Source organism: Vipera ursinii (assembly GCF_947247035.1).
Source record: "Vipera ursinii genome assembly, chromosome: 2".
In the NCBI taxonomy this organism is placed as follows: Eukaryota; Metazoa; Chordata; class Lepidosauria; order Squamata; family Viperidae; genus Vipera; species Vipera ursinii.
In genome coordinates this window covers 143,553,458-143,614,405 of record NC_139513.1, presented here as the reverse complement: position 1 = coordinate 143,614,405, position 60,948 = coordinate 143,553,458, and the positions used below count along the sequence as shown (strand labels likewise).

The 60,948-nt window shown below is 42.0% G+C and overlaps 1 protein-coding gene across 1 annotated transcript; it reads right to left on the bottom strand.

Annotated features, from left to right (window-relative positions):
• Nucleotides 1–11,289: 11,289 nt before the first annotated feature.
• On the bottom strand, nucleotides 11,290–40,466 carry DGKE (diacylglycerol kinase epsilon). Its single transcript, XM_083353649.1, has 12 exons — nucleotides 40,146–40,466; nucleotides 38,800–39,279; nucleotides 29,918–30,077; nucleotides 27,079–27,198; nucleotides 25,536–25,679; nucleotides 22,159–22,316; nucleotides 20,849–20,900; nucleotides 19,454–19,567; nucleotides 18,231–18,302; nucleotides 17,350–17,477; nucleotides 13,576–13,687; nucleotides 11,290–12,231 (listed from the first exon to the last, which is right to left on the bottom strand). The coding sequence occupies exons 2-12, from the start codon at nucleotides 39,255–39,257 to the stop codon at nucleotides 12,040–12,042; spliced, it is 1,710 nt and encodes a 569-aa protein (XP_083209775.1). The 5' UTR covers nucleotides 39,258–39,279; nucleotides 40,146–40,466; the 3' UTR covers nucleotides 11,290–12,039.
• Nucleotides 40,467–60,948: the final 20,482 nt, after the last annotated feature.

Genomic DNA, 60,948 nt, shown 5'->3' with positions numbered 1-60,948 from the left:
CAACTCTAGGGGCCGGTACTCATCTCCGTTTCAAAGCCGAAGAGCCAGCACTTGTCCGAGGACGTCTCCGTGGTCATGTGGCCGGCATGACTAGATGCCAAAGGCGCACGGAACGCTGTTACCTTCCCACTGTAGTGGTCCCTATTTTTCTACTTGCATTTTTACGTGCTTTCGAACTGCTAGGTTGGCAGAAGCTGGGATGAGTAACAGGCGCTCACTCTGTTGCACGGCACTCGGGATTCGACCCGCCAAACTGCCGATCTTCTGATTGACAAGCTCAGCGTCCTAACCCACTGAGCCACCGCGTCCCTTAAAGTATTCCTTATAATAGCTTATTTGTAATTTTTTTTAAAAAAAAATATTGTTAGAAGTGGCTGTTCTTAATACTGAAAAACAATATAAAATTATTTGGGGGAAAAAAAAGTTTTCCTGACGAGACAACACGAGAGTCAAGGGTTTGTGCAAGTACTCTCAGATGTTTTGAAGGGTTTTGTTAAAAGCAGATCTTGTGACAGTAGTTAAACCTATGAAGTCAGAGCAAATGTAAACTGAGATGCAGACCAGAACCATTTTCTCAATATCAAAGAAGAAAAATCTACTTGAACAAGTAAATCAATTGGGAAAATCAAACATTCAGCTAACTTCACCTACAAAATAAATGTTATATAATATCATCGAATAGCAGCTGCGTGTGTGCGTGTGTGTGAAAGCTCAGGATCCCAGTTTGCTTGTGTACTGAATGATCAAACGTATTTTTTCTTGCACATGCTGAATCCCCAAATGGAGATACGGAAAGGAAAAGATGTACAAGAATATTTTCAAATGGCTTAACAGGATTCTGACATGGCTTTCGGTTTCTTTCATTTTAAATAGAAATACAAAATTAATAAAGCAGATGACTGCACTCAGAAGACATTAACCCTGATAGAAAAAAATGATAGATTTCCACTCAAGGAAAGCTATGTAAACGAGAAACAAAAAGATCCACAGGCTACACCAGAGTGAGGTATTTGGGATACTTATAAGTGGTAGAGTTATGTAGTTCAGATGGTCCCTTCATTAGAGACCTTCCCCTAATTTCCACGATGACGGCAGCTCAAAAAAAAAAAAAAGATCACCAGTGTGAGAATCAGGTATCTGACCACAAAGGTGGTTATCTACATGAAAGCTGACATCAAAAATATTTCCATACCAACTTAACGTTGTCATAATTAATCAACCAGTCCTGCTTCTACAGCAGCAATTGTTAAGAGATCTCTAATAATGTCTCATGGAGAATCAGGGTAATAAGCAACTTATTGTCAAAATATTAGAAATTCCGTCGTAATGGACAGACTTATAGGAGGAAATGAAACTGGAACAAGCGACTGGGAGTATATGATTTTATGTTCTCTCTACACATTTCATTTGCTTGTTTTTATTTCTTCATTTGATTTATATTCCACTTTTCCACTGGAGAATACCCAAGGGAAGATACTCTTGTAAACCAGCAAAATATAGTTAATCACAGATTAGGAAGAGAAACCTGGATGGCTTTTTAGCTAATGTTCACTACCAGTTGCCACTGAGCTTTGCTGGTTGGGCTGCAAAGCACTGTACTTCAGCCTCTTCTGGTGGACCAATAGCTTCCCCACACTTGCCATACAGTTTCTGATAACAGTTCAGTAAGGTAGTCACCCACAGCAAAGTATTCCCTTACTGCATATGCAAGATGGCTATCCTTCCTTTTGCTTCAGCACAATGACTGAGCACGCAAGAACATGCGATGCCTCCTTAGAAAGTGCCAGGTAATTCCAACATCCTAGCTTAGATAGCCCCCAGCAAAGCAACACAATTCTAATAGGACCACAACTGCCTCTTCAACCTAAAGACGGGTAGTGAGAATGGCAGAGACTGCAGATACAGTGCTAAGTGTATCTTATTTCCCAATTAATCCACCTACAAAACAGGAGCTTTCAAGCACTCCAGACATTCCTTCCTTATAGGCTACAGTCACTTCCACCTATTCTTTTTGAGGTTGATTGTCCATATTCTCTTTAAGCTAACTATTAACAGTATTTTGTTTTACAATGCAAACTAAACATGCAGACCAGTCACACACATTAGATTCTATATAGATTTGTATTCAACAAGAAAAAAACCTCCGTATTAGGCAAGATTTCCAAAACCCAAAATGAAATCTGAAATAGATGCAATAATTGCAGAAAAGAAACACACCCTGATAGAGCTTCCTTTAAAAAAACAAACCCAATATGGTGATTTTTTTTTAAAATGAACAGACACATATGTTGCCAACCCTCACCTGGGAATTTGTGCTTCACATAGAACTTCAGCCATTAAGCCACCAGACGTAAGTCAAGGACTTACGTATATTAATGATAAAGTCCAGCCCCTAAGTTAAAATATGTTGCCTGGCCCTGCGTTGTACTTGCCAAGACGACAAATCGGGAGCCAACAGAGTTCCTGTAGAAACACAGAAGACCCAAGCCCAGATGCTACCTGAATGGGAAGGGCAAACTGCGATGTGAAAAGCATCCAGGAGCAAAAGCAGGGCCTGACACTGGGGCAAAAGATGGAGAGAAGCCAGCCAACTCCACAGACAACAGAGCACCTTAAATCCGAATTTCAAATCAGGAACTTTTGTGCAGACAGTTAAGTTACATATCACCCCTAGTTCGTTTAATTAATGGACTTCTTCCACTTGCTCAAGGAAAAGCAAACTGCCTTAGGAAAGTGGTAAAAATGTGTATGAAGTTCTGTACTACAAAGGAGCAAGAGGGAGGAAACCAATTTAAGTGAAAGCTGGAACTGTGTAGTTGGACACACATGGCTGGGTCAACTGGTCAACTACAATGGTTGGGCTGTAGTTCATTGACCGGTGCTCGAACTACTTCCTCCAGAAACAAGTCACTTAGACTCTCCAATAGTTAAGTTTTCAGCTCAGAATTTGTTCTGTTAACAATTTGGCTGACCTAAATTGTAAGAGAACAAACTGTTGTATGCCACCCAGAGTTACTTTCCGTGAGATGGGCAGCCATGTAACACATTTGATTAATAAGTAACCATTAAGAAGAGAAAGGAGGGAGGAATGCATACAATGCCATACAAGAACATCAAGGCTGGCTTAACCTCCTCTTTGTGTTCAGATGTGCAACGACACTCTCCACTTAACAGTGTGGGCAGAGAAGGATGCTACCTAGTGACTGCTTTATTAATGAGCAACCTTTATACCCTGCCCCAATCAACTGACTACAAGACCAAGGATCACTGACACAGATGAAAGTGTATTATGAAACCAAGGATCATGGGTGGGAGTAACTATGACTCTCTTAAATGTTTAATTGCGTGGCCTGGGCACCTCCTCGTGATGATCACTGGGGAAGGCACGGGTGTGATCTTGTCTCCCCTGTGCTCAAACTAAGACCCAGGCCACTCCCCTGCTGGGTTAATCACCTTGCAGGAGTTAGATGCTGGTTATGACAAGATCGAAGAAGCGCTTGGCCTCTCTGGACCCCAAAACTTCAGCAGTAAAGATAGGACAGCAGGAGCCACAGAAGCTCCTTTGGACAGTTCTAGTTCCAGTCATTTCATGTGCTCCTGGAGGCTCCAACTTCCATCACAGGGGAGCCTCAGTATGCACAAATACCACAGACACACAACCAATGTTCAGCGCTGAGCGGGTTGCTGCACTGACCTTGAAGTGTTTGAACTGGTCCCTGGAAGACGATGAGACTGACGCCACACCGATCTTTATTGGGATGGCTGGGGTGTTAAAGAAGGAACTTTATGCCCTTCTGGTTCCACATTTCCTGGGAGATTCCTATGAAGCTATCAAGAAGCATCTTCAAATTATTAAGTGCCTCAGGTTCCACCACACTGCCTGAGATTGTGCAGCAGCAAGAGGCATTTTGCTCCCTTGCAAGCAGAATTAATAAGCCATGCATGCTAAATTCCATCGTTGTTACTACTAAAGCGGAGGTTTGAACTGAGTGGAGGAATGCTCTCACTCATTCCATCGATGGAAAAGAGTTGAGTGTTGCTGATGTGGACCGAGCCAGTCACGACTGGCTGTTGCACTCTAGGTGTTCCTTTGCCCATTTCTATGGGGCATCCAGTTGAGGGGCAGTCTACTTGCCACCAAATCCAGGAGTACGCACGGCATCTGTCATCAGGTGCTTGACAGGTGTTGCAGAGGTGCCTGCCAAACCCCTGAAACTCTTAACCACATTCTGCAAGTTTGTGAGATAATTCACAATGTGAGATGTGCTGGGTCATAATTGTATCCTTCGTCAGCTAGAACAATTTTTGCAACCAGATGGGAGTCCACTTGTAGGTTGAGACCATCATACCATCTGGGCCTTCCTTTATTAAACTTGACTTAGTTGTGAAGGGACCCCAACAACTGTGAATCCTGGACATTTCAATAGTCTCCGGCTACTGACTAAGGAGTCCTGGGATTTGAAAATTGCTAAATACAGCTATGCAGATTGTGTCAAAGATCTCCTAAATTGGGCAGACTCTTCTCCTCAGGTGTACCAAGTACTGGTCATTATTTCTAATCGGGGACTGTTATATACAATCTGTCTGTGGCGGTCTAATAATAAAAACTAAACTGGGCCTGAGCCGCAAAGACATTATGGTCCTCTGTTCATTAACTAGTAGCGGCTTGCTCCAGTGCTATGATTGTTACACCTGTGGTACTGGCTGATTTGCACTACTATGGACAACCTTGAACTGTTAGGAGTATTCATGGATTATGAATTGCTGTGTGGCGATTGCTCCTGCTAGACTGAGGTACAGTGATTAATTGCTTTAGAGGGTTGGCCTGCAGGGGACGGGATGGATTGTTATTGAACACTCATGATTTCTCACCTGTATCACCAGCCTGACTAAAAACAAAGGTTACCTACTTTATTTATGAACAAGCTTTATATGCTGCCCTAATCAACTGACTACAAGACCAAGGATCATTGCCGTAGGTGAAAGCTGGACTGAGCTCAGTGAACCTTTAAGGATCCAGCCAGTATCATAAGCACTCAGTATCAGTTAACTATGATTCCCTTAAAGGACAAGTTACATGGCCTGAGGCCCCTCTTTATGGCAACTGCCAGAGAAGACACAAGATGGATCTCTGCATCTCTTGTGCCTGAGCCAGGTTTAGGTCACCACAGCCCCCCCAATGCGAGGCCAATCACTTTGCAGGGGATATATTCTGGTCACGTCTAAACAGAAGAAAAAGCTTGGTCCCTCTGGACCAGACATGTCAAACACAAGGCCCGGGGGCCAGATCTGGCCCGCGAAGTGGTTTCATGCGGCCCGCGAAGCCATCCTGGAAACAGTGAGGGAACGGCCCCCATTGCCTTGGCCCTGGCCCAGAGACCCTCCTTCTGCCAGAGACCCTCAGATCTGTCCCACTCCTGCCCAGGCCCCCATAGGCACCCTTGATGCGAACGACGTAGAGCTGGCCATGCGCACCCGGTAGGCCATACGCACTCTAGCCACGCCCACCCAGGCCATACCCACCCAGCCCCCTGAGGGCAACTGCAATGCTGATGCGGCCCTCAATGAAATTGAGTTTGACACCCCTGCTCTGGACCTCAGCAGTAAAGATGATAATGCACAGATGTTCCCTTAGGCCAGGGGTCGGCAACCTCGGCTCTTTTATGACTCGTGGACTTCAACTCCCAGAATTCCTGAGCCAGCTATGCTGGCTCAGGAATTCTGGGAGTTGAAGTCCACAAGTCATAAAAGAGCCGAGGTTGCCGACCCCTGCCTTAGGCCATTCCAATTCCGCCACTTCCAGCTCCAGTCCCTGTGAGGCGATAGTTTCCATTGCAGCGGAGCCTCAGTACACACAAGTTCCACTGACACCCTGTAGAACAGGTAGCTGCCCTGCCATCTAAGTGTCTGCTTTGGTCCCGAAAATGACGAGCCCCTAGGATGCCATGCTGACCATCTTTGGAAAAATGGGATGCTCAAGAAGCTTTTTCCTCTACTGGCTCCCTACTTTTCAGGTCACTTGTCAGAAGCCTGAAGAAGCATTTCCAATTCATCAAATGGGCTCCTCCGTCATTGGCCCCTGCATTCTCAGGTCCTCCTCCTCCTCCTCCTCCACCACCTTCCAACCATCCACTATCTCTAGCAGGCTCAATTCTTAATCCTGTCTCTGAACCTAGTTTCACAGAAATCCACCTTATTAGACTTTGCTGCGCAACATCTTTAAGAATTGAAAATGGGAACTGACACCTTGAAGCTGGATTGCCCATGACCTTCAGTCCGGTAAGCTTAGCCTGCATTGATGTAAGACCTTCTGCAAGAATATGCCCAGTGATGCTTTGCCCATAAATGGAAACCAACCAGTCCAAGAGCACCACCCAACAGTGGAGCCACAAATCCATCCATAGAATGAATTGTGCCATCATCCAACACCTTACATGCTCGAGAAAAAATGTTGCTTCTACCATGCTATCCAGATATTTGAAGAATGTGCCTTGTAGCCCCTTTCCTATTCCACCAGAGATGATGCTTGTGGTCAATCTTTCAGACTCCCAGCACAATCAACAGTGCACAACCCACACACCCATCCGTAATGCTGCGGTCCCTTCTGGATGTCATCACCCCATCAGAAGTCACTGAGGGACATAAGTTCTAGTGCGCATTTAAGGATCCAGCAAATATCTTAAGTACTCAGTGTCTGTTATGTTTTTTTAAAAAAAAACCCTCATTGTTTATGTATTCAAGAGAACATCAGTAAACTCAAATCAATTTATAGATTTTTAAAAGCCTAGTTCATACTACAGAGTCTAAATTTATTTATTATTTATTTATTATTTAAACTTATATACCGCCCTTCTCCCGTAGGACCCAGGGCGGTTCACAAGGCGATTAAAACAATATAACAATACAAAAGTTAATAACAAATTAAAATAAATTAAATTATCCTTAATTAAAATCTAAAACCCTTAACTCTAATTAAAAAAACCCAATTACAATAGGTTAAAAATTAAAAGTTCTCAGTCCTGGCCGGAAAGCTCAAAGAGCCAGGTCAGCTTTTCTCTCTTCTTCATTGAAAAACGTGAGCCAGAATTGTACAATATGCTTACATAGAATTGATTTCTATTTGGTTTGGTCTCTTGATAACTACATGGAATTGATTATGTCTGCTATGGACACAAGATGCTTCTTACAGTTCTAGAAGAATTAAATACTCTAGGTAACAGAAACGAAACAACAAGTTCATTCAACAAATGTACTGTCAAATTACTGTCAACTTATTTTCAAATCCAGACAAACAACAGGATACCCAAGGTCAACATATAGAGGTTAATAAATATGTTTACAAAACAATATAACAATTCAGATAAAGAAAAATGTAACTAATGGTTAGATCTGTATGATTGGCATCATATCCAAGAGCTAGCTAGATGCTCAGAGTTTGTTTCTTGATCTACTGCTGGTAAAAGTGCATAAGCGCATATTTTTTCATATACAGTAGTCCTTGATTTACAACTTCTATTGGGCCTGAAATTCCAGTCGCGAGTCATTGCAGTCATTAAGTGAGATGGCCAGGTATTCTGTACCAGCCTGCTACCGGCCCTGCAGATAAGGCAGGGACAACCCCTTTTACAAGAAGGCAAGAGGCTGGAACTAAGCCTGCCAAATTTATTAACATAAAAACATAAACAGAGCAAAGAGAGCAAACACGAACCATGAAACAGGAACTATTCAAACGGTTGCCTTCAGCAAACCAGCCCTCCCACGCATTCCCCTTTTATACAGTTCAGGGCGTGGCTTCTCTCTGCCTCCTTCCGAGGTGCCCCATTGCCTTCCTCTGTTTACTCCTGATTGACTGCCTCCTGTGTCGGGCGTCCTTGAACAGGGCCAGCTGTGGGTCACCTTCATCCACACTGTCAGGCTCACACAGCTGGGTCTGCGTCGTGACCAGGTGGGAGGGGCCTGGCTGAGGGCTCTCATCAGCAAGCTCTCCAACCCCCTCAGCAACCTCTCCAACACCCCCCTCCTCCTCCTCTGAATCATCCAACCCAAATGCCGAACCCACAGGCTGACCCTGAATCACAACACCAGGTGACCCGCCTTGCTCAATGACCACAATCTCAGTCCTCCCAGTGTGGCGGCAAAGCGACTGCATGGGTCATTAGGTGGATGGATTGAAACATTTGCCTGTCGTGTGCAGAGATCCCAAACATGCGAGCTTCATTTCTTCGGCCCACTTCAGACTTCCTCCCCCCTCTGTGTGCGGAAGGAAACCCCCATGGTAGGCCAGAGAAAGGAAGCCTGGGTCCCCCAAAACCTGAACGTTTTGCCTCTCCCCTGGCATGGCTGCTCTCCTCCCGTGTGCTAGCCTCTCCACCTTTCAGAAACATTGCCTTTGCTAGCTTTCCGGTTAGAAAGGTAGCGAACGTTGATTGGATCGCAGGTCCCGTTATCCCACACCAGAGATGCACCAGCCGGGAACGATGAAGCCTCTACTCCAATGCATCTGGGGAGAGGGCTGTTCAACTGCGTCCTGCCACAATATCGCCGAGACAAATATATAATCAAGAAACCCCACCCAGGTGACCGAAAGAGGTCCTTTCACGGAGCCCCCTGCAGTTCATCTACAAGGGAAAGAGGTCCCTGAGGGAAAAATGGAGCCGGACGCCTCAGAAGCCTCCCAAAACAGCGCCTCATCGTGATGATGCTAAATGAAGTCACATTGCACACTGATTTTTATATTTTTTCTTTACACCATTTCATAATAAAAAGGAACTGCCTTTTTTTTTTAAAAAAAAGAAAGGTAACGAATGTGATTTTTCTGAATAACAGAAAGGCTGGGGGGGAAAAATTAGAAAAATAGAAAGCTAATAACATGATGTATCCGAATGGTAAAAAGAGGCTCTGCTAGCCTTTAAAACAACTGTGAGAAAAACAACAGCTCTTGTGATATTTCTGAGGGTAAAAAAGGCTGGAAAGAGGTTTTTTTTTTTTTAAACTATTCGGAAACACGGTGCTTGCTGTTTTTTCTGGCTGGAAAGCTACGAACCTGATGTTTCTGAATGTCAGAAATGTTAGAAAGAAAGTTAGACATTCAGAATGCAAACTTCTTTTCTGTGGCCCAGTGCTGGAGTTCCCTTCTGCGTGCATGCGGGGTGGGGTGGGGAGGACTCTGGTGCTAGGCTGGAGAAAATCTCGAAGGCCTTTGTTTCTCCGACCCCATGCAGGATTTCCCTTCCACTTCTACCAGAGGAGGGGGAAACCCTTCTGCAGGCGACAGTAGCTTGCAACTGGGTGGCTTCTGCGCTGACTTTCTGAGGAAACCAGAAGGGAAGACATTAAATGATAAATCACATAATCGCAACCTGTCGTTTAGTGCAAACCGATCGCCAACTGCCCGGAATGCTTTCACCTGACTGCAGGGATTGTGCGGCAGCCGTTACGTCAAGGAATGGGTTGTAAGCAATTCTATTTAATAACTCTGAACGGTCATCAAGTGAAGACCTGTAACTCGAGGACTCCCTCTATGCCTTTTTTTTTCAATTATTCCGATTAATGGCAAGAATTTCATAACGGCTTCTGATAAAGCGTAAGAGTGAACAAGGGCATTTTTTATTTTCCTCCAGCAAGGCTGTCACAGAGAACCAATGCAAGAAAAATGCAGACTGGCTGATTTGGCCAGCAATGCTCTGATGTACTGGAGGGCATTTCATCTAGTGCAGGGGTAGTCAACCTTTGGCTCTTTTATGACTCATGGACTTCAACTCCCAGAATTCCTGAGCCAGCCATGCTGAGGGAAAAGGGAGAGGTTTCCATGCTGAGCCATGCTGGCTCAGGAATTCTGGGAGTTGAAGTCCACGAGTCATAAAAGAGCCAAGGTTGCCTACCCCTCTCCTAGTGGCACTGCTTACACCAATTGTTTGTATTTTACTATTATCTTGTGTGGGAGATAGGTTTTCAATATGGATTTTTATATTTTATATCGGTTGCTGTGCTTTTGGTGAGATGGGGGGGGTATATAAAATTAATAAATAAACCATGTATAAACGGAACATAATCAGGGACACAAAAATCCTTTGAATAATATACTTATCCATGTAAACTATTAAAGTAACCATAGTACTATTATAAACACTATGATAATCATCAAGTAGCAAAAGTGGGGAAAAATTGCAATAGTTAACAAAATGGTTCAACACATATACTCTTGCTACCTCTAACAGATGCTGTTGCCCTTGCGTTCACTCAGCTACAGTAATCAAGATTCTCATACTCAACATACCAGTTCATGCATTGGTATAAGTCCCACAAAAATATTTAAACATGCCTGATTTATCAAAACATTGAAATACTTCCCTACCATCAAATAAGTGTATCAAGCTATATAATAGTTTTGAAACATGGTTTTATACTACTCAAATGGCTAGCAAACTTTAAAAGAATTGTTTCACGGGAGAAACCCAAGATTTCCTAAAAGGACAAGAAAAGCAACATTTTCATCAAGGCACAATTTACTAGGACTGTGTTATTTTAGTAGGATCTAGGCATAGAGAATTCCTGATAGACTGTGCCTACAGTAAAGCAATAGCAGCTGCGTACATTAATTTAAGCATGCTCACCTCATTTCTATTTAGATCCAGTGTTCCTTTGAATAAGTACATTCCACTAACAGATTCTTCTAACTTCCCAGCTCATGTAGCCCTTGACCAGCACTTCCAGAGTGTTAGGAGTCCCCCTGGAATAACAGTTACTATACTGGAGGATTAAGGGGGAAATTAGTAAAAATGGTCTTCCTATTCTATTCAAATATCCTGACTGTCCAAAAGCTAGAAATGTTTTGGTTATCAGAAGCCGGCAAGTTTTTTTCCCCCAGTGGCAGGTGCCAGAATATTAAAAACACAGTAATACAAATAGCTGGAATACCACAAAAATCACCTATTCTCGTACATCTCAAAGTTCTAAAATAAGAATGCTGAAATCTCAGTGCATCTGTGTTCTTATCTAAATTCCTGCAAGATCCTGCAAGGTATTTGCTAACTTCCTTACATTTTGCATTCTGGCAGCAGCCTACAATGTCCTATGAGTCTAAAAGTAATCTCCAAAGTTGTATGTTAATTAATGAGTCCTAATTAGAATTGCCGTTTTTATAAATAAATCAGTGTAACAGACATTAGAAACAAAGCACATCGTTAAAAAAAATTCTAAACAGCTAGTACGGAAGCAAGATTAATACTCCAAACGACAAACATTTTCCTATGAGAAAACATTTTATCAGTACTGACTGGATAGGCCACATATAAATCTAGCCCTCACTCTATTAAGGATCACAAAAAAGGTAAGGATATCAGTCAGCGGGGTCTGCGCCTTGTACGTCACCAATAATAATACTTATTCAACAAAGCTGAACTTGAAGTGGACTGTGAACCTAGTGCAGACACAGTTTTTGCCCACAGGGGAGCTCTGTAGTCCTATGAAAAATTTTCTCATACAAATTTCCCCATTTTCACCCTTAAGAGAGCAAAAACCATGGTCCTGGCACTGTGCCATGTTAGGTTCTGAAAGAAAAAGGAATGTATTACCAACAGAGGCGAGGGAGAGAAAAGGAGCAGCTGACTCCGTGTATTATTCCTGATCAGACGGTGCTATGTCTGCACAAGGATAGTCAACCCCCAAGTGGCTTTGTGCAATTAATGGAAGAACTGCCTTCAAGCCTCAAATTACAAACCTGGTAACAATTACTATTACACAGGACAATAACATACTTTTTCAGGGACTGCTAAAGAGTAATCGGTAAACGGTTACCATGAAAGGTTCCTCCACTCTGCTATTTTTTCTATATATATATATATGAAAGCAGGAATGACTGCTGAACTTGGCTCAGATTTTGGGATACACCTCCAAAGTCTAGCTTTTATTATTCCTGTGCCGTTCATAAAAGCAGAGATGGTACAGCCTCTGTGAGAGCCAGGATCATAGTGCAAGGATTTTCAGCAAAAGCCATGCTGAACTACTGTTACTAGTTAACAGGCCAAACTGGATCAAGACCTATGTGTCTTCATCAGTTTGATCTTTAGTCAGTTCCTGTTCAGACACACTGGACACGTCATCGTCTGTCTGTTCACCTGAGTGATAGAGCACCAGTGCGTAGGTCTTGTGAGTAATAGTGATAGTGCAAGGGCCTTGTGCCCAAGGCTCCCCATCCACTTGCATTGGCATCTTTGAATTCTTCAAAATCAACTGAAATCAAAAAACAAAATAGCAGTTTAGTAAGGGTAGAGACTGTGGCATCTGCCAACTGAGTTTTCACACAGAACGCCAATGCCTAAATATATTTAGGTAAAGGTAAAGGTTCCCCCGTTTCAGACTCTAGGGGCTGGTGCTCATCTCTGTTTCAAAGCCGAAGAGCCGCTTGTCCAAGGACGTCTCCATGGTCATGTGGCACACACTAAACAATGTAATTAATTTTCCCCTATTCAGGGGGATAGCCAAACTTGTAGGAGCCTGAACAAATCGCTTTCCCATGGTCTCTTTAGGCTTGCAATCTCTTTTATAATTTATTATTAGAATTTTATCCCGCCTTTATGACTTTGTAGGTAACTTAACGCAATGAACAGACCTAATACTCCTTCTTCCCTCCTCCTATATTTCCCACAACAGCCCTGTGAGGTGGGTTGGGCTGAGAGAGAGAGTGACTGGCCCAAGGTCACTTTTCCTTTGTAACCAATGTAGGAGGAAGGCAGCAACGTGGCAAAAGAGGCTTTCCCAAAGCAAAAACCCAGTCTGCGGCTTGCTTTTCCCTGTGGCGTGAAAATGAAGACTTTTGAGAGCATATTAAAAAAAAAAATCTGGAACAATTTCTAAACTTCTCTGGAGAGAGAAATAAATAGAAGATTTTGGAAAGGGTAGAGTTGAATGAGGCAAGGCTGTGCCCTGAACAACAAACAAGGGAAATGGCAGACAATCATTCATTTTAGAAAATGCTTTGGAAAGTATAAGCATTCAGATGACGTTTTTGTCTTGAGTAAATGACTATGCCTCGGTGTGAAGTAAATATTGTTTGGACTCCTGGAGAAAGTGGACTTCCTTGTGTACCAGCAGAAGAATGTACATTGTTAAGAGAAGACAGTAGGCATGTCCCTTCTTTTTTTTCTTTCTGTACTAGCTTGGCAAGATTTGAGAGTGACAGTCCAAACGAGTTGGCCTAAATTCCTCTGTTGGATATAAGCAGATCATCTACACCAGAAAGTCAATCATGGCACCAAAGGGCATTGTCCGCATTTGCCTCCATATCCACCAAAAATTAATATAAAAAAAAAGTAAGCCCCAATTCCAAAGTGTTTTGTCAAGCACCTGCCCCACAGCTACAATGTCTTCATGCAATACAGTTTCCTGGCTTGGACTATTCCAAAGAGCAAGTAAACTAACGGGCAGTGACGTCATTGTTTAGTGCATCCTATACATATTTAGCATTGGCGTTCTATGACCTGCCTTTTCCCAACACGCTTTCTGTTTCATTATTGGCCTCCGAATAAAAGGTTCAATCCAGAGTATGGAAAACAGCCACAGAGATGTGCAACGTACCCTTACTGTATGGGCCTGTCCCAGCCGGACAGGATTTGCAAGCTTCATTTGAATTTGTGCACAGTGAAATGAGCCATTGACTCCAACAACTTCCAGTAGTCCATCATCATGCCTGAAATAGGACAAGGAAAGTTTATGATCAATAAAGACAACCTGGACCCAAGTGTCAAAAAGGTTATTTGAGTTATCACAGCCCTGCCGTAGTAAGCCCCACCCCTCCCCAGACAGAAAAGATATGCTGAGAAACCCAAGTAGGAAGGTATGGCCGAATTTTCGCATCCCAATCCAACTCCTCAAGCCTCCTCAGGAAAGGAAAGGAGGTAGACAATTGAGATGATGATCTAGAAGATGCTGTCACCTGGCAAGAAAGAGGAAGTGCGAACACTTGGCCAAGAGTTGGGGATGGAACAAATTATTCTGTAGGATCCTTGGGGCCCTCTGAGCTTGTTTTTTTTTTTTGCAGATTTTTCATTATCAAACTAGGTAACATCATCAGTGCTATTCTCTTCTATTGGAACAAATTATTTCTTTTTAATTTGGACTTCCGGTGAAGATGGCCAACTAAGCCTTGAAGGGTTTTTTCCCTAGCTGGCCCTTTTTCAACTTACCAACAGAAGGAACCTGTATTCATTTAGTTTATATTACTCTCTTGGGTTACAGGAAGACCTAGAATCATCCCACAAGATCCGTTGTATTGGGTCTGCAAGTAGCTTCAGGAGCTGTGCTTCAAAGCAGCCTGCATGCTGACAGATGGGGGGCGAGGCAGGGCGGCTTCAATCAGTTCGTTGTTGAAGAAGCAACCCTTTTGGACTTTATTTTTCAAATGGATAGTAACTTGTGCCTTTCATTTCTTAATCATTTTAAAGGAGCATTAATCTTTATTAAACTAAGAGAGCCACAGCCTTTTTGTTATTCCTTTTTGAAGATCTGTGCCATTAAACAACAAGGAAGAAGGCTGCTAGGGCAAGCTAAAATAAAGAAGTGTGGAGTATCTTTTTTAAAAACAAACATGGAGAAATATAAAGATAGAAAGTCGTGGTACTAGTTTATTATTTTGAGTTATTTGTAGCTTGGACTGCTTTGCTGTGGGTAGCTAAAGCATTCTGATTTATGAGTCCTGATTGGCCAGCAATTCTTCAGTAACTTACAAAAAAGCTACTCTTTGACTAAAGAGGGAGTTAAGAAGATGGAGCAAACTATTAGAGATGTCTTTGAAAAATCTTTTTTAAAAAATCCAACAATCCACAGACCAGGTATGTTCCAAGGATGTTTAAAAAACTACTCAAGTTACTTCAGAGATGCAAATATATGTAGAAAGTTACCAAACCACTGAGGCAATTTCAACAGTAGCTGACAATGTAAAAGAATCAATTGCATTTCTGGAATATAAACCTGACACCAATCTTTATTATGATGGTTTAAATATACACCTCCCAATTGAAAGTAGAGTTTCAAGAAAATCTGCAACTTTCAAAATGGCAAATATGAGACTTTTTCTTCATGGACACTAACAAGGTTGATAAATCCGTAAGAAAAAGAGAAGTTTACAACTACTTGATAAACATTCCAGAGAAGAAAAAAAAATGTTATTTCATGAAGATAAGCTGGAAGGAGTGACCTAAATTTAATGAGTCAATTGGATTAGGATGGATTTTTATCGGTCTGATATTTGTAACTGAAAAGAAGTTTTAATATAAAGTGGGTCTGAAAATGCATTTTTCTTTTATATATATATAATGCTTAAGTAATTATTAAAGCTTGTAAAATAGTACTGAAGGTGTATCAGCTTCTGCCAACCTAGCAGTTTGAAAGCACGTAAAAATGCAAGTAGAAAAACAGGGACCACTCTGGTGGGAAGGTAACAGCGTTCCGTGCGCCTTTGGCATCTAGTCATGCCGGCCACATGACCACGGAGACGTCCTCGGACAAGCGTTGGCTCTTCGGCTTTGAAACCGAGATGAGCACCGGCCCCTAGAGTTGGAAACGACTAGCACGCATGTGCGGGGGAACCTTTACCTTTACCAATATATATGTATGTATATATATGTGTGTGTGTGTGTAGTGTGTGTGTGTGTGTATGTATATGTATGTATGTATATGTATGTATGTATATGTATGTATGTATGTATATGTATGTATATGTATGTGTATGTATATGTATGTATGTATGTATGTATATGTATATGTATATGTATATGTATGTATATATATATTGGGGGGGTCGGCTCTGTTTTGACTTTTATTGTTTCTTCCAAGTATAAAATATAAAGGAAAATAGAAATAGGAAGTTAGGGGAAGGAGAAAGAAAAGGGCGAAAGAAAATGTGGGGTACAAGGAGAAAAAGAAAAAAGCATTGACTTCCTACTCTTTTTAGCACAGGAGAAGATAACAACATTAAAGCCTCCACTTTTTACTTTTACACATTAGTATATACTAGCCATTTCTATAACAACAAATCTAATCGGCAAAACCAAAGTCAAAGTTTCATTTTTTTTCATCACCACAAAATCCAATAGCGATTTCCAAATAGAAAACATAATTAAATATATTCTCCTCTTTGAATAGTTTAACCAATTTTGCTTTTTCTTCCTTGCTGTGGAAATAATATATATTTCTATTTTCACTTAAAAATCTTTATAAACTATCACCATTTTTATTAACAAAATTCACTGTGTTCTTTCAGATTCTTTAACCTTAAAGGGGAAAAATACTTTTTTTTAATCTATTTTAAAACAAACTTTTCTTTAAAAACATTTTTAAGATCAAAAAGTTCTAATCTTTTTTAACCTCCCTTTTTAAAGTTCACTTTCAATTAGACTAATAAAGTTCCAACTAGCTTCAATTAACTCACTAAATTTAAATCACTCCCTCCAAGTTACCCTTATAAAAATTTTCTTCTTGTATATATCCTTTTTAAAACTTAAAATTTTCTATAAGCTAATACATCTTTTTTAAAAAATTCCTCTTAACATAAAAAAGGTAAAGGTTCCCCCGCACATGCGTGCTAGTCGTTTCCGACTCTAGGGGCCGGTGCTCATCTCCATTTCAAAGCTGAAGAGCCAGCGCTTGTCCGAGGACGTCTCCGTGGTCATGTGGCCGGCATGACTAGATGCCAAAGGCGCACGGAACGCTGTTACCTTCCCACCGTACTGGTCCCTATTTTTCTACTTGCATTTTTACGTGCTTTTGAACTGCTAGGTTGGCAGGAAAAAGGTAAAGGTTCCCCCGCACATGCGTGCTAGTTGTTTCCAACTCTAGGGGCTGGTGCTCATCTCGTTTCAAAGCTGAAAAGACAGCGCTTGTCCGAGGACGTCTCCGTGGTCATGTGGCCGGCATGACTAGACGATATATGAATGTATATATATTCATTTTTAATTTAAAAAGAAAAAAAGCAAGAGACAAACCTAAAGTTTTGGTTGGGCCATGCGCTGCCCTCTAAATTGAAAGGAAGTTTTTTCCCCAAACATTACTATTATAGAGCCCTCATTTATTAGGATGAAAGAAAGAATAGGAAGAAAAAATTCAAGGCCTGGGGGAAAATCCCGATGCCCCAAAGAATCAGGAGACCGAATGTAGGGCAAAGTAATCCAGAAAGTGAGTAGTGGAACTGTGCCCAGGGCTTCTCAACCCTGGCAAAGCAGGCCACATGGGAACGCCACAACTGAGCTATCCCAATTATCAGATGGTCCTGCTTTCATGAATCACCCCTGGATGCAAGACTCTCCGAACCTTCCCAACAGTACATAATTAATATGCAACCTATTACTAACCTACCTTGCCAGAGGATAAAGTTCGTCCCCCATTCCTTCCCACAGTCGACAGCCACCTCCCCAGTAGGCAATATTTAGCACTATGATCCCCTCCAAACTGGGCAAGTCGATCTTCTCTCCATCCAACTCTAGCTTTAAAAATATACAACCGGGTGTTAGTAAGTTACACCTGCAGGAATTAATTCAAAATGTTTAGCCATCCGGGGCAAGTCAGAAGAGAACATAAAGGAAGGTGAGCAATCAGTTTGTATGGCCTCTGGGCTCACCCGTTATGCTAAGCCAGAGATAATTGAGGTTTATTTATTTATTTTATTTATTTTAATTCCATTTATATCATGTTGCAATCAAACCATTACTAATTCTGCAAACGAGCAAAACAATCCTAGCTTATTTGGCTAATTGTTATTTTGCTTTCCCTTGTTTTTTAAATACTGCTTTTGCATTGTAGGTCTATGGATTGGTCAGGGGCTTGACTGGAGCACGAAACAAAGTAGGAAACTCCATGTGGCCTGGTCTGTTGCGGAAGAGCAATTTATTTATTGGCCCCATTCATACCTCATGCTAAGCCAGAAACAAACCAAAGGGTGAATCTCCCATGTGATTTACAACGAATTGATCTGAGGAGTTTCACGTATGGTTACAAAAGCAAAAATAAGCACCAATGAGCATCCAATGATTGCTATCTAGGACAAAAAGAATCCCTATTTAAAAAGCTACTAAACATACTATTGATGCCCATCTGCTCAGGAAGCCACTAAAGTTTTTCCATGTACCGTACATCCTTGATTTAATGTATACGATTTCTGATTCCACCTCCTTATAAATGGCAAGATATTTCTCATATAAATTAAATCCCCAGGGGGAGAGGAAATATGATCACCTTACCTCAATCTTTTTATTTAGATCCTTACATTCCTGAACTAAGCAATCTTTGGTTCCATAAAAAAAATACACAGCCTACAAAACAAACAGACAGAGGCGGGATTTCAATGGAGAAGACTGGACAGAGTGGCATTTTTTTTCCCTGTTACAGAACACAGTTAAGTTTCCAAATTCTTTTGAAGCACATAGAATTATTGCATAGAAATATTTTGAAAGAGATGAACAAATGTTTAAAATTCTAATGCAAAGGGACAGAAGGATCTGGGTTTTTTTCCTACAAGCTACTCAGTTACACTTTCCACTCCACTAGTGATTTTGCAAAAAAATCCCCACCAAAAACAATTTTCTGCAATTTCCTAATTTGGGACCATCCACATTCCAGTTATATAAGCTTTATATTACACCTAGAACATTTTTCTTTGTGGTGGAACTTGTCAACATTTATGAGTCAAATTACACTGATAACAACATGCAGGAAATCCTCACGTAACGACCATCACCATTTTGCATCCCTAATGGTCAGGCTCCATTACAGTCGTAAGTCGAGGAATACCTGTGTTGTGCTCCTCTCAGACTGAGACTAAGAATGTCCTGATTTAGAGATAGTCATAAAACCAGGGAATCCCATCAGAGAAAATAAAGTATGTTTATGTGTATCTACAAGAAGATTGGATAACACAAATTCTCCAGAATGTACAGTATTTTAGTGTAACAATCAAGAATACTAAACTAGGACTAGACTACTAGTAACTTTCATCTAGTTACTTCCTCTAAATATTGTTGGGAGAAAATGGGTACAGTTTTACTATATGCATTTAGCTGACTTATTTGGATGAAGGACGGTTAAATAATGCTTGAGTTACAATGATTCATTTAGTGACCATTTAACATTCCAACGGCACTGAAAAAGGTGATTTATGACTGTTTTTCATAAATCTGGACACTTGGCTCATACTTATGATGGTTGCAATGTCCCGGGGTTATGTGATTGCCTTTTTGCCACTTTCTGACAAATCAAGTTATTGAAGAAGCCAAGTTCACTTAACAACCGTGTTACTAACTTAACAACCGCAGTGATTCATGTAACAGCTGTGGCAAGAAAGGGCATACAATGGGGCAAAGCCCATGTTACCACTGTCTCGTTTAGCAACAGAAATTTTGGGCTCAATTGCGGTTGTAAAAATTGAGGGCTACCGGTGCCAGAATTTTCAGCTCATTCAACCTACCTTGTTAATAATCCTGCTAGTAAAAAGAGACGGAGTCTTCTCACGGTGCACATGAAAGTTTAAAGCCATGAGGGCATCCGGCCCTACCGAAAAATAGTTATTCATTGTGAACACCTGCAAAGAGAGAGAACACCAATCATCAATAATCAGTACAAAACTGGGGAAGAATAAATTCACAAAAAAACCCTGGAAGAGTCAGTTTTGCAAAACATACATGTGCACACACATGTCAAGGAACAGTATTGTTAGGCAAATGTTGATAGCCTACAATGTTGGGTTGAAAATATATTAACCATGATGTTGTGACTTTAAGATGTTAATTGGCCAATGGGTGTGTAAGTGTTCTCATGGCCACAAGAGGGAGCTAGGAACGTAGCTTCTCTCTCTCTCTGAATTCACTGCTCTCTACTATTACTGTTTTTGCTCTGTTTTGCTGTTCTGTTGGTTTACTACTGTGATAAACCTGTACAACTGTGTATTGACCTCTGGACCGGTAAGAAGACTTTGTATTTTGGATTACTCCTTGGACTGTTGCTATTGTGTATGACCTGGACTGTTTATTTTTGACCGTGCATTTTTGTTCTTACACCACCTCAAAAGTAAAATACTTTTTCTGCTTTCACAACTCAGTGTACTCTTGTGGTTACTGTGTGACTCTTACTGCTCTCAGTACCCTTCCTTGTCTGTGCAACTCTTTGGTAGCACAAGGAGACCTCTGCACAACAATCCTTAACAAGTATTATTATTATTTTTTTAAAAAAAGACCTGGGGCTTAAGTAACGCCATAAGGCTGTGCAGTGGGGTCATGCAATGTTCTTTTTGAAGAAAGTGTGTAGAGTTGAACATTCCTGTTCCGCTTCCTGCTCAGCACTTACCAATGTTAAAGGGGAAAAAATTCTTATATCCCTTTGCAGATAAGGCATAGCAGGAAGACTAGACCAAATTTTAGAACTATTCTCTGGCAGGAAGTAGGATGGTTGAGAATTACAACCCCTCTGATAAACGGGGGGGGGGGGGGAAAGGGGGGACGCATCTCTGAACCAGCAACATTCTTCTTTTCTCCTAAAATGTCAGACTAACATGGATATTTCCCAATCCCAAACTGTCAATAATAAGCTTTCAAACATAAAAAAGGTTAATATATGAGCTGGCAGAATTTTAGAAATAGCAGATAACCCACCTCTTTCGTACCTCACACTAGGATTGCTCTAAATTTTATCCAGTTCTCCTGAATAGGCATGTTTGCTTAAGAATCTTGCTGGATCCCAGAATTCCAGAAACTAGCAGCTCCAAGCGGATCACTAGAAATTACCCACCTACCCATAGAGGATCAGGTTCTTATATATTACAACCTTTTAATCACTATGCAAAACTTCAAACATTTCCAAGCCTTACCTTCAATTTTCTTAAGTTGTAGTATCCTTTGTTTATTACCTGAACTTTCCATCTAGGAGAGAATGCAGAGATTGGCATCTTACACGGCAAAACACACAGGAAAAAAGAGAGAGCTAACAATGGCATCCTGAATCAGTAACAATGACGATTTTGGGGACAATGACAATTGCTGAACAAATTTTTCAATAAATTTTTAGGATCATTTTGTCGGTACGTGGGAGTGGCAGGCCCTCATGGTTGCCCCTTTGAGCGGGCTGGTCTATTTACAAAATGGGCGTATCTTGCCATACAATCCCTTTTATCAGAAGGCAAAACTGCAAAGATTGCTCCTTGCTACTCTTCTAGCTTCTCAAGATATTTGCTTCAATTCTAGAATGGCACTGTCTTTTTGTGGGCATGTGGGTACTTTTCCTGTATTTTTATTTTTTAATATTTACCTGAAGCGCAGAATTCTTGTAAGCGAAGATGGTGCTGAGGATTGTCATGTGGTTTTACACCATCTTGGCTTCCAACGTATTTAAGTGTAGAATCTAAAATATTAATTAAAGGCAGGTGGGGGCAGGAAGACCAGCAGGTGTGAACGGAGATGACCATGGTCAGGGGTAGGCAACCTCGGTTCTTTTATGACTCATGGACTTCAACTCCCAGAATTCCTGAGTCAGCTGACTCAGGAATTCTGGGAGTTGAAGTCCATGAGTCATACAAGAGCCGAGGTTGCCTACCCCTGACCACGGGCATCTTAGTAATCTAGGGGCCACACACCGCCTACCTATACTATTTCTTAATTTTTGTTCATTAAGAATGGTTGCTTTTTGTCTCAGAAATCACTGACAATAATTCCATCTCGACTGTCAGGGGTGATAAACACAACAGGTTTGGAGGAAACATTATTAAGCAGGAAATGGAAATCTTTGATAGATCCCAGGCCAAGCTGCCCTACCCTCCAACTGGCCGAATCCCAAATGCCCTGCGTGATAAAAACCCTGCAAGGGGGATTTTTTTAAAATTTGGTTTATGCTTATATGTAACATGGTATAGATGGCTTAAACCAACATTAGAAATAAAACAGACTAATCAATACAAGAAAGGTTCTAATGCCAGGGCAATCATAATGTAATCCTGCATTTAATGAGACAGAAAGTTCCTCCAACTTCATCAAGATTCTGTGAAAAGAACCACAATGAAAGCCTGTTCCAAACTTTAAGAGATTGGATTCCAGATCCAATTCAAGGGTGGTCTTGGGTGGGTTTTTTTTTCCCCTGGAAGGCAGAAGCTGCAATTTGAGAGAGGTTTTGCTTGCAAGCGCTCACCTATCCAACCGGATTTCATCTGCATCCATGATGTTGTGTAGAATCTGCTCCACCGGAACATCCCCGGCATAGCCAGCACCCCAGCCAAGGCTATTGGATAGGTCATTACCTGTGCCCAGGGGTAAAATGGCAACCCGAGGGACAGACCTTTCTTGTCCCTGCGATATAGAAGCATTAACTCGGGGTTAAGAGTTGAGATTTTATAGGCCTGGCTGCCTAACATCTTTGATCCTTGAAATTTCAGACACAGCTTAAATGCCACTAATTGCAATTCTGCTTCAAGGACTCTTCCTTAACTGAACAGCTGGGCTTCTGAGGAAAAACAACCGGAAAACTATATAATAATATTTGCAAAGCCTGGTGAGGCTTCAGTCTAAGGAGGAACTGGGAAAAAAATTCATATCAATGTATGATTTATTTATTTATTTGACTTTTATCCCACCTTTATACTTTGTAAGTAACTCAAGGTGGCAAACATACCTAATACTCCTTTCCCCTCCTATTTTTCGCACAACAGCTTCAGGTTGGACTGAAAAAGAGTGACAGGCTCAAAGTCACTTAAGCTTTTTGTGCCAACAGCTTCAGGTTGGACTGAAAAAGAGTGACAGGCTCAAAGTCACTTAAGCTTTTTGTGCCTAAGGCAGGGCTAGAATTCACCGTTTTCTGATTTTTAGGCCAGCATCTTAACCGTTAGACCAAACTGGCTCTTAGAAGTAGCCCTTTTGCATTCATATTTGCGTTAGGGCAGGGGTGTCAAACTCAATTTCCTTGAGGGCCGCATCAGTATTGCGGTTGCCCTGGTGTGTGTGTGTGTGGCCAGAGTGGTTGCAGTCTACTGGGTGGGTGTGGCTGGAGTGCATGTGGTCTACTGAGTGGGCATGGCCAGCTCTACATCGTTCGTGTCAAGGATGCCTATGGGGGCCTGGGCAGGAGTGGGACAGAACTGAGGGTCTCTGGCAGAAGGAGATGGGACCGGGGCAAGTGCCAAGGCATGGTCCATTGGAGGAGCCTCACTGTTCCTCTCAGGTCATGTGGGGGGGGGGCTTAACGGTGACGCGGAGGTCAAATGCCCAGCCCAGCCATCAAGCACCCATGGCACTAAGCCCAGCCCCACTTCCCCAAGGGGGTGCCCAGCTGCTGTGCTTGCTCTCCTTAGCCAGGTTGCTGTTGATGGGTACGAGGGCAAAGTCAAGAGGGTGGCCCACTCCCTCTCCATGTGAGGAGACCTGGCTTTGTATCCAAAGCTTCCTTAGCAATAGGATGAGAGACCCCCCCAGGATAGGCCAGGAGGAGGGGCTAAGGGGATGGTGAAAAGGCAGCAGGGCAGGACTAAGGCAGGACTTCCCTCAGACCCTCCCTCTCCTTCCTTCCTTCCTTCCTTCCTTCCTTCCTTCCTTCCTTCCTTCCTTAGAACAGAGTGGTGGGAAAATATTTGAGATGAGGGAGGAAGAAAAACAGGCAAGAAGCGCAGGTGGGGAAGTGTCATCCTTTGCGAGGAATGGCACCATTGCCTGGAAGTGGCCAGCACATGGCCCTCGCCTACTTCACATATCCGGCTTGGTGGGCTCTGGGAGAGAGGATGCCATGAGCAGTGTGAGAGTCGATGTTACTTGCGCAGTGCTGCCCAGCCCCCAGCCTGTCCGGTTTTGTCAGACAGCAGGGCGCTCCCCTCACAGTGCCGAAAGGCTGAACCGGGTGGCATGAATCTGAAGAGAAGCGCAACACTGCCCGGCCCCTAGCCTGCCCGAAGTAGGCAGGGCCATGTGCTGGCCACTTCCAGGCGATGGTGCATTTCTTCATTCCTCACAAAGGGTGATACCTCCCCAGCGTGTGCCCAGGGGGTGGGGCCGACGCAGCACGGGCCAGTCGCTCGCTGTTTCCAGACGGCATTGTGGAGCTAAGACTGAAAGTATTTCAGCATAGATGACCACCACAAAATTGTACATTGGCTCCCGGCCAGCCTGGGCCAGGGCCAAGCCAGCGGGGGCCGTTCCCTCACTGTTTGCAGGATGGCTTCGTGGGCCACATGAAACCACTTTGCGGGCTGGATCCAGCCCCCGGGCCTTGTGTTTGACATGTCTGCACTAGGGACAAAGGATTTTCATGGCTGAACATATCACTTGGGGGGGGACGCCCCCCCATACTGTAGTCTTCATTCTGGGGGAGTGATGGATCAGCAGTTAAAGACACTAAGCTTTTTGCCTGAAAAGCTAATAGCCCGGGTTCAAGACCTGACAGCCACACAATAGGGTGAGCTCCCAGCTCCTGCCCACCTAGCAGTTCAAAAGCATGCAAATGCGAGTAGATTAATAGGTACCACTTCAGTGGGAAGATAGCTACATTCTGTCTGCCATTGGTGTATACTCATTCTGGATTTATGACCACGGAAAATGTCTTCAGACAACGCTGGCTCCCTCAGTCAAGAAACGGAGATGAGCACTGCACTCTAGAGTCGGAGATGACTGGACAGGGAAACCTTTACCTTTATACTCCATTTTAATTTTAAGGAAATTAGCAAACTTTTCTAAGCCAACATTTTAAAAAAATTGTCTGACAGAGAAAAGAGGACAGAACGTCTTATAGAAAAAGTATGCTTCAAAACACATATTTCAGTCATAGAAATGACTGAAAAATGATCCGGGGGAGGGGTGGGGGAATGGATTTTTATGCTAAAGCTATTACATTGCTGCATTATCCTGACAATATAGTACTGGAAGAGATGCAATGAGTTGGCAAATAAGCAAATCTGTGGGTAACAAAGAAAAGGGGTTGCTGTTCTGTTCCAGCCTACGACCAGCCCTGTTTGTGTATCAGGGACAACCCCTTTTTCCTTTTTACAGTCAATAGGCTGGAAAAACCCAACCCAAATTTATTTACAGTTCAAACAAAAAAGCAATAGAATAAATGAATCAAAATATCAAACAAGAGTTAAACAGAAGTAACAAGAACAGACCAGGACTCTCTCATAATGTCTTCAAACGGTTGCCTTCAGCAACCAGCCCCACCCACATCTTCCCCTTTTATTATCAGTCCCAAGGCGTGGCTTCTCACTGCCTTCTCCTCCTCTCACTGAGTTGCCTCATTGATTTTCTCTGCTCTGCTGTGCTGGATTGCCTTCTGCTTCTAGCATCTCTGAAAAGATTCAGCTGTGACTCATCTAAGTCCGACACCTCGTGATCACACAGCTGGGCCTCATGAGGAACATGACTGGAGGGGCCAGGCTGAGAGTCCTGCAGTGCATCAGAACCTCCCTCTGACACTGAAGGCTCTCCAAACCCCTCCTCCTTCTCCTCCTCAGATTCATCGGACTCATCTACTGGGAGCACAAGGCTGACACTGAATCACAACAGTTGCTAAGATATTCTGAAACACCATACCTTTATTTTCATGCCATCAATTGCATCCAGGACCCAACCCACAGTGCCATCTCCACCGCAAACTAGGACTCTGGCAGAATTGCTAGGTAGCCAGGTGCAAAGCTGGAGTGCTTTTGCTGGAGTTGTTTTGGTTATGTCAAATACCTAAAAATACATTTATTCATGTGACATTGGAGAAAGCATTTTTTTCACAGATTAAATAATGTTTCTACAAATACAGGTTCTGATCCATATAATCTAGTTTAGTCTCTAGTCTAACTAACCTTTTCAATTTAAACAGTGCCCATCTCACTACCCAAGTGACTCTGGACAGAAGCCATAAATAAAAACAGACAGAATTAGAGACAGAATTAAAAAGAAGGAAGAATAAAATAAGAACAGGGTTAAAAGAGACCTTAAAAAGTGGAGGGTGGGTTTTCAAGCCACCAACCACCTCCAGGGTTGTGTGCCACTCTTTGATCCCCACAACACTTGGCAGAAAGCAAGAGTGGGGACAAGATATTCCATTAAGTTAAATGAGGTCTCTTCATCTAAGCCATGGCCTATGACCTTAAAAATGACAGAGGAAAATTATTATTTTTGTTCTATGGATTATTGGAAGGCATTCACTGCAGAGGTAACTCTGAGAATCTGAAATCATTTAAGCCTGTTTTCAGGTTCTATGGAAAAAGAAACTGAAGGAACAGCAAATTTCTATCACAGCACTGCATGACAGCACCCAGTTGAATTCAGATAATTAACAGGAGAAGAAACTTTGAAATGTTTCCAATGGTAAGTTGAAGATCTTAGCAAAGGCTTAAAATATATAGCAAAGCATGGAAGGGACAAGGAAAGCACCCTTGTTTCTTTTCTTTTTAAAACAATCAAGAAAGTATTCAAGGAAAAAATGACACAATGGCGAAAGTTGTAACTGAAAAATAAAAATTTAAGGAGTAAGTGTCCTTCTACATTACTACAGAATGTATTGCAAGCGCACTGTAATTATTCTGCAGCGTTCATTAAAGTTTCACCATCAATGGCACCTTATCCAAGGGGTGAATATTGAAAGAAAGTGCTATAGCAGGGGTAGGCAACCTTGGCTCTTTTATGACTTTGCTGGCTGAGGAATTCTGGGAGTTGAAGTCCACAAGTCATGAAAGAGCCAAGGTTGCCTACCCCTGTGCTATGCAATCCTTTTGTAAGGGAGAGATTTGCCGTCTTGTGCCATTTCTAAATCTTGGGAGCAACAGGGCTGGTCACAATGTAGTCTCCAAAACAATTGGGAAAACATTTTTCAAACGATATGGCATATTTGCAGGGTGTCATTGTACAGTATATATAAAATGATAGCTAATGGTCACTATATTTATTTAGAACATTTCTATATCTGCGGAACTCATCCTCGGTGACTCCAGGCAGCTTACAGAAATAAAACTCCAAACACAAAACCCAACATCACCCTAGCTCCTTGCAACAACAATTAAACAAACAAAGTTATGTTTGATTTCCTACGTAAAGCAACAAATCTAGCTCATCTTCAGTTGCATTGTATCAATACCATTACCTGAACTGGATTTAATAAGATCTTGAATTGCCCTATCAGAGTTTCCCCCATATTGTTTCCACTCCGAGTATTAACCAGAATTATTACTGGGGTCCAATTTTTCCCATAAGACTCAGATAGCTGCAAAAAAACGAAAAGAAAAAAAAGGCAGAAGCAAGATATTTAGATGCATATGTGTATTGTCACAAAACAAAACAGCAGCACTCTCTTATTTTTCTTTTATGTTGAGAAATTAGCTCTTAAATTGTAAAAGAGAACGTGTACCCTTGCAAATTACTTAAAAATAAATTGCTTTACAATTTGTAGGAAATACCAACTTTCCTGTTCAATGTAAGACTAAAGCATGATTCACATATATGATTTATTCTGAAATATTTGCCATTTGCACAGAGATTGAAATATAAGCCAGAACCTGTTCAAGCAGCCAAGTGGGTACCTTAAAAGCTGACCTTTCATTGATGGAGCCTTAGTAAAATCAACTTCTACCATTTTTTTCCAATTAACAAGAGGTAACGTTTATTTTGTTCCTTGATCTTACTATAGGATGAATGTATACTTCCCAGTCATTTCAGGAGCAGCTGAGCAAAGCCATAACCTGCATTTTACTGTCTTTTATTGGGGCACTACAGTAGCTGCCACATGCCTGTATCAAGAGGGATGTCTTAGTACACTAATTAACCAACTATTAATCACACTATTAACAAGTGTCCCCAAATTTCACAATGCCACGACTCTCTGCAGTGACCGATAAGTCTCATAAATAAGACTCATGACTTCCTGGATGTTATGATTGGGCAAGAAATTAATATACCGCTTTATAAAAGATGTATAATTTCCACAGTGCTTTCTTAACCTATTAGAGTTATGAACAGAAGCACTGAACTTCATTATTATGTACACTCCTATAGCACGACTGAGACTTAAGAATGTACTTTTGATGTTCTGTGCCCAAGGTTACGAGTTTGTAGGAAACCATCCACCAATCACTGGTTCCCTTGACAGAGGACTTAGCTCTCTCTCAAAAATTGCTTTGGGAAGGAACTTATTTAAGTTATACCAGAGAGAGAAACTCGCTCCTTCCCAAATAAGGAATTCAACACTTAAATTAAGTGTTGAAGGCTGTAATTCCATCCCCACTCATTTGGGAATAGACCTCACTGAACTCAGTGGTTTCCAACTATATGTGCATCTGAATGTGCTAGAAGTCGTGATGATTGGGTGGTGGAATTGCCAATCATATTGTATTTTTTATTGTATTTTATGCTGCCCTGTAAACTGCCCTGAGTCCTTCGGGAATAGGGCGGTATAAAAATTTAAATAAATAAATAAATAAATAAATAAATAAATAAAGAAAGAAAGAAAGAAAGAAAGAAAGAAAGCGTGACAATGCAGAGGAGCTCTCTTCCCTGTGTATATTCCAAAGAAAGGAGGGGCCTGTGAAAAGTGAGACTGAAGAATATAGAGATGGAAGGAGAGGTTTGAGGGAGCCTCAGGATTCTAGCCTAGGAGAGCCTCCACCTGTCAGAGGCAGAGTAAAGAAAAATACAGGTAGTCCTCGACTTACAATGGTTCACTTAGTGACTGTTCAAAGTTACAACAGCACTGAGAAAAATGACTTATGACCATTTTTCACACTTGTGATCATTGCAGCATCCCCATGGCCATGTGATTTACATTCCAATGTTTGACAACTGGTTCATATTTATGATGGTTGCAGTGTCCTGGGATCACGTGATCACCTTTGGTGACCTTCTGACAAGCAACGTCAATGGGAAAGCAGATTCACTTAACAACAGTATTTACTCATTTAACAACTGCAGTGATTCACTTAACAACTGTGGCAAGAAAGGCTGTAAAGTGGGGCAAAACCCACTTAGCAAATTTCTCACTTGGCAACATAAATTTTGGGCTCAATTGTGGTTGCAAGTTGAGGACTACCTGTACAGTATTTCGTTCTAGGGAAGCTAAGCACTGATACACTATGGATCCACTATGTTATTAAGAAAAGCAGTTTAGAACTCATTTAACTAAAGTTATTTAATAAAAGTTAATTTGTTTCTTCCTTTCAATGATAATAAAGTGACTGTGCTGACCTATATCTTCCTCACATTTTTCTTAGTCACATTACCTCAGCAGAATAAAAAGTAGAAAGGAAAGAATTATAAATCAGAAAAGAACCTGGAGGTAATATCAAGATAAATTAATTATTTTTGAGACCTCTAAAACTTAATGGGATTTTGTTTTGGGCTGGAGAAACAAATAGGTGGGAAGAAAAGGATACCGTATTTTTCCGTGTATAAGACGCTATTTTCCCCTGCAATCGCCCTGTTCAAAAATCAGGCGAGTCTTATACAAGTGCAGCATCTTATACACGGAAAAATAATCATAACCTCTGCAGCCCAGGCATCCCTGTGTGGGTTCTTTACATGCCGCTGCCATGCTGTCTGGTGCAGGTGTCAAGCCCCTGTGGGCTTGCCACTAACGGGAGGGGGGAGGGGGCAAGATTGTCAGATGGTGGCGTCCGGAGGCAGCGGATGGGACCAGGAGCATGGATGGCAGCAACAGCCCTTTCCCTCCCCCAGGTACCTGTATGCTGGCCGGGGACCCTGTGGAACCAGGGTCCGTTGCTTCTTGTCCTGCCTTCAGGCGCTTTGGAGAATAGCTTGACTCCCTCTTCTTTGTGGCAGCCCCTGAGATATTGGAACACTGCTATCATGTCCCCCCTCGCCGTTCTCTGCATACAAGACCAAACCCGCCCAGCCCACTCAGCCAATGGTTCTGATCTCCTGGAAACAGGCATCCCCAGCTGGGTCTTGAGAACAAACACAGTAACACTTACCTTGTAGTCATTCATGTGTTTACTTTTACGCATCTGACAGATTTTGAGCAAGTAAGTTGGGGGGATAATGAGGTTATGAAACTCTCCCAATTCACACTTCCCATTCTTCAAAGAATTCTGCATACAATCATCATGTACTGTTTGCTGGCACCAAATACACCTGAAAGAAGAACAGTCACAACAACAATCACAACAAAGAAAGATTGGTTCCGTTCCCACATATTATTACCGGACAATTACGGAAAGAATATCGTTTTTGAGGGATTTTAACAAAAAATGGTATGATCACTCAACCGCTGAAATAAAGCACATCAACTCTAGGTAAAGGTAGGTAAAGGTTCCCCCACACATGCGTGCTAGTCGTTTCCGACTCTAGGGGCCAGTGCTCATCTCCGTTTCAAAGCCGAAGAGCCAGCGCTTGTCCGAGGACGTCTCCGTGGTCATGTGGCTGGCATGACTAGATGCCAAAGGCGCACAGAACGCTGTTACCTTCCCACCGTAGTGGTCCCTATTTTTCTACTTGCATTTTTTATGTGCTTTTGAACTGCTAGGTTGGCAGAAGCTGGGACGAGTAACAGGAGCTCACTCTGTTATGCAGCACTCGGGATTTGACCCGCCAAACTGCCGACCTTCTGATCGACAAGCTCAGTGTCCTAACCCACTGAGCCACCGCGTCCCTACATCAACTCTATTCTTTCCTTATTTGTTTCAGAAGGATGTTGCTGAAAATAAGTCTCTCTTCCATCTATTCTCCTTTTCCACAAGCTTTGCATTATTGCCAACGTTGCTTCAGTGTTCTTTTGTGAGTGGCAAATGTAAAGTTTTGTGAAAATATGTAGGAGACTAGGAAAAGATCATTGAATGAATAAAAGGAATTTTTAGATACATCATTTTATGTAATCAAATAAAGTACTCTCTGAGTTTAACATAGCTAAGCCCAAGCATTAATACCATATAGCAGAAAAGAAACAAAAAGAAAGGACTTTGCCAACAGCTTGTTTTGCCCAGCAAAAAAAAAAAAGAAAGAAAAGGAAGTAAAAAGAAGCCTGGCTTAAAACAAAACAAAAAAGGTGAGTTGGTACCATCACTACACACCCAATTTAGAAAAAAAAGCATTAAAAGTCCAAGAGAAATAATTCCTATAAGCAGCCCCAATACCCTCCAAGCAACAGATGATCAATACATGTTCTATCAAGTACACATGGCATCTGTTGGAAGCTTAGTTTATTTCAATAATTCAAAAATGAGCCAGTTAGTCATTGAAAGAGAAAACTGTTCATATATGTTACTTGGAATGACACTAGACAATATTTTGGACAATATTCTAACAACAACAACAAAAGAAAAATCCATTTGCAATGTAAAATAGTATGAGGTCTGAAAGACCTAAGTTTTTTTTAAAGTAATTTATCACATATCTTGGAATGTTATTAACTGTTATGACACAGGTAGTCAAGGTAATGCAGGCCTCTAAAGAGTTCTTTGTTTCCCTTAAACCAGGGGTCGGCAACCTAAAAAAGAAAAAGAGCCACTGGGAACCGGTTCCATCACAAATTAAAAAAAGAGGGAGCCGCGTGCGTGTGTCCATGCACGCGCATGCGCAAAAAGGTTTTTTGCGCATGCGCGGACGCACGCGGCTGCCATTTTTTTAAAAATGAGATGGAACCGGTTCCCGGTTGCCCGACGGCGACGGCCCGTCTGCAAAGCTGCCGCTTTCGGCAGCTTTGCAGACGGGCCGTGGCAGCTTCCTCAAAGAGTGGCGCCCCTGCCCATTCCGAGAGGTGCGCGCGCACCTCTCCGAACGACCGGAGGTGCGCGCGTACCTCCGCGCGAATGGGCAGCGGTGCCGCTCTTTGAGGAAGCTGCCGCGGCCCGTCTCAGCTTCCTCAAAAAGAGAGGCGCCCCTGCCCATTCCGAGAGGTGCGCGCGCACCTCTCCGAACGACCGGAGTTGCGCGCGCACCTCCCCAAACCTTTGGGGAGGTGCGCGCGTACCTCCGTACGAAGGGGCAGCGGCGCCGCTCTTTGAGGAAGCTGCCGAAAGCGGCAGCTTCGCAGACGGGCCGCAGCAGCTTCCTCAAAGAGCGGCACCGCTGCCCATTCGCGCGGAGGTACGCGCGCACCTCTCCAAAGGTTTGGGGAGGTGCGCGCGCACCTCCGCCCATTCGGGGAGGTGCGCGTGCACCTCTCCAAACGGGCGGTGCCACTCTCCATTTGGAGAGGTGCGCGCGCACCACTGCCCGTTGGAAGAGGTGCGCGCGCACCGGGCGGCTGGGAGCCGCAAGACCGACCTGTGCCTTAAACCATAGGTGTCAAACCCGTCACGTGACCTGTCGTATTGTGACTTTTTTCTGCATTGCCGGAGCTGGGGTGGACACAGCCTCTGCATGATGCAACCAACCCACAGGCCGGCAGTTTGACACTCCTTTCTTAAACAATGTTCCAGCTCAAACATGATGTGACTACGTACAAGGAGATCCTAAGCTTGGAAAGAAATGTCTGGTGTTTGAAATCATATAGCCTCTTGCGAGAAGAGGAGGTTGTTCAAAACTGGTTTCAATATACTCAGTTACGGGCCAGGTGGAAAGAAGACCAGAAAAATGGTTTTACAATGACTGATGAAAATTTGATAAAGCAAATTAGAAATCAGGGACCAGCACATATTAAACGGATATATCTTGCATTGATAGAGATTGATTCAGAAACAGAACTTGTTAAGGATTGTATGATAAAATGGGCCCAAAACATCCAGGAAGTTATCACAATGGACACGTGGGAAAAGATTTGGGTGAGGAACGTAAAATTTACACAAGCTCAAAATCTAAGAGAGAATTTTTACAAAATGTTTTATAGATGGCATTTAGACCCTAAAAAGCTTGCAAGTATGTATCCGAATTATCAGCCTAAATGTTGGAGGTGCGGTGATGAAGACGCAACATATTTTCACATATGATGGACTTGTAAAAAGGTTAAGGCTTTTTGGATAAAAGTCTGGTGGAACATGCAGAAGATTTTTAAACAGAGGATAAAGTTTTGTCCGCAACTTTTTTTGTTGGGAATAATTACAGATGTTACAGTTGTGGACACTAAGTTGATGTTGAATTTAATTACGGCAGCAAGACTTTTGATAGGTCAGTATTGGAAGAAAGAGGAACTGCCGACCATAGAAGAGTGGACTTTAAAGGTTTCCGACCTGGCAGAGATGGCGAAGATTTCGGCCTATTTGAAAGATCACTCGCAAGAACGCTATATTATGGAATGGAGAAAATGGATTGAGTTTATCCAGAACAAGTATAGGGTTAAGAAGTTTCATGTAGCATTTGAATAAGTCTTCTTTCTTTTTTTTCTTTTTCTATTTTAGCTTTTCTATATATATTTAATATTACTAAGGTTTGTTTTATTCTATATAAGCTAGAGAGTGATGGATTTTAGAGTTTATAGTTGTTAGTATATGATTGTTTATGATTGCTTTTTTTTTATATATACCTTGTATTTAGCTCTGGGAAGTCGGGGGGGGGGAGGGGGGAGGGGGGAGAGGTAGGGGGGGAGGGAAAAGGGGGGGAGGGGGGATTTTTTAAAGAAAAATTGTATGTTAAAACTTTTCAATTAAAAAAAAAAACAATGTTCCAGCCAGTGGCCCTCCAACAACCGGTAAGGTTTCACCCTCACAATACACTGAAGAAGCCACCCTCAGTCCCCACCAAAACTATATTCGTCATCTTTTAAAAACTAAAAGCAGATTTTTTTAAAAAATGCAATAAGCATCCAAGACTGACAAAATGGTTTGCTCAGCGATTTTCCTAAATTCTAAGAATGAAGGCGATCTGGCCTTTGGAGCTAGGGTATTCCTGAATGACGAGGTCATCATAGAAAGAAAAAAAGATTTGCTTCCAAGCCCTCCCTCCCTCTCCCCTCTCCCCAGTTATCACTTCCTGAGCCGATTGTGGGATAGGGTGTTGTACGCAGACAAGGCAGCCATGAAGACAAACATGGGCTCAAGCCTTAACAGAACTTAATTGGTCAAAAACAGCCCTTTGATTTGTAGGGTGGAGAGGCTTGGCTTTGGTGGGTTTCTGGGCAGTCTTCAAAGGCAGGTCCAAACTGGACAAACGCTTCCCCGCTGCTGATCAAGACGAAAGTCGTGTATCGGAAGCCACCAAGTGCGGATTTGTCCCAAAGGTGCTTTTTCAAAAAGCCGCTGGGCTTTCTTTGTGTTATGGCTCAGGTGGTGAAGACAATGCAGGCCTCCAAAGAGCTCTTTATTTCTCTTACAACAGTGGCCCTCCAACAACCGATAAGGCTCCACCTTCACCCTACCCTGAAGGCAGCCACCCTCAGTCCCCCCCCAAAACAGTAGCCCTTGTAGTACCAAGAAAGCCCCCAAAGTAGGACCACGCTCATAGGGTCAAGGTCCCCCTGGGGCTCCAAGTCCAATCCACCAGGCAGGGCCCAGGCACAAGACCAGGGCAGTCCTCAGGACGAGAAACAGGTCCCAGAAAAGACGCAGTCCCAAAGCCCCGGTGAAGCAAAGGCCAAACGTAGGCCACCAGAGAAGGGCGAGGCCCAAAACGAAATGTGAAGAGCAATCTTCCAAGCGAGGCAAGGCAAACAGCAACAGGCACGAGTAAAAGCCGGTGTGTGTGTGTGTGTGCGCGCACACACACACACACATGCGCACGCGCACGCGCGCCAAAGCAAACAATTGTTCCTGGCAAAGACTAACTCCTCACGTCTTCTCCTTAAGTTACTCCCTTCCAGGTGTTCCTTGTGAGGAGGGTTGGGGCAACTTCCTCTCGAGTAGCCTTGCAGCCCTTCTCTGGCCTTGCCTACGTTCCACTCTCCTTGCCCTTGGATCTAGTGGAGCAGGCGGCTGTTCCTCCTCAGAGATTGGCTGCCTATCAGCACCACAGCTGGTCCTTAGCCCATCCTCCCGTGTCTGTGCAGGCAGGCAGCTCTCCATCTGGTCGACCACCTCCCCCAATGCCTGAGGGGCCCAGGACAGCATCGTCCTCAGCCCCCTGGCATGCCTTTCCTGTCGGAGGGTCCCAGCTCCATCTCTTCCTCCTCCTTCTCCTCCTCCAAGCCAGCCCCTGAGGGGGCCATGAGATTAACTTCCTGATCCATATCTAATACCCTAACTAATATACTAGACTACGTGGGGAAATATACTACCGTATATACTTGAGTATAAGCCGACTCGAGTATAAGCCGAGACCCCCAATTTCACCCCCAAAAACTGGAAAAAGTTGGTGACTCGAGTATAAGCCGATCCGCCGTTCTGCAAGCCTCCGCCACCGGCGGAGGCTGGATCCGCGCTCTGCAAGCCTCTGCCGCCAGCAGAGGCTCGATCCGCCATTTTGCAAGCCTGAATACACAGGAATACCCTGTGTGGCCACGGCTCTCGGGGAAGCCCTGGCTGTCCGCTTCCTCGCTCCACGCTGCCATTCGGGGCCCGCGCGTTCCCCGGGCAAATCGCGGCGCCCAGCAGGCGAGGAAACACGCCCGCTCCAGTCGCCCCCCCTTCCCTCAGGAGACGTGAAGCAAGTGACCGCCCGGAGCTTACCGAGGACTTGCTTCGGTGCTTCCCAAGCCGCCGCCGTCCGGAGACCTGCCGAAGTTTGGGGAGGTTTGGGGAGGTGCGCGCGCACCTCCCCAAACCTCCCCAAACGTCGGCAGGTCTCCGGACCTCCGTGCCCTGCCTGCCTGCTTCTTTCCGCTGCGGAAAGAAGCAGACCTCCGTGCTCTGCTTGCCTGCTTCTTTCCGCTGCGGAAAGAAGCAGACCTCCGCGCTCTGCTTGCCTGCTTCTTTCCGCTGCGGAAAGAAGCAGAGCTCCGTGCCCTGCCTGCCTGCTTCTTTCCGCTGCGGAAAGAAGCAGACCTCCGCGCTCTGCTTGCCTGCTTCTTTCCGCTGCGGAAAGAAGCAGACCTCCGTGCCCTGCCTGCCTGCTTCTTTCCACTGCGGAACGAAGCAGCCTGAACGAAGCAGGCTGCTTCTTTCCGCTGCGGAAAGAAGCAGCCTTCTTTCCGCAGCGGAAAGAAGCAGGCAGGCTGCTTCGTTCCGCAGCGGAAAGAAGCAGGCAGGCTGCTTCTTTCCGCTGCGGAAAGAAGCAGGCAGGCAGGGCTCGGAGGTCCGGAGACCTGCTGACATTTGGGGAGGTTTGCACGCGCACATCCCCAAACTTCGTCAGGTCTCCGGACGGCGGTGGCTTGGGAGAGGTGCGCGCGATCCCGGAAGCACCAAAGCCTCGGCCGCGCACAAGTCCTCGGTAAGTTTTTTTGTTGACTGGAGTATAAGCCGAAGTGGAATTTTTCAGCCCAAAAAGTGGGCTGAAAAATTCGGCTTATACTCAAGTATATACGGTATATAGATTGCCCTTGACCTACCATTCAAAATTATGACCGACCCAGAAAAGGGTCCCAGATCTGAGGTTCCAATGGCTGGCCCCGGTCACATGACCATACTTCAGGCATTCAACAACAAGGCCGCAATTATGGCCATTTGCAGTGTCTTGTGGTCATGTGGTTGTGTTTTATGATGGTTTTGCCGAAATCTCTGCTATGTTGCATGCTAACCTTTAATGATAACTTTTATATTGTAGTTCCTGTTAATTTGTAATGGAATTATTTAAAATCTCATTTACAAGTCTCTTTCAGTAGGCAAATGCCTGGTGGCAGAAAAATGACATGTAAATACTGACAAGGATTAACGAAGTCAGTAGGACTGGGCAATCCTTCAGATTTGATTTGGAAGAGGTGGCTTACAATGCACAGGACCAGGAATGTTGCACTTCTCTGTATTTCATTAAAGCAGCCACATCTGATTTCAAGAACAGCTAGCAGTAGCCTATTTAATGAGTCTCAGACAGGAATAGCATTCCTATTCCTGCAAGCTCCAAAATATCTCTTCTGAAATAAACTGGAAACATTTTATGCCCCCAGGAAAGTAAAACAGTCTAATAAAAGTCAAAAGAATGATAGATAATATTGAACATATAAATAGCAGTATTAAAAATATAACAATTAACTGTGCAATTGGTTTTGTTTTTAAATTCTTTTTACAGGTTCTTAATCCCTATAGATCAGGGCTGTCAAACTGCCAGCCCATAGGCCAGTTGCATCATATGGAGGCCGCGCCCACCCCAGTTCCGGCAATGCAAAAAAAGTCATGATATGTCGTGACACATCGTGTGACATGGTGAGTTTGACACCCGTGTTATAGACTACAGAATGTTATTAACCAGGCTTATACGTATGAAATCATTCAACAATTGCAGATATTTTGCAACTAAAGTGAAAATCTCAGAATTTATTTCTATAAAGGAGAAGTTTCTCTATCTCCCCACTCCCCTGCAGAAATATGGTTTCCCCCTGCAGGGTTGAATAATGAGCTAAAGTGCTAAACCACATCCATTTGGTGTTATTTTGAAAGAAAATGGATGTATTTCTGTCCTTTAGAAAGATTAATACAGGATAATCAACCATCAAAGGAGGACAAAAGGGCTTAAGTTAACAGTTGGCAGAAGATAGTTTTCAACAGCCAACACAATACAGATGCCCAAATTCTGTACAAAAATAACATAAATGGATTAGTAAGGGGATAAAATAAATTTATTAAAATACAGATCAGTTCTGCTATGCATTCACAGAGCGAAGAACTGGTATATTGTTGAAAAAGAATATCTTTCATGTTCCATCATGGCACTGTATGTAGTTTTAGTTTTTTAAAAGCTTCATTGTCAGACTGTGGAAAAACAGTCCTCAGTTATACCAAGTAAGAAAAAAACACAGTATAGATATCAACAATTATATTCTCTGGTCCTTTCAAGTGAAGAAGAATTACAGAAGGCCCCTATCAACCTACTGTTCTTCAGGGATATTGTGACTACAACATCCAGAATTCCCAGCAAGCATTGATGATGTCTGTTAATTGTGGCCTTGGTTTCTTAATGAAATACAACAGAAATTTATAAATAAAACACAATGCAGTTGCAATACATGCGAAGAGCCCCAAGTTTAGGAAGACTGAGCAATAGTGTAAAACAAGTAGTGAGTATAAAAGTAGATGCCTGTGAAGATCATTCCAGCTGCTTTACATACAAAGTGGGAGTCACAGAGTAGCATGCTAAATTTTAAGATTAATATATTCAGAGAACAAACAGGTTTCCTGTTTCCTTTTTTGGAATGCAAAAGCTTTCTTATTGATTGTACTTAACCTACTACATTCTTTTCATTTGTTTTTCAAATGTGAATATCTACAAAATATGGTAAGAAAATAAAATGAAATTTCTATCCAGCAAGACTTGAGATGCTATTTACAAAACCAAACCAAATGGCTTTTGCCCTCAGAATCATCTCCAGGAAATATTAAGAGTGGGACTCAACAACTTGTGGCTCTTTTTCTACCAAGATTTTTGCAAATTAGAACTGCACTGTAGTTAGCCTAAAGCTTGTTTCCAGCGAAAACCTTGTTAAACCTACAGCAGGGGTGTCAAACTGCCGGCCCACCCCATTGCCAGCAATGGGGAAAAAAGTCACCATATGTCATGACACATCACATGACGTTGCAAGTTTTGACACCCCTGACCTAGAGCACCATCAGAGTTAGCTTTGGCAAAACCCTACTCTATTCTTGAGTCCTAGGAATTGCAAGCTGAGAAGCATTCATAATTCAATTCTATCAAAAGAATATGCAAAAATCTTTCCAACCAAAAGATGCCATCCATAATCAAAAGGCAACACTTTAAACAAACTATAATGAGTGGCTTGCATAAAACACAATGTAATGATCAAGCCCCAGAAATTTAAAAAGGATAAATAAGGAACACATACATGACTGTGTTATTTCCTCTACCGGTGTCCTGGTATTTAAATCTGCAGCATTACCTGTAATCACAGAGCTTGGGTTGTGTACCACATTGTAGTTTGCACACCACACAGTAGCTACACAGCGGAACATTGCCTCGGATCCAATGGTGCACCATAGAAGCTGGTCTCCCATCTTGGCATCTTGTCACAATTTCCTTGCATAGGAAAAGACCATCAGCTTTCTTCAGGCACTCTTCATCAACACACAGCCCACAGCAGTTGCAGAAAGCTCCTTGGAGAATATGCTGGGTACAGACACAGCAATAGGTAGGCTGGCTAAAGAAGTCTATATCTTGCCAATCATGCTTGCTTTTATGCAAGATATCCTGCAGAAGTCCTTGCCTCCGAGATCGCCGAAAACTGCACCACAAGGTGATCACGACTGGTACCATCACTGAGCACAGAGTCCAAAAGGCCAAACTCCATTCTGGAAGCAATCCTGAAGATGATTTAGATCTGCTTTCAGCCTCTCCCATCTTCTATTGATTTACTGTCACTCTAGATTAATTAATTCAATCAATCATGTAAGATAACACTAACTTGTAGGCCTAAAGAAATCATCATTGCTATTATTATGGTACATTAATTGGACCAGTATTAAAATTATCCTGTGTTCATTTCAGTTATCTTAATTATTTTAGCACTGTATATCAATAGTTTTCCCTTAAGTCAGATGAGTCCTTTATCCTCAAAAGAAGAATTGCTAGCCTCTTCAGATAATTTACTCCTTTGTCCAGACTTTATTTCACAATGTGAATTTATCTTTCACAGTGACAATGGTATATTCACTTAGAGCCTTGGTGGAGCAGTGGGCTAATGCCTCCTTAAGTAACACCAGCTGCCTGCAATTAGTGCAGGTTCGCATCCCACCAGGCTCAAGGTTGACTCAGCCTTCCATCCTTCCCAGGTAGGTAAAATGAGGACCCAGATTGTTGGGGGCAATAAGCTGACTTTGTAATAATGCCGCTTGGGGTGTGTGTGAAAGCCCTAATAAGCAGGCATATACATAGAATGAAGGCTACTGCTAAGCTTGTAAGCCGCCCTGAGTCTTCGGAGAAGGGCGGGATATAAATGGAATTAAAATAAATAAATAAAATAAAATAAAATAAATCTGCTATAACCAATGTACTCCCCATTTTAGGAAATAAACAAAGAAATACTAGGCCAATCTCCAACTCAAACTGCAACCACCTCAGCTAAACCCCCCCCCCCCCCATTTTTCTCCTTGCTTCTAACAATGCTATCTTGTTTCTTCTTTCTTTGTTCGACACAAAGCTAGCACGTTTCTTATTCCTGACATCGAAGACCAATTATTGTTAAGGTGGGGCCCATTCAGCAGCTCCATTATACACCTGCATACTCACAACTGGGATAAAACAAAGCTTGATTTCCCTCTCATCTCCAATGTCAGTCTGTGCATCACGAGTCAGACAGTTGCAGCAGCTCCAGAGCAAGTCATCTGAAACAAAAAAAACAACAAAAAAGAAGAAGAAAAATCTCTTTTAAAACGACTGTCACTTTCATTCACTGCTCCTCCCACCATCTACCCCAGGGGTCTTCAAACATGGCCCTTTTATGACTTGAGGACTTCAACTCCCAGAATTCCTCAGCCAGCATGCCTGGCTGAGGAATTCTGGGAGTTGAAGTCCACAAGCCATAAAAGGGCCAAGTTTGAAGACCCCTGATCTACCCACTGCTGCTGCTTCAGCCTAAAACCAGAGTGTCTAGGAAAGCAGATTGCTAAACCAACTGGGATTTTTAATCTCCCCTTTAGAACAAGCGTCCTCAGCAACACACGGGGAGGCAATTTACCCTGCTCGTCGTAGGGTCGATTCTATTCTTAATAGTATACTGGAAGACAGAGCCAAGGATCCCACCCACTGCCGAAGATTATGGAAGTTGTAGTCTAGCTGGCTTATGAAGAGAGCGGGGAAGGCTGTTCCAAGGAGCTGCAACTACTCCTGGGACATCCTCTTTCCATCTCTCCCTCCTCCCCACCCCAATCTCACCTACCTGGCGCCGGCAGAGAAACAACAGCATTCATCCGGCAAAGAAGCAGGCGCCAGCGGCGGAAACGGAAGAGGCGGGAGCCAGAGGTCACTCAACCGGAGAGGGGGGAGGAGGAGGAGGAAGAGGATCGAAAGGGAGGGAGGGTGCTGATGCTGGTTGCTAGGAGACGAGTCAGCCACTCACCAAAAGCTCGAGAATGATACAAGATGCTGGGGAAGGGAATTACAGGATTGGAAGAACAAGGATGGGCAGGGAGAAGCCGCTTTCTTGTCCTCGCTTGCTCGGGAATAAGCTGTGGAGACTAATTGGGGCAGTCTTCCCTTAAGTTTCATGGCTTATTTATTTTTATTTATTTTATTTATTTTTATTTTAATCCCATTTATATCCTGCCCTTCTCCGAAGACTCAGGGCGGCTTACAATTTAAGCACAAACCAATGTGCTTAGCAATAGCCTTCATTCTATGTATATGCCTGCTTATTAGGGCTTTTGCTCCCCCCCCCAAGCGGCATTATTACAAAGTCAGCTTATTGCCCCCAACAATCTGGGTCCTCATTTTACCTACCTCGGAAGGATGGATTTACAAGGTCACTGGTTTCTATTTCAGTTGCCTTCCGGTCACATTTCCTGCCATCGTTTATAATAATCCCCGGTTTAGGGCAAATCAAACTCTTACAGCTCAGATTCAGACATAGCTTTTTTTTAAAAAAAAAAAAAGTTTTGCTTCACTTTCTACTTGAGGGCACAGGATTGTGGCTGAAATGTTGCGTTGCATACATTAAGAATTTTCTTTTTACAAATGGGACACAGGTGTATTACTGAGTATGGCGCAGGCCAACTGGTGAAAGGGAGTGAGCGCATCCAATGGTCTATAATCAGGGGTAGGCAACTTTGGCTCTTTTATGACTCGTGGACTTCAACTCCCAGAATTCCTGAGCCAGGACAGCTGCCTCAGGAATTCTGGGAGTTGAAGTTCACGAGTCATAAAAGAGCCAAGGTGTCTACTTCTGGATATGATGTTGACATGTTATTTAATCTGTGTGTATCCAGTCACACAGATTCGGGAGGAAAGCCATGGCAAATCTAGACAGCACACTAAAAAAGCAGAGACATCACCCTGTCAACAAAAGTGCGTATAGTCAAGGCTATGGTCTTCCCAGTTGCTATGTATGGCTGTGGAAGTTGGACCATAAGAAAGGCTGAGAGCCAAAGAATTGAGGCCTTTGAACTATGGCGCTGGAGAAGACTCCTGCGAGTCCCTTGGACTGCAAGGCGATCAAACCGGTCAGTCCTAGAGGAGATCAACCCTGACTGCTCTTTAGGAGGCCAGATCCTGAAGTTGAAACTCAAATACTTTGGCCACCTAATGAGAAGGAAGGATTCACTGGAGAAGAGCCTAATGCTGGGAAAGATCGAGGGCAATAGAAGAAGGGGACGACAGAGAATGAAGTGGCTGGATGGAGTCAATGAAGCAGTAGGCGTGAGCTTAAATGGACTCCAGAAGATGGTAGAGGACAGGAAGGCCTGGAGGAACGTTGTCCATAGGGTCGTGATGGGTCGGACAAGACTTCGCAACTAACAACAACATCCAGTCACACCAGTGGGTATTTATCACCCATTCAGAGGAAGTAATAATTTTATCCTTTGCTTTAATCCACTTTACGAAGGAGTGTAGCCATAAACTGTTCTTAAGAGACGCAGAGACAATGGGGTGTGGTGCCTTTTGTTTTTAAGGAAGTGCCATAGATTAAGCCTATGAATGAAGCCTCATACTTAATTCTAAGAATGCTGGATAAGGCTTGGTTGTCAGAGAGGGTGTTATATTCATCCTTCATTTTATTCTTGCTTCTGTTTTCATACTTTTTCCTTAAGGATAGCCAGAAATAGAAGGAACTACTGCTAAATGGCACCAGTATCTTTCTATCAGCATTTCTCTGGATCCAAGCCATTAACAATATCTCTGGCAGTAGCAAGTGCCTTTGCAAAATGATTTAGCAAACCTCTGCAACAACAAAAAGGTACAACATATGTTTATGATCATGGTAAGTGACAGCGATGGAAATTGTAAAAAGACACATAGCGTCTTCTGTAAGAGCTGTAAGAAGATTTTCCTGTTCCCATTCTACTGAAGTGTAGTGTAGTGCCTTTCGTGTATAAGATAATTGGAGTATTTGGGGCAGAGCAAAATGGAGAATTCAACACAGGACTATCACTTTCAATAGCAGACCCATGTTTTTTTTTAATAGAAAGTCACCATGTCTTACTCTCCCAAAGATTTATGCCAGACTGTATTTGCACAAGTTAGTTTGAAACAATATATGAGAACAAACTCAAATCTCTTATTTATGAATGCTCTACTTTTTAAAAGGATTGCTTATCTAATAGTGCATCTGACCAATGAAATGGATAAACTTGTTTCAAAATGGTTATCTTCTAATCATGCTTCATTTTTCATGGTGCTTTAGATGATGGCTCCACCAAATTTTCTGTGTAACATTTAATCCCCAAGCCAATTTTACCATGATTTTCATCCCAAAGATGAAAACATAGGTAAGATTTACTGTCTCTTTCTGACCAGAAATTTAAATTTAAAAATTAAATTTAAAAAGCTAGCATGACACAGCAACTAAAGTGCTGCTGGTTAAAATAGGAAAAAGTTGGTGTTGGATCTTTTTAATCTGTGAAGTCTGATTGTTAAGTGGATCCTCCATTGTGAACCCATTGCAATTCTATTCTACTGAAGGCTTTGATGTCATAAAAGCATAATTCTATGCATTAAGGCAGGGGTGTCAAACTCAATTTCATTGAGGGCCACATCAGCATTATGGTTGCCCTTGGGGGGCCAGGTGGGTGTGGCCAGGGCGGGCATGGCCTACTGGGTTGGTGTGGCTGGAGTGGGTGTGGCCTACTAGGTAGGCATGGCCAGCTCTACATCGTTTGTGTCAAGGGTGCCAGGGGGGGCCTGGGCAGGAGTGGGACAGATCTGAGGGTCTCTGGCAGAAGGAGATGGGACCGGGGCAAGTGCCAAGGCATGGTCCACTGGAAGAGCCTCATTGTTCCTCTCAGGCCATGGTGGGGAGGGGGGCTGGATGGTGGCACGGAGGTCAAATGCCCAGCCCAGCCCTCAAGCACCCGCAGCACTAAGCCCAGCCCCACTTTCCCAAGGGGGGTGCCCAGCTGCACTTATCTCCTCCTCAAGGCTGCTGCTGCTGTGCTTGCTCTCCTTAGCCAGGTTGCTCATGATGGGTATGAGGGCAAAGTCAAGAGGGAAGCCCACTCCCTCTCCATATGAGGAGACCTGGCTTTGTATCCAAAGCTTCCTTAGCAATAAGATGGGAGACCCCCCAGGATAGGCCAGGAGGAGGGGGCAAGGGGATGTTGAAAGGGCAGCAGGGAAGGTCTAAGGCAGGACTTCCCTCAGACCCTCCCTCTCCCTCCTTCCTTCCTTCCTTCCTTCCTTCCTTCCTTCCTTCCTTCCTTCCTTCCTTCCTTCCTTCCTTCCTTCCTTCCTAGAGTGGTGGGAAAATATTTGAGATGAAGGAGGGAGAAAACCAGGCAAGAAACGCAGCTGGGGAAGTGTCATCCTTCGTGAGGAATGAAGAAATGCACCATCGCCTGGAAGTGAGCAGCACATGGCCCTTGCCTACTTCACATATCCTGCTTGGTGGACTCTTGGGGAGGGGATGCCATGAACAGCATGAGAATCGATGTTACCTGCGCAATGCTGCCCAGCCCCCAGCCTGCCCGATTTTGGCAGGCAGCGGGGCACTCTCCACACAATGCCAAGAGGCTAAGCCAGGTGGCATGAATCTGAAGAGAAGCGCAACGCTGCCCAGGCCTAGCCTGCCCAAAGTAGGCAGGGCCATGTGCTGGCCACTTCCAGGCGATGATGCATTTCTTCATTCCTCACAAAGGGTGATACCTGCCCAGGGGGCAGTGCTGATGCGGCAGGGGCTGGTCCCTCGCTGTTTCCAGACGGCCTCGTGGAGCTAAGACTGAATGTATTTCAGCATAGATGGCCACCACGAAATTGTACATTGGCCCCCGGCCAGTCTGGGACGGGGCCAAGGCAGCGGGGGGCCGTTCACTCACTGTTTCCAGGATGGGTTCGCGGGCCACATGAAACCACTTTGCGGGCCGGATCTGGCCCCCGGGCCTTGTGTTTGACATATCTGCATTAAGGGAAGTCATTTTGCAAAGTGCCACAGTTGTTTAACTAAGCAGAGCCTGAGGTTTTGAGACCATATACCAGCTTCATCCACAATCTTCAGCTGTTTTTGGTTAGTGCAAATAACAAGTCCGTACAAAACTATCCTCCCTTTGATGAATGTTTTGATTCTGATTGTATTGGGCCTAAGCAGATATTAGCTAAGACATTTACTGATCATAAAAAGAAACCATCTACTTCTAGTCAAATGTTACTACAAGCAAAGATGGTGTTGTAGAAAGAAGAGACTCACGCCAGCTCTTCAGGAAAGGAAAGGTTTATTGCGCAGGTTCAGAAGGCTTAAACAAAGCAAAAGGTCTGAACCCCAAAGGGCTCATGAACAGACATATTTATACACCTCTAATTCCTAGTTATACATTGTTATACATTGTTCCTTATATGGTTACATCCTGCACATGCTTATCAGACAACAGTTTACAGAAGAAAATTACATGAAGTACGTGTAGTTTCACAGACAGGATATGGCTATCCTAATCAACATCTGCCTTAAGGACAAGACTATGTTTGCTTAAACAAGGACTTTAGTACATTCCTCTTTAATGGGATATAAAAACTTCTTAAGGAAAAAAAGGCAACATTGAGACCTGGCATTCTGAGGAAGTGAAACTCAGAAGCATCTCTTTTCTTGCAACTCATAGCTATTTGGCCAGCTACAGGTCTGCCTTGACTAGCGTAATGTGTATTTGCTGACCTAAGGGAAAATTATTGTCATGAGCTCTGTGGCTCATCGGATACCTTCTGCAGGATCGAAAGCACAATTTGAAGAGTCAAGACATGACTTAGTCCAGTATATTGAACACTGCATGGCTACTTTTCTTCTACATATTTAATTTTGTTCAGAGACTTTAATGCTATGATAGAGCTTGATGATAATTCACTTCATGCTTGGTTCAATAGTTTCTCTCTTGACCTTGAAGATTTATCCAGATTACAAGGTTTTTTTTGTAAATCTAGGGATCTTGTGAGTAATTTTGCAGGAATGCCTAATACATTGGATTTAATTATTTTAAATGGGGCATTTTGAAAAGGATGTTCCCAGCCCCTTTACCTTCCAGTCTGTTTAAAGACTTTCCAATATTGATTATATTTTAATGTCAAATAATTTGGTTCCTAATATCCCCTATTTTGTGAGGTACCCAGAACAAACAAGGACAGTTTATCCCTTCTTTTCTGCAACAACTTTCATTTTGTTTGTTATAAATCTTCTAGACCACAATATGTTCCAGCTGAGGAAACTGGCCAATCCAGAGTTAATTGGGGGCCACCTTAGTTGTATAATAATTATCTGGTTTAATTTCCCAGTTGGCATTCATTTCAGTAAATTTCTTCAGAAACCTTGCTTTCAACCTCACTATGTCCCTAACCAAACTCAGGAGACCTACACATCTCACACATTTACATTACAATCTATAATAGTAACATGTATAGAAACAATAGGACTATTCATAAATATTTTCCTAAATCTTGCTGTGATTCTAATTGTGTAGCTGCTAAGAGGACGCTGATCTCATTATTTATATTTTAAATCCTCTCAAAATTTATTGAAAATAAATATTGAAAAGTGCTGAAATTGAGGAACTGTGCTGCCTTTCTAATCTCCTGACACCAACTGATTGAAGCAGCCAGTTATTGGAATCCTACTCTCTTCTGGCATATAACTGCTGCTCAGACCATTTATGCAGACGGGAGATACATTTTCCCAGTCTTTATGAAATTCAGATACTTACTCCTTTTTACTATCTTTAGCAGCTGATTCTTTGCAGCAATGATCACCAGATAGATAACAGAATGTTTGACCACAGGTAAGGTGAAGTAGTAAAAAGTGCAAGAAAAAAAGAAATAAAGAATAAAGAGAAAAGAAATATATAGAATTTTCACCAGAAGTATAAATAAACTTAGTGACTCCCCACCCTCTCCAAGGTAACAAATATCTCTTTATCCCATCCCTTATCTGTAGACCAGGGGGTCAAACTGCCAGCCCGCGGGCCGGATGCAATGGAAAAAAAGTCACGATACATCATGACACGTCACGTGATGTTGTGAGTTTGACACCCCTGCTATAGACAAATCCATAAAGCATCACGTTTTCAGTCCCTGCCAGCAGAACATCCCTAAAGGATTTCCAGAAATAACAACATATCTTGTTTTAACCTTTAACCTTGTACTTCAATATCTTATTCTTCTATTATCAATGGGTTTTTTTTCCAGAGTGTACTCTAATCCCCTCCTTTCTGTAATTATGGTTGCAGAAATAAAAAAAAATCCCTGTAGAATTTAGGCAATACAAGTAGTCCTTGACTTACGACCACAATTGAGCCCAACATTTCTGTTGCTCAGTGAGACAGTTGTTAAGTGAGTTTCCCCCCATTTTACAACTCTTCTTGCAATACGTGTTTAGTGAATCGCTGCAGTTGTTAATAACACAGTTAAATGAATCTGGCTTCTGCATTAACTTTGCTTGTCAGAAGGTCGCAAAAGATGACCCAGGGACACTGTAACCATCATAAATATGAGTTAGTTGCCAGGTGTCTGAATTTTGATCACATGACCATGGGCTGGTGCAATGGTCGTAAGTGTGAAAAATGGTTATAAATCACGTTTTTCAGTGCCATTGTAACTTCAAATGGTCACTAAATAAACTGCTGTAAGTTGAGGACTATCTGTACCCTTGTATCACAGGTGGGTCTGAAACCTTAGAACAGGGATCTTCAAACTTGGCCCTTTTATGACTTGTGGACTTCAACTCCTAGAATTCCTCAGCCAGGCAAGTTTGAAGACCCCTGCCTTAGAACATGTTTTTCTCAGGTGCATATTTCTATGTGGAACCACATTCTCCAATTTGTCCTCAGGGTTAACAGAAGTATTAAAACTGTTGCAATGTTGTTATATCTTTGGATCACACTTGGATTATTGTACAGGTTGCTGTCCTCCTAGTGATCTTGGACCACAAAGATAATTGAGTTTGAACATCCTGTGCTTTGATTACCCAATTGAAAATCAGAAGGAAGCCATATCTTTATGCAGGAGATAAAGAATCTGGGGCTTTACCTGTCATCTGCTCTGTTCTCTGCTTGTTGTGTGGGGTTGAAACAGCACAACAGTGGAACATTGCCCTGCCTTTCCTCCTGGGCCTTTGGGAGATCTATGAAGGACAGTAATCTTTATCACAGGTTGTCAGTGCTCCTATGCTTTCCTCATTTAGCTAAGAGGTTTGTGAGTTCTGTTTAGTTTCTTTGGCTTCTCCAACTTATAAACAAGCTCTAGTTTATTATTAAAAAGATCTCGGATTTCATTCATGCCTACTCAGTGAATGCTGTAATGAAAGAATACTTTGTGTGTGGTAAAATTCACACATGCACATAGACACATACTAAATACACATACTACACATCCCCCTCTCTTAGATGCTTTATTCTACATCTAGCAGCTTAATTAATCTTGTTTATATTTTTTTAAAAAATATGCCTATTGCTACTAAAAAACTAAGTCAAGTAGTTTTTGAGAATCTATTGTGAACATCGACCAATGAGGGGAATTTCTTTTTTTCAAGGTGTTCGATTTAAGTTTCATAGATGTTTGTGGTAGGTTTCTTTGCTTTCTATCTTTAGAAATCTGAACAGTCATTTAATTCAGTACAAAACCTCTATTGTTAACCATTTGAGAATCTGGCCAAAATAAACCTGCACGAGAAAATTGAACATAGTTAATTTTTTTGTTATGGCTGTGTGACTGCAGTCTCTATTTATCATCACCTAGATTTGATGCTATTAAAGCCGAAGTGCCATAATTCAGTGGTGGAAGCTTTAGGCGGGGCACCAAAGGCCACCCTTAATATTTTGAACCTTGGGCAAATGATATGAAGAGGAAGTCATATACATTAGCACTTTCTCATATTCCTAGTGTCAATGAGCAGAAAAGTGAGCTTCAGTTTCTACAACTATAATCAGAAGGGTGCTCTCTTGAATAAAAACATGGGATTCAGAAACTGCACAAATATTGTTGTTAGTCTCATGCATGCATGATATTACAATTCTCAGGGCTTTTTTTTCTCATAGAACGCTCAGAACGGAGTTCCGGCACCTTTTTTGAATGGAACCTTGTAGGGTAGGCAAGGCAGGTTGTATGACGTGTGAGTTCCAGCACCTTTTTCTTTTACAAAAAAGCACTGACAATTCTTATCTAGCTGTCTGTAGTACTAATGCCTATTAAACATTCAAAATTTACCACCGAGTAATTATTCAGTCAGAACAGGTTGAAATAAAAGTCAACAATTCCATACACATCTTTTTAGATATTATCCCCAGAGCAGGAACAATGATCTGTCCATATTTAGATGTGCCAGGACATATTCACTGCCTCACTTTTTTTTTGCAATATGTAGCAGACATTTGATCAATCGTGTCATATAATTGCGAAACTTTTGGTACTATATTTGCATGTGTTGTGACTAATTAACACAACTGATTTCAATAGATCCGGTACTGAAAATGCCCAATACTGCTTAAAGGGCTAAGCTCTACATTTCTCAATGCACCACTGTTTGTCACTGTAACCCAAATCAGAAGTTTTCAAATGTTTTCAGGATATGGAATATAACAGCAACAACAACAATAACTACTGCTATTATTTCTTCTACTTCTACTACTACAATAACAATAATAATAAATACAAATACCTGGGCATCCTTCAAGTTGAAAACATCAAGCACACTGAAGTTAAGAAAAAGGTTAGAAGTGAATACACGAGAGTGAAGAAGATCTAAAGTCCAAACTCAGTTGAGGAAATACCATCAAAGCAATCACCTGGGCAATTCTAGTCATTAGATACACCACTAGAATAGTGGACTGCACTCAAACAGAAGTAAAGGCCCTAGATGGGAAGACTAGCATAATAATAGTGACAATGAATCATGCCCTTTATCCATGCAGCAACGTTGAGAGACTCTACCTACCAAAGGGCGGGGGGGGGGGAGGGAAAGGACATTAGAAGAATATCTGAAAGACAGTGAAGAAGATGCACTGAAGGAAGTAAATCAGGAAGGCATGCCGAGTACTGGAGAGGCCAAACTGGCCTACTAGAAAGAACAAATGAAGAGGGGAAAGGAGGCGTGGGAAGACAAAGCATTACATGGCCAGTACATTAAAAAACATAGCAGGGAAAGCAGATAATAACAGGGCCTGGCAATGGCTAAGAGCAGGAAAGTTGAAGGAAGAGACAGAGGGGCTAATTCTAAGGTCCCAGAGAAATTGAGCTTCTTCATTTTCTATGACTTTATTTTATGGTCCCACCAGTTCTTGCTTGCAGGCAAATGATATTTCTTGCAGATTTTCCATTGCACTATTATTACTTTCTCATGCTATTGTTTGTAATCAGTCTGGGCGATCTTCTTGCAGCAACTAATCAGATGGTCTACTGCAGGTATGTCAAACTGCCAGCCCACGGGCCAGATGCATCATACTGAAACTGCACCCACCCCATTGCTGGCAATGGGGAAAAAGTTGCGATACGTCACGCGACATCACATGACGTGGTGAGTTTGACATTCCTAGTCTACTGTTTCTTCAGCTTCTTTGCAGAGACAGCATTTAAAATTTCTAGAAGCCCTGTTTAATAAATTCACCAAAGAAATTTTTTTTTATATCTGGAAAAGAACTAGACATAGTAGACCACAACATATACTGTGGCCAACGGATCTCAGTGGATGGTGATACAATAAAGGAAATTGAACAGTGTATTAAAAGTGATTGGCAGGCATTCAGCAAGCTAAGCAAAACTTTCAAGAACAACTTCCCCCTATGCCTGAATAGAAAAAGTTTTCGATCAATGTGTGCTACCTGCTGTAACGTAATGCCGGTGAAATATGGACACTAACCTCACAATTGATACAAGAGTGGCGCGAAGAGCCATGGAAAGATACTTGTTTAGCATTACAAGGCAAGATAACAAGACCTGCATATAGACTAGAGAACAAATAAAAATATATGATATCATCAAGAGAGTAAAAGAATTGAAATGGAAATGGGTTGGTCACATAGCAAGAAGAATTGATGGCAGGTGGAACAAAGCAGTAATAGAATGGATCCCACCTGATTAAAAAGTATCCACGAAAGAGATCTAAAACAGGATGGACGGACAACATCAAAAAGTATTGTGGGCCCAATTGGCAAAAGGAAGTTCAGGACTGTATTAGTAGGAAACGTGTGGAAGAGGCCGCCTTCATCCTGCAGAATGATGATGGCTAGAATGATGTTGAGTTGAAAAACATTCCAGAAGACTATGATCAATGGTTGCCAAAAGACCTACATGCAGCTTAATTTTAATTTCATTAATTGTTACATTTCAGATTTTTACTTGAGGCAAGATAGAAATTGAAATAAACAGGAAAGTGCAAAATAAATTCAATTATTTATTTCAATATTTAGCTATTTATTTTTCATTTATTTATTTCAATAAATAATCCCCCCCATTTCTATTTTCAGCTGCCCCTTTTGCCACCACCTGGCTGTAACTTTCAGGTCTCTCGGGCAATGTTGTCATTTTAGACCAGGGTTGTCAAACTGCCGGCCCGCGGGCTGGTTTCATCATACTGATGTCGCCTCCACCCCATTGCCGGCAATGCAAAAAGGAGTCACGATACATGATGACACATAACGTGACGTGGCGAGTTTGACACCCGTGTTCTAAATTATATTCTTATAACCTGACTTTGTTTTTTTAAAAAAAGTTTTAAAACACGTCTCCTTCACTCTCTCCTCTCCTCAAATGAACAGCAAAAGCCCAATGCAGCCAAATAGATCAGAAACTTCGTTAGCATCCCAGATTCAGTCCAACTGCTAAATTTCTTCCATTTCTGGAAATGGCTTGGGTGAAACCACAAGAGAAGCATATTATATTTCAGCTGTGCTTTATAAGCAGGCCTTTTTCAGCCTTTCCTGTGACACAAGCGTGGGCAGGAAAAGAATCATTTCCTATAAGACTAGAACACGCACGTCAAACTCGCGACGTCATGTGGTGTTGCGCGATGTATCGGGACTTTTTCCCCATTGCCGGCAATGGGGTGGGTGCGGTTTCGGCATGACGCATCCAGCCCGCAAGCCAGCAGTTTGGCATGCCTGGACTAGACGGTCTGGCCTAATCCAGAAAAAGAATCTGTTCCCTCTACTGCTGTTACAATATCAAACTGCAAAATGGTAAGCTATTGCTGACTAAGGAAAAGCTTTTTTAAACCATCAAATATGTGGTGAATATCTATAGCTCGGGTGTAGGATGAGGGTGAAGATTCGTTCTCAGAGCTTGTGGGTTGGTTTCCAAATATTTCATCACCAGCTAGGTAACATCTTCAGCAGTTTTTATGGGATGTCTGTTAGTGGATTCTGTTTATAAGGGCTTTAGGTGAGGGCGTGTCAAATGAGAGTCTTGTGACAGGTCAGCTGTGAGTTGACAGAGAGAGGCCTGTGATTGGTCTTGTGATGGGGAGGTTACATCAAGGTCATTGGGTGGTGAACTGGTGCGGAGGGGAAGAGGGGCCTTGTATGGGTTGGTTGAGGGTCAATGCTGTCTCTGGTTGGCTGTGTGGTTGATTTGGATACTGAGGGGTTCATAGGCTCGTTGTAGGTCAATGTGTGTGTTGACGGAATTGCTTGTGGAGTGCCAGGCTTCAATGAACTCACTAGCATGGCGGGTGGTAGCGTGGTTGATGATTTTAGTGTTGCTCCAATTGAACTGGTGTTGTTTGGTGTTGATGTGATTAAGGATTTGGGATTCTGGAGTTTGACTGTGAGTTCTATAATGTACTAGTTTTTAAACACTCTACATATATATAAAGCACTGCAGAATGCTTCTTCTCAAATTGTGTTTCTGAATGGCAAAAAAAGAGAAAAGGCTATAAACCAGTTATGAAAAATGAAACAATGTTCTTCATAACTAGAAAATAGCTAGAGATTATTGTGCATTGTAGCATTAGCAGTCTAATTGAGCTTTCTTTCTATTGAGGATAGATAAAATTTTCTCTTTTTATATATAAAGTAACATAGGACAGGGATATACTTAAGAAACTACTTAACTAAAGCAGGAATCCTATGCTGTACATATTGATTTGTATATACGGAAATAGGCTGGTCACACCGCAAGAAGAACTGATGGCAGGTGGACTAAGGCAGTCATAGAATGGATTCCACTTGATAAAAAGCATCGACAAGAGAGACCTAAAACAAGATGGATTGGCAACATCAGCAAGTATTGTGAGCCCAATTGGCAAAAAAAAAAGGCTCAAGACTACGTTGTTGGAAACATGCAGAAGAGGCCTTCATCCTGCAGTGGATAGACAATGGCTAGAATGATGATGATGATGATGACGACATTGCTTTGAGAATAAGATCAATAGAAAACAATAAGGCTTAGTTCTGAGTAAATAGGTATAGAGTTGAAAAATGCTAAGCAAAATGGAAGGAAAGAGAAGAAGAGGACAACCAGCCACAAGATAGGTGGACTCAATTGCAGTGATGGTGAGTGCAATATTGGAAAATTTAAAGGATCAGGTTAGGGATAGATTGTCATGAAGGAAATTATGTGGTCTCTAAGGGTAGACACCAACTTGATGGCTCTTAATCAGTAATCAAAAAATATGGTAATTGTGGAATCAGGCTTTCTAATTTATAAATGTTTAATCCTGTTCTTAAATTCTCAATGGAGATTTGCAGCCCTTTCATGTAATGAACCAACTGTCATTCGATAAAAAATAAAAACTTTTCTTTTTTTAATAATTATTTCATTAAATGTTACAAAACATACACATAAAAACTAACGTGTAACAATCCAGAGGAAAGATAAAGATAGAGAGGAAACAGATAGGAATAGAGGTGCAGAAAGATATAAGGAAAAAGAAAGGAAAGCAAAAATATATATACAGAATGTCTTCTGACTTCCAAGGACATATATATAAACACCTACATTCAATTCTTAATTTAACACTACAAATAAAAACTTTTCTCATGGGTTTGGATTTCTGCAATTACATGTGTATTACAATGGAATAAGTTTTATAACTTTAATTTTGAAGTGGTTATTTCCAAGTCATACTGCATACAATTGGATTCCATTCTCTCCATTTGCTTATATTTTTCCTTAGGTGCACATATATGCTCATACATTTTGATCAATATGGGTTATTACATTTAATTTGGGAATGTATTATGTTTAATGTATGGGAATTTCTGAAAGAACACATGGAATAGCATTGTTCAAACTATGCCTATTGGTTTATAGGAATAATTTGGGGGGGAAAATTGCACCTGCTGCTAAATGCTAACTTTTGGAAAAGAAGAAAAGAAATTGGAATGTTTTCAGTGAAGACAACAGAGAGGTAAATAAGAAAGGTGCTTTGGACGATACATGAAATAACAGTGTTCAAATTCATTTTTTGTAATTTGTAATTTAATACAACTGTTTTATTATTAGCTTTGTGTTTATTGCTTCACCTCATACATGCTTAGAACAAACCTTGCTTTGGTTGTCTTGTTTTGCTTATTGAATTACTGTAGATAACAAATGTTGATTATAGTTTTACGTGATGATGCATTAATGTAAAAATAATTTTGTTAAGTAATTTCATAACAATTCTTAGCATTTTTCCTCCTTAAGAATTCAAATGGGGTGGGCGTGGCTTCCGTGGGATGCATCTGGCCCACAGGCTGGGAGTTGACACTCCTGTTTTAAAGTATAGTTTGTTCCATAATTGTATGCAAGACTTTATAAAGTATAGTTTGTTCAATAAGACATATCACTCTAGTTTACCTATTAACACTTGGCTCAAAACAAGAAAATCCCATTGGGGCTTAGCTATGGTTCGCAAATCTGAGCTGCAAGAAATTAGACAACTTAATTTATTTCTGTCTGCTATCATCTTGTGATCATCTGGATTTTTGCAACTCATACAAACAGGCAGCCTTAGGCTTCATATAGTGTGTGAATCCCCAAATGAGGATAGCATTCCAGTAAACAAGGGTAGAAGGAATAATGATTTGCAGCAGGTTTGGGATGAAAAAACAAAATTGTCCTTTTTCTTTTGATTCATCAGAAGTGCTATTTGACCACGCCTTTTTAAAAAACATTTTTAACAAATGGGGAAAGGATCACAATGTAGTGGTAGAACCCTGATTTTGTAAGCAGAATGGAGTTCCAGTCCCTGATAACGCAACTTAAAGCAATAGATATTAAAGATAAGATAATTTGCTGCCAACCCTATAAAGCCACAGTTAATTAACATAAACACTATTTTTGTGGGCAAATATTCTAATCTCACATAGTATAATTTTCCCTTGAAATATATGACAAAATAATGGTTTAACCTTTTTTCTGTCTTTCAATATACGCGTGCTTGATTTTGATAACCCATTTGACAGAAGAAAGTATGTAACAGTATTGATAAATGTAACCCCAACATGGGATGAAATAATGACTTTCAAGCAGAGCTCAAAGAGAAGCTAAAGTTCCTTATTTTCAGCTAGACTGACAGCCCACTGATAAATTGGAAATTGTGGGAAATTAATTTCACCGTTTCCCAACAAGCCATTTTAATCTACAAGTGAAATTCTTCCTATGCTCCTACGAAGGAAATGTGTTCAGTATAAATTAAAGTAATAAAATGAAATAGAAATAGGAAGACCTCTCAAAATGTAGTTCAACCTTGGAGTTAAATTTATCTTTATCACAATTATCTTACTCTGAATACAGTACCCAAAGGAATTCCACTCAGGTTTGTTTCATTTCTGTCACATCCGTGAATAAATTTAAATTGTTATATGAGAAAGTTACCAGTTACCATATCCTACCTAATCCTTCTCCTTGATAAGCTAGACATACTTAGTTCCCTCAACTGTTCACTGTATGATTTAGCCTCCAGACCCCTTATCATCTTTGTTGCTCTTGATTGTCTCCCATAAGCTGGTTAGAAATGAAACTGGTTTAAGAAATTTCCTTTCAAGGTTTCAAGCTATTCTTCCACTTTGGCTATGATGATGGACTAATAATCTGTCTGGTTCACAGTCCCTGATTGTTTATTTTCCCCACAGATGCCAGGAAAGCAGATCTTTTTCTGTGGACAAACCTTTGAAAATCTGTGGTGCCAAATGATAGAATGTCTGCATGAGCCGCCATCCATTAATTCATTCTCGCAGATACACACCTTCCCATCTGAGGCCTTCGCTGGTGGAATCAGTGTACGGAGAAAGAAAGAAACAGCACTTTATCCTTTTTGGCAAGCACTGTTTTCACTTGCTCTAGAACAGAAAAATAGTAAGACTCTTGTCAAATTTACCTGGGGAGGGAGGGAGGGAGGGAGGGAGGAAGGAAGTGAGTTTCATTGGTCCAAGAGCCCAGGATAAAATGGGTAGCCAAAGGAGGATGTAGTGAGCAGGGGAGGGTGCATTCCAGCCATAGTGCATTGTTGCTAAATGGGATGGAGGGCTTTGCCAATGAAAGGAAGCACAACAGATGAACCAGACTGTACTGCTTGAGCTGGCGCAAATCAGAAAATGCTACTATTTTATCTTCCCAGTGAGCTGGGCAAATAGAGAAGGTCAGGGGATGCTTAACAGCCCATACTAGGGCAACTAGGTGTGTAGATCAGCCCCAGAGTCAGAAAGAGAAGAAAAATTAACACGATAGGTTTAAAAATAATTTCTGTCTTCTCCATTGGGCAACGGACAAACTTTGAGCTCCCATTTACAGGTTGGAATTAATTAAAATTAATCATAATTTTATTATCTAATTAAATTGAGAAATCTTAAATGAAACCAGTTTTTTTAAAGGTGGATCAAAGTGTGTGTGTGGGGGGGGGGGAAACAAGAAAAAAGTAGACAAAGCACAGTTGTAAAACAAATTTTATTTTGCAATCCTTCCCCATAGCCTCAGATGCAACAAGCAAATGTTTAAATTAGCAACTTGATACTATTTTTTCAAAAAAGTTTAACAGTCTAAATATAAACAGACACGTAAGCAGAACATGTAAGATTTTAAATCCCCCCGCCAAAAAAATTTCAACAAGTACTTAAAGAGGTGAGATGTGTTTCAACTGCCACGTGATTGTGAAATGTTCTTTGAGTGTTATTGAGAATTTCAAACAAAAGTAGATGGCTGGAACTCTGAGGAAACATAGAATACTCTTCTGTTGAATAATATTTTCCCCTCTTTTGAACAGTTTTATATGCTTCCTTCATTTTCCTACAAGCAATAATTTAGAGCGTTTACTAGAGTCGTCCAATCAACAAAGTGCTAAAATAACAATTGTTCTACACCACCCTAGTGATCCAGGCTATGGAGATGCTATAGATTAGTAATGGGGAAACGATGTTACTTTAGTTTACTATTGCAGTCAAACGACCAGCATACCAGAATGATGGTAGGAGGGGAGCCCCAAAAGAGAAAATATATAACTGTAATGGTGTGTGGGAATGACTTTGAGGAATAGGGGAAGAGAAATGATCAGATAAAAGAGCCCAGAACTGCTTAATGGGCAAAGAAACATAGGAATAACCCACTCTAAATTGATCAGCTGTAAAAAGAGACTGCAAGAGATTTATACTTTCAAACTTGTAAGACTCTGTTAATGTAGCCTTACAATAAAGTAGAAATAGCTCATCTGGTCATGTTTCTGTCTGGCTTACCCAGGAAGGCTGACAATAACCCTAAACAAAATATATAACCCTAAACAAAAGTTGTTACAGCTAGCCAAAATTGGGGCACCCTAAAACTTGCTATCCTGCAAGAGATGTGGGAGACAAATAATGGCAACAATTTTTGTTACCTCTAATAGAAGTTGAAGTGAAGTGAGATTTCCTTCAGAATGGCATAATTAGCGTTTGTTAATAAAAGTTTCTTAATGAAATGGACAAAAAACATTTTTACTTCAAATATACTCAAATTGTATCTTCTGCCATAAGTGCTCAAAAAGGGCATTAAAAAAAAAAAGCCACCTGATTTCCAGCAGATTGAAATCGGGAAGGTTGAGGCAGAACTGTTATTAGTTAATCTTGCATACAAGATGTTTGGAGGCCAAACTCTTTTCATAAATCTGATTCCAGATATGTTGTTTTTCAAGATCAATGTTATAACAAATCCTGAACCAAAAACAGATAAAAATTCTCCTCTGCAGTTCTCTTCAATGTTGACTTAAAATTGTCTTTTAAAATTAAAAAGCACATCTGGTCAGTACACATTTTAGCCAAAGTTAAAAAAAAAGAAACAAATCCTCCTTTTGTCCAAGTCTAATACGAATTCACAATTGTAAGAACTGAATTAAGGAAATTAGATTGGACAACCTCCAGGTATCAGTGTTCACGAGTGAAAGCCTGGTCAATAAATTATTTAACAAACAAATGTAAAAAAAATGGAAATGTGAGGGTGCCAAAATGCATGGCTGCATGGGGATTGTTTTGACAGATGCCCATAAAGTTTGAGTTTGACTTGTAGGTATATTAATCCAGCTAAACTCTCTTTACACATTATACAGATTTAAAATCTACAAATATCATAAAAAGAGCCACACTTGGGGGAGGATAGTGCTGAATTGGAGGAAGAAGCATCAATAATCTGTATTACATCGATTGCATTTCTCAGAGAGAATCTCCTTGAACTAATCAACTCAAAGAGCGAAGAGTAAAGACAGAATGCAATAACAGGTGCACCAAATATAAAGATACCTATTAATCAATTTTACTTGTTAGAACAGATCATTATCAACAAAAAAACTAGCAGTCAAGAAATATGCTGCAGGCTAACATCTGGTAGGGCTGCCACAAGGGAAAGGATGTTTGAATGCCATGATGTTTCTATACAACAAAGATTATAACTGTTCAGGTTTTGTTGCGACGCTAGCTGGGTTTTCAAGTAGCCGGACAGAAAGAGTACTGATGTATTTCTATTTTGGGGCTGGAAAATACTTTTAAGGGAGCCATAGAGCAGAAAATATCAAATTAAAATTCCAACATGAAGCACTAAAATGACGAGACTCTGATTATCCAACACTGGAGGTTTTTAAGAAGAGACTGGACAGCCATTTGTCTGAAATGGTATAGGGTTTCCTGCCTGAGCAGGGGGTTGGACTAGATGAGCTCCAAGGTCCCTTCCAACTTTACTATTATGATTATGATCACATTTGGAAAAGGTGAAGGAAGAAGGAAGAGGCTAGTCAGTGGCAAGGTGGATTGATTAGATTACAAAAGCAATGAGTACACCTCCGATAGAGTTTTTGACTCATTTGCTTAATTGGGACAAATGTGGAGAACAGATCCCATTTTAAGCTCATACTTATGCAGAAATTTCAAAAGGGTTCAGAAAGTTTCAAGTACCCACTGTAAATGGCTAAGCTGAAGATGATTGTTCTGGAGAGAAACCAATCTATTGATGTGGTCTCAAAAGAGTCAGTACTGACTTGATGACATTTAATGTATCAAACTGCAGAATTAACTCCTGAACTCCTCAAAGGCTGCTTGTTCCTCCACAGCGACATCTTCATTTAAATAACTTCCAATAAAGGTGCTGGGCATAAAGTTTACTTGTTGCACTTAGTAGACTCACTGGTCTGTAATTTTCTGAATCAGCTTTCCTTGACTTTTGGTAAAACGAAGTAATGACTATAGAGCAGTGGTGGTGGGATTCAGCCGGTTCGCACCACTTCGGCAGAACTGGTAGCTATTTTTTTTTTTTGTTGCTCAGGCCCAGAAAGAACTTCCGGAAGGGGCATCCACACAGAGAACCAGTGGTTCACATATTTGAATCCCATCACCGCTAAAGGTAAAGGTAAAGGTTCCCCCGCACATGTGTTCTAGTGGTTTCCGACTCTAGGGGCCGGTGCTCATCTCCGTTTCAAAGCCAAAGAGCCAGCGCTTGTCCGAGAATGTCTCCATGGTCATGTGGCTGGCATGCCTAGACACCAAAGGCACACGGAACGCTGTTACCTTCCCACAATAGTGGTCCCTATTTTTCTACTTGCATTTTTACGTGCTTTTGAACTGCTAGGTTGGCAGAAGCTGGGACGAGTAACAGGCGCTCACTCTGTTACACGGCACTCGGGATTCGACCCGCCAAACTGCCGATCTTCTGATCGACAAGTTCAGTGTCCTAACCCACTGAGCCACCGTGTCCCATCACTGCTATAGAGCACCAATTTTGGGGAGTATTTACTCTGCAATTTTTAAACACTTTGCGATCAAAACAGGCACATGATGGAGATGGGGAAAACCGTGCCAAAGGATTAAAAAAGAAAAAAGGGGCCAAACAAAAGTGGGTCGGGGTGAAAGCAACAAGGCCAGGAAGGAAAGAAAAGGGAAGATCTGCTTAGACATTATGAAAAGGTTAAATTCAGCCTATAAGCAACCTCCTTCCCAAAATCTTCCATGTTATTTACTGTTTGCAGCAGCAGCAGCAGGAAGGCACATAAAAACAAGTATTTTTGTAATCTTGCAAAAAAAAAAGCAAACTAATTTTTATTATAGAACTTCAAAAGAATTGTAAATGGGTTGTCTTAAGAGGACATCTTAGGGCAGTGATGGCAAACCTTTTAGAGACCAAGTGCCAAAACTGCAACCCAAAACCCACTTATGTATTGTCAGGTGCTGAGTGGGCGTGGCCCATTGAGTGGGTGTGGTCCATTGAGTGGGTGTGGCCCATTGGGTGGGCGTGGCTGTGGTGGTAACGGCAGACTGAGTGGGACTAAAAAGTTCAATCAATCAATTCCAACTTCGCGAGATCCATTTTTTTTTTGCCCATGAGAAGTTGAAATTGATTGATTGATTGAACTTTTTTTTTGCACACAGCAGCAGAGGCTTAAAATGAAAAGGTTTTATAAAACCCAGCTGAAGGCCTAGGAGTGGGACGACAGCACAGGTGCCCACAGAGAGGGTTCTGCGTGCCACCTGTGGCATGCGTGCCATAG

Excerpts from the sequence above, each read along its gene's own strand:
- DGKE (XM_083353649.1), bottom strand. The coding sequence starts at position 39,257 with ATGGGAGAGGCTGAAAGCAGATCTAAATCATCTTCAGGATTGCTTCCA. Across the intron at positions 30,078-38,799 it reads CCCAAGCTCTGTGATTACAG|GTGTATTTGGTGCCAGCAAA; the intron begins GTAATGCTGCAG and ends TTCTTCTTTCAG. Across the intron at positions 27,199-29,917 it reads AACACATGAATGACTACAAG|CTATCTGAGTCTTATGGGAA; the intron begins GTAAGTGTTACT and ends GTTTTTTTGCAG.